At 30.1% G+C, this 72,089-nt stretch overlaps 3 protein-coding genes across 3 annotated transcripts; 2 read left to right on the plus strand and 1 right to left on the minus strand.

Moving 5' to 3' along the window:
* Positions 1-1,086: 1,086 nt before the first annotated feature.
* Positions 1,087-6,228, minus strand: LOC122850887 (keratin, type I cytoskeletal 9-like). Its single transcript, XM_044149943.1, has 4 exons — positions 6,201-6,228; positions 5,612-5,892; positions 1,368-1,870; positions 1,087-1,288 (listed from the first exon to the last, which is right to left on the minus strand). The coding sequence occupies exons 1-4, from the start codon at positions 6,226-6,228 to the stop codon at positions 1,087-1,089; spliced, it is 1,014 nt and encodes a 337-aa protein (XP_044005878.1).
* A 5,180-nt stretch (positions 6,229-11,408) lies between these two features.
* On the plus strand, positions 11,409-58,769 carry LOC122850889 (zeta-sarcoglycan-like). Its single transcript, XM_044149944.1, is given in 6 exon segments — positions 11,409-11,681; positions 57,692-57,881; positions 57,959-58,040; positions 58,042-58,146; positions 58,242-58,462; positions 58,465-58,769. Coding segments are annotated over 6 exon segments (993 nt in total). The 3' UTR covers positions 58,587-58,769.
* Positions 58,770-63,437: 4,668 nt separating this feature from the next.
* LOC122850890 lies at positions 63,438-65,324 on the plus strand. The gene has a single exon (XM_044149945.1). It carries the CDS (start codon positions 63,438-63,440, stop codon positions 65,322-65,324), a length of 1,887 nt encoding a protein of 628 aa, XP_044005880.1.
* The last annotated feature ends 6,765 nt before the right edge of the window (positions 65,325-72,089 follow it).

The following is a 72,089-nucleotide window of genomic DNA, read 5'->3' on the forward strand; positions in this document are numbered from 1 at the left end:
ATTAATAAATATGGAAACAATGCATGGATTGATGATGAAAAAAAAAAAAAATTGGTACGAAAAATTATCTCATGGTATTAATAATTTAAAAATTATTGTTACTGAAATATTAGACAGAATTGTACCATCACGTAATTTAATACCATACAGTATATGGCATATAAATTAAAAAATATATTGAATTATAAAGTTCCAAATTCACAGATAAACATATGCATATATATATATATAATTATTGGTAATTATTTATACTATCATTTCTAAAATGTAGCAATTGTATCACCTGATGCATTTAATATTATTCTATTAACAAGTGATCATTTCATAGAAACTAATCAAAGAAATAATCTTGCAAATGTTGCTGAAATATCACAATTTGCTGTTATTAAAAAAAAACACCACATCATATGTGATTAAATTCATTCAAAATTTTTCCAATCATGCTGTCAAGTTGAAATGACAGAAGTATTGAATTATCAATAAGTATCTGTTCACTTGTTGGATTGTTTTAATAAATTGTCTAAACAAATAAATATCATCAAATCAAATATCAACAAAAAAAAACAAGACTATGGTATAGTAATACTTTCTTATTAATTATTTTAAAGTTTGCTTCAACGTATTAATTTTTATAAAAAAAAGTATTTTGAGCTTTCAACTCATTTTTTATAAGTATATTTTATTAATATAATATTATATAATGGCATGCTGCAGCAATACCATTTAGAAATAAATAATAATTATTATTCTTACACTTTTACTCTTATTTTAAGACTCGCATTGCAATACTTTTCTTTGTTAAATTTGAAAATTGACTTGGAGTAGATTACTATGCAATAAAATAACAAAGTAAAAAAAAAAAACTTTCATTCAAGACTCTACTTGAAATAGTTTTGTGTGATAAACTTTTGTGATATATTTTTTTTTAATTTATGAATCAACTTAGAATAGTAATCATCAATAATTGTTAATAACAATTAATTAATTGTTATATATTATTGATGTTTTAATAAATCAGATATTTTTTAAATATCTTCTTTAATGATCAATAATATTGTCATTAAAGTTTTTATGTTTCGTTTTTAGTTAACGAGAATAAAAAATGTAATTAACACCACCGTTGTTTCCACGACGTCCACGACGTCCACCACGTCTTCCACGTCCACCACGACCATCACGTCTACCACCATATGGATTGCCCCTATCTAAATTTCCAACACGTTGGTCATTACTGATATTTTGATCGTTTTCGCCACGAAGCAATGTGAAAAACTTTTGGCGCCACTTTCTGTAAAAAATAATTAATTTCAAAGTTCAAGTTTTTATTCAATTTTTTTTTTAAATTATTTTTTTCTGTTGTAGCTTACTTTGCTTCTTGTTTATAAATATCAGAAACATTCGTTTCATCATTATGATCAGTGCCACTTCTTCCAGCAGAACCTCCACCAAAATTACCACCACGTTGACTAGCAGAATTACTACCTCCACCTGAATTACCACCACGTCCACTAGAAGTATTGTCAGCACCTCCTCCACCCGAAGTACCACTACGTCCACCAGCAGTATTATTATCACCTCCTCCAGCAGAATTATTACTTCCATCAGAATTATCACCACCTCCTCCACCCGAATTACCACTACGTCCACCAGCAGTATTACCACCACGTCCACCAGCAGAATTATCATTCTGACTGAAAACTGGTTCAGGATCACGAATAATACCCTCGGCAATTTCTTCTTCAATTAATAGTTGTTGTTCAAGTTCTACAGCTTCACGACGAGCTGCTAGCCGTTGCAAACGTCTAGCTTTGTGTTCTTCAGCTCTTTTGCGTTCTACTAGGTTACGCTGATTGTCATTCATCATGTTGTGCTATCAATTGAAACACAAGTAATTAATTTTTTTCAATCCATTGTTTTAATGACTAAAATAGGTTATTTTCTTTTATCTTATTCTACTTTATATAGTAAAACTTACCTTTAAAATATTATTTTGACTATACGTAATAAACCAATACAAATCACCAATGCTTATTATAAATAATATCAACAACAAATGATTGAGTAGTTTTTCTTTTATTAACAATAACCACTGATAACCACAGATATCTGATGCAATAATAATAATAAAATAACGAGGCACTATGGATGTTCACAGTACGGCAACAGAACAACGAATGAAAGATAAAAAATTTATTTATCGGTAACATAGTTTTTTTTTTTATCTTCTGAAACAACCACCAAAATTTAAACAGCTTTTTTTTAAAAAATTGCTTTTAGATTTAGATTGCTTTTAGACTTTTAGAATTACTTTAAAAAACCTTTTTTCTAATTTTTTTTTATATAAAATTTTGAATAATATTTTTTTTCCATTAATGAAAGAACAAAAAACAGTGATCATGATAAAAAGATTGATAAAAAATTATCAAAAAAAATTAGGTATACTTTTTTTTTTTTTTTTTGTTGATATAAAATATATTATTATCAAGACATGAAAAAATAAAGAAAAAAAACAAAGTTAATACATGTGTATATTTAATTTATAAAAATAAAAATAATTAAAAAGTTAATACATGTTTATATTTAATTTATAAAAATAAAAATAAATAAAAAAAAATCCCACCTACGTAATATTGCAATAATTATTATATAAAAAAAAAAAAAACCAAAAAAAAAAATCTTTTGATAATCAACAATACAAATATTAAACACCTACGTAAAAAATACGGTTCATCTGTGTGAGTGAGTTGTACTGAGCACGGCTGCCAACTTCGTGCAACTAATCTGTCTCAATGTAATTTTGACAGATCCCAATGTTAATCGGTTCTGTGACTCCGAAAATAAAATTTTGTATTCAATCATCAATATCTCTGTCAATTTTTAAGATATCGCGTTCAAATTTGCGTCAAATTGTAGATAAAATTAAAATGAAACTTTAAATTAGTCGGTGGAAGTTAATCAGATGGATAGTTTAAGAGTTATTAATTTTTTAAAAAAAAAGACAAAATGACAAATTTGATATTTTTAGCATTTACGGCTTTAATAATTGCTTTTTAAAAAAACGAAAATATACGAATTGTAGGTATGAAGAATACGCTTCTTTTGATCATAATATGAAGTCTCTAGGTCTATTGGCTAAGGAGCTACGACACTTTTTTTTTTTTCTTAGACAAATTCAATACGTAGGCGACGCGAAGCGTCCCACCGTAAAAATTAAAAATCACTCTATTCCAGCTAATTTCACAATAAACAAAAAAAATAATAACAAAATAAAAACCTTTCAGTGTGAAGTTAGCTGAAATGAAGTGATTTTTTTAAATAGGATAACACACAATCCCTAATTTTTTTATAATTTTTTTGTCGGTGGTTTTTATAATTAATTAATAAAGTTGACATTTTTCAAGGAGGTTATACATAGGCTTTTATGGCCAGCCGAGTACACTTCACACAAACCTGGTTAGAAACTATATGAAAAAATACAGAGACTATTTCGAAAAACTGATATATTATAAAATGAAAAAAGACGAAAATTTTGATCCGTATATGAAAAAATTTTTGTTGGTGAGTTTTTTTAATAAATAAAAATAGACCCGAAAAATAAGAATTTTGACGTTTATTGGTTAATTTAATGTTGATGAGGTAAAGTGTTGGACTTATGTCTGGATTTGATAACATAAAATCCATTTACCTCTCTTATACAAAGGTCAGTTTTCCGAGTAGCCAAACGTTGATTTATCATGGTTTTTATTTGTTGGTAATTTTCCTGTTGCATAACAGTTTTGTCTTTGGTGAAGACTGCATTCGCCAACTGATCCAACTGAGGCTTTGATTTAAGCTTAATTAGTTCCTGTAACAACATATAGCTGTCAGCAGGGTTGTTACAAATTAGCTTAAGGGTTAGCTTAGGGTTACTAGAAGTATCAATTTCAAAAACTCTCATGACTCTGATATTATCAGTAGCATTGATAATAGGTGCAGAGCCAGTAGAGTGAATGAGTTGACGAACATTACGATAATCATCAGCTTGACGTTCAGCAGCAGTTGGTGATTGGGAATCAGTAAAATTGAAGATAAGTAAATTGTTGTTACGCTGGATTCTATCCTTAATCTCAGAGATAGTTAACTTCATGTTATTTTGAAGGTCATGGGAAACGTAAGCAATATTATTACGGTTAGCAGATACTGATTGCTGTAGCTCACCAGTTGCATCACGATATAGTATATGAGAAATGGCGCCACTGATAATGAAATGAAAAAATGGAGACAGGTGGTCAGATGATCCCACTTCCCAGGGAAAAATCTTCAGATCAGATCAGATCTAATTTGATCTAATTTGATCTGGCTCAGATAAGATTTGATCTGATCAGATCTGGGTACAGATCAAATCTTATCTGACCAGATCTGACTAGATCAAACTTGATCTGCGCCCAGATCAAATCTTATATGACCAGATCAAACTTGATCTGTTGAGATCTGACTAGATCTAGTTTGATAAAACTTGATCTGCACTTGGATCAAACTAGATCACGGGAGAATAAATGTTTAAGAAGACAAATTTTTCTTACGTTTTATAATCACTGCGGTGGTTAAGTAGGTAAGGCTCTGGAATTTCACACCAGAATCATTGAGTTCAGGTCCGAGTGATGTCAATTATTTATCGTAAAAATATAGAATTTTTAATTGTATTTCATTAAAACTATAAGAAGAAAAACCATATTTTCAATCGATTGACTAATTCGAAATTATTTTTATTAAATTAATAAATTTTTATCCAGATCAAGTCAGATCAAGCCAGTATAATAATGATGATGGTAAATGAGTAAAGAACATATGTATACTGTTTTATCTTTCCACGGATATGACTGATGTACACTGTTTTAACACTCGACAAGATTATTCTAATTTGAATTTGAATGTCACAATTTAGAGTAACAAGAAGCACATGTTATTCAAACACTAATTAACAATAAATTCATTTTTTTTAACTAGAGAATTATATAAATATATGTCTATGAGTAAAATCACACATTATTTGTTGGTTATGTGAGGGTAGATCATAAATAATAACAAGTACAATTTAATATTATTGGTTACGTTTATTTAATTAGCAGTCAGACAATATATAATGCGAGGCAAGAGTGTAAAGTGCACGGCGGCCGGAACTGGAATGAGTATATTATATAGGGGTGCATATAGTGTGTGTGTAGTGTATGGTTGTGTATGTTTGTTTAGTGTCAGCCTGTAAGTTAAGATTTGTGTCCGGTAGTGTAGCAATTGTAAATATATTTAGTCAGGGACGTGTCATCAGACTTTGTATCTCCAACACCTCCTCTCAAAGATGATGACGTAGAACCTGTTGTTTACGTTATTTGTAGACCAAGTCCTTGGCTGCAACTTGTCAGTTTTGTGGATGTTAACCCTTTAGTTAACATGTCTGCTGGCATCTTATCAGTTGATAGGTATGATGGTGTTACTCGCCCTTGTTCATAGACGTCTCTGATGAAATGATGTCTAATGTCAATATGTTTAGTGCGAGAATGATATGCTTGGCTAAATACAAGTTTTTGAGCACTTTGATTGTCATTGTAAATAGTTGTATGTTCTATTAACATACCAATCTGACGAAATAGCTCTTGCAAGTATAACGCTTCTCTGGTTGACTCTGATGTTTCATATATTCAGCTTCAGTGCTAGATAAAGCGATAGTTCTTTGCTTTCTTGATTCCCATGATATACTGGCACCAGCCAATATGAAAGCATATCCAGTATATGATTTTCTATCATTTCTGTCACCTGCCCAATCAGCATCAGCAACACCATATAATTGTTTACCAGTTCTTTTATATACAAGCTTGGTATCTATACTGCCTTTTAAATATCTGAGAACTCTTTTTGCTGCTTTCCAATGTTCAGATGAGTAACATGAGTTAAAATTGACTAAGATAGCTTACTGCATATGAGATGTCTGGCCTGGTAGAAATGGCTAAATACATCAGAGCTCCAATGAGTTGCCTGTATGGAAATCTTTGGAGTTCATCATTATTTATATTCTTTGGTTTCTCTAAGTTGCAGTTAGCCTCGATAGGAGTCAAGACTGGCTTGCAGTTTGACATATCAAATCTTTCAAGAATATCCTCTATGTATTTCTTCTGATTTAATTGTACTACATCATTTACTTTAGGCCTGCTAAATTCTATACCTACATCGTTTTACTTCACCAAGATTTTTCATTTCAAAAACTTTGAGTGACGATTTGATTTCATTTTATCCATGTAATATTAGCAGTAGATGCAATGAGCATGTCATCCACATATATTAATATTATCATGATGTCGTGTTTGTCTCTGGCGACAAACATGCATGGATCCTGAGTAAGCTGTTGTAGACCTAATTTCTTCAATTCAGTTACCAGTTTCCTATTCCATTGAACTCCAGCCTGTTTAAGTCCGTATAATGCTTTTCTTAATAAACAGACTTTGTTGTTCTCATTATGGAGTTCATTTTTCCAATTTTCTGCTGTTTCTAAAATGCGTGTGTCTGACATGACCTGCCTACTCGATCCGACAGGTTTGCCTGACAACATTTTAGTCAGCATATCTTCAAGCCCTTCAGGGACTTTCATGTAAACTTTCTCATTCAAGTCACCATTCAGGTAGGCTGTTACGACATCCATTTGATGTATCATGAGTCCAAATTCTGCTGCTAGTGCAGCCATGACTCTTATTGAAGTGAGTCTTGCAACTGGTGAGAATGTTTCAAAATAATCTTCACCTGATTTTTGAGAGCATCCTTTAGCTACTAATCTGACTTTCTTTTTGCCAGAAATTGAGCCAGGAATTTCTTTTGTCTTGAAGACGTATCTATTGCCAATAGCTTTTCTGTCTTTTGGTTTTGGTACAATATCCCATGTTTTGTTTTTAATTTGAGATAGTAATTCATTTTCGATTGCTTGTTGCCATTCTTCGGCATCATCAGAATTTTTGGCATCTTGAATTGTAATTGGGTCTTCAGTTAGGTTTGCAATTTCATCAGCTGTTAGTTCATTTGGTAGCTCATCTTCAGAGTCATCTACAATTTCTATTGTATTGTTTCTTATTTGTTGATATATTTTTCTAGGTCTACCTTTACCACCTGTTCTCAATATAGTTGGTCTACCACGACCTCTTATTGATGTATTATTTGGTCTATCTGGTAGATTTTCTCTAATAGGTGTTTCTGGAGCTAGTTGGAAATCATCAATGGATTCATTGTCTGAAATATATTCATTATTAATTGATGGTTCATTATTAATTATTTTGAAGGAATTCGATGGTGGATTTTGGTTCACCATGTCCCCACCTTCACCTAGAATTTCTTCATACATATTATTATAATACTTATCGTTCATGAATTTTGCACTGCGGCATATTATTATTTTTCGAGTTTCTGGATTCCAGACTCTGTATGCTTTTGATGTATCTGAATATCCAACAAATACACATTTGTTTGCTCGTGAATCAAATTTGCCTTTGTTTATTTTGTTATCTAAGGCATATACTGTTGTCCCAAAAATTTGAAAATGGTCAACGTTTGGAATTTTATTTGTCCACAGCTCGTGAGGCGTTTTGCCATTTAAAGGTTTTGTTGGACATCTGTTACGAATATAATTGGCTGTATTGATTGCTTCAGCCCAAAATGTACCTGGTATTTCAGCATGTCGCACCATGCACCTTGCCATTTCATCCAGGGTTCTATTTTTTCTTTCAGCTACGCCATTTTGTTGTGGTGTGTATGGTACAGTTAACCTCCTCTTAATTCCATTTTCTTGTAGGAATTTATCAAAGTTTGAATTGCAGTATTCTCGACCATTATCTGTCTGTAACATTTTAATTTTCTTGCCAGTAAAATTTTCAACCATAGATTTATATATTTCAAATTTTTCTAACGCTTCATTTTTATGTTTTAAAAAGTATACTTCACCCCATCTTGAGTAGTCATCTATGAAGGTGATGAAGAATCTGTGTCCACTGTGAGAAGGGCATCGAACTGGACCGCTTACGTCACTGTGGACTATTTCTAGTCAATCTGTTGTCCTCCCGTCATTGGATTTTGGAAATGGTTGATTGACAGCTTTTTCTTGAGCGCACACTTCACAGTTTTTAATTTCTTGAAGTGATTTTGGTGTATTTAATATTCCTTGTTTACACATGAGCTTTATATCTTTTTCGTTGACATGGCCTAGACGATGATGCCATTTTTCAAAGTCATTTTTGGAATTAAATTCGGCAAGATTTGCAGCGTTTTGGCTCTCTTGAATATAATATAGATTGCCAATTCGCTTTGCTGTTATCAGTACATTATCATTTATGTCAGATATTGTCGCTTTTTCTTTTTCAAAGAGGATTTTATAATTTTTATCTGTCATTTTTGACACTGACAGTAAATTAGTTCTTAAATCATTCACATATAAAACACGATCTAATTTCACTGTCTTTTGTTTATTACCATCATTAATATTTATTTTAATTTCACCAACACCACTTATTTTTGTTGAATCATTATTGGCAAGGCTTAATTTTAAATTTGCTTTTTCAATTTGTTTAAATAGCTTATTGTTTGCAGTGATATGTGATGTACTGCCACTATCTAAGCACCATAAATTTTTATCATTTGATTTGTTAGCATTGTTTACATAATTCATTAATGCGATTTCTTCATTTGTTTGAGCACTTGCAGCGAGTTCAATATTTTCATCGTATTCATCTTCTTCTTTTTCTTCTGCATAATTTGCATGTTTATAAATATTTTTCGAATAGCAATCTTTTGCATGGTGATTGTAACCATTGCACCTTTCACAGCGTATTGTATTGCTTGACTTTCTGTCAAAACTTTTGTTATTGTTGTTGTGCGGGGTCCATCTTCTCTGTCCATTCGTTCCCCCACCTCTGTTGTTATTGTTATACCGGTCATCTGTTTCTGTGTGTGACGGCGGTTTATGTGCAGGTCGTTTTCCACCTCGAGAAAACGAGTTTCGATTGCTCGGGCCTTTTCGGCCAAACGAAGATTTTGCGTACATGGCTCTCTGACCTTGACTGTTTCCACTATTTTCTGTAATAGATTTTCTTGCATCTGACTCTTCTAGAAGTTTCGAGCGCAGATCTTGCAATGATGGAAAAGTCTCTCTAGTCATAATTATCATTCTAAAATTTTCAAATTCTTCAGGCAAACTATTTAATAAAAACATGGCCAAAATTTCATCTGTTACTTCCAAATTTATTTGTTTGGATTTATTAACAAGATCAAAGTATTCATTAATATTATCTCGGATGCTTTTTGCGCTATCCATTTTAAAACGAGTAAGCATGGCAAGTAAAGTCACTCTATTTATTGGTGCACTTGACTGATGCTCATTTTTAATTTTGTCCCATAATTCTTTGGACGTATTTGTAGAATTAATACTTTGTAATTCGCTAGCTGAAACGGCTAGGATTATTTCGCATCTGGCCAGTTTATCTTTTTTGATTCCAATCATCACATTCTGTTGGAGGTTTTGTTTTAACGCCTGATACGATATCCCAGAGATCCAATTTATATAAATATGATTCCATCCGGACTTTCCATATTTCATAATTATCATGTTTTAATGGATCAATTGAGATAACGTGAGCTTTCGCCATTGTCACTAATTTTTATATATATATGCACTCACTGTTCACACGCGGTTTCTGATGCAATAGACGCTACACGTTTTCACTAGACGCGTTGTACGTTAAACGAGAAAATTTATTTAAATGCTTGTTATTTAATTTTAGGCTAAATGCCTGGGCCCATAACCTGTTGGTTATGTGAGGGTAGATCATAAATAATAACAAGTACAATTTAATATTATTGGTTACGTTTATTTAATTAGCAGTCAGACAATATATAATGCGAGGCAAGAGTGTAAAGTGCACGGCGGCCGGAACTGGAATGAGTATATTATATAGGGGTGCATATAGTGTGTGTGTAGTGTATGGTTGTGTATGTTTGTTTAGTGTCAGCCTGTAAGTTAAGATTTGTGTCCGGTAGTGTAGCAATTGTAAATATATTTAGTCAGGGACGTGTCATCAGACTTTGTATCTCCAACATTATTAGATGAATCTAATTAATTTTCAAGTCAATAAACTATTCACTTAATGAAGGAAGTTGATTTGGAGGCTAGGTTGCTAAGTAAAAAATAAGAAATTTAATTGAACTGTAAAGCAATGATTTTATCACAGAAAATTTAATTGACTATTTATTATGACTTATCACTTGTTTGGTTTGAACTATTAGATCAAATTTAAGACTTAATATTTGATTATCAATGAAATTTTATAATATACTCATGCCAAGTAAGTAGCTCAAGCCGTTATACCAGCACGAGCGCCACACGGCAAAAAAAATTATGACATAAAGTTATTTTATTGAGTAGTCGGTTGATTTTATTCAAGAAGCCATCTTCTGAAAGTAAGGCAGTTCAGTCATGAATCAAAATAGTGGTGTCTTGTATTAAATTATTAATTTGTAATAATATATTTGTATTAATTTTTCAATACAATACTTCTGGAGTAATTAATTCAAGAAATTTTTCTTTGATACAAGAGTATTACGCTTATCGAATACAATTCAAGGTTCAATTTGAATCGAATATTCAATAATTCAGAAAAATTTACGGTTTTAATTGAGAATTTTTTTTTTTTTTTTTCTATTGAGACATCTTTTTCATAATTTAATATCAAAAATTTCCAAGAACAAAAATTCTATCGAACAGAAGTTTTTTTTTCAGTGAATGAAAAAATTGCTCGACAGTTGCTACGCCTCTTCACTAACTGAAGAAAATCATGAGAGTACATGTGAATCTAATGATTGATCAAATTTCCAATAAGTTCATGATTTTACTTCAGAGATTTTGTTGCACGTGAATCGAAAGGATTTTTTTTTTCATATTGAGGTTCAAAATATCAAGCCGACTAAATCGATATCGAATTTTCACGAACTGTTTACCAAGTCTAATTACGTACATAGTGATCAGCTGAAAGCCTCTTCGAGTGTTAATCAATCAACTCTCACTAATGATATGTAATCTTAACCAAAAGCAAATAAATGATCAAAGTGACCGTCCATACGGGAAGCACCTCTAGAGGATTACCTCTGAAAATCAACGAAATAATAAATTATGTTACAATATATATAAATTATACGTATGATATCGATAATGAGTCGATTCAATGTTAATTTTACAAATCAATTCGATTATTATGATATAACTTTAGTTATGCTTATCGATTTATTTTGTACTATATAAATTTTATAATGATTTTTTTTCGTTATACATTTACGCTGTCTACCAGTAACCCAATAAAAAATTATAACCAGTCTATGTATTTTTAAATGATTGTTGAATTTTTAGGATGCTTAATCGTGAAAATTGGTCTACTGAACGTAGCGGAAATTCATGCAGACTTTCAAATAAAAACCGAACAGATCAATTGAGTTCTGGTGCTTTTGAAAATGGATTCCTAACGAAGGATAAAAATAACCAGAGATCACTGTTATGCAAGGACTTGTTCATCTATGAGTGGCGAAAGAAGTGTCTCTACTCATTATTACTAGGACTGATAGTAATGGTCATATTGAACCTAAGTTTAACGATGTGGCTTTTTAATGTTATGGAATTCAGTTCGGTGAGTTATAAGCACAAATTCACACCCGTTTATCTTGTTTATTGTGAAAGAATTTTTTTATTTGAAAGGTAGTTCTGCAACTTGTTATAAATTAAAAATATTGCATCTCGAATTATTTGAGTATTGAAATGGAATACATATTTTTTTTGGTTAAATCGATTGTATGTAGTATTGGTTGAAGGTCTGATTTTTGTGACTATTAAAATTATATTGTCCGAAAACGTCGAACGTCAACAAGAAAAACTGAATTATACAAAAAGATCTGGTAACGTTTGTTGGGGCGTGTGGCCCGCGTTACCGTTGAAAATTAAAAATGCTTAAAACTCCGGCTGGAGCCGTGTTGAATTTTATTTGTTGAATGATTTTTAATAGTAACAATAACACAATAGTACATTTATTTTTTTCAAAATGAATTACTTATTTTTTTTTTTCGTTCGAATTACGTAGAGTTAAGGCAAGCTTTAACTTTCGTTAAAATCAATAGAATGACTTTAAATTAAGCTCAAAAAACGTGATTTTTAAAATTCTATCGCCCTTCAAGAGGTTTGTTTTGCTTCTATTAGTCAATTTTTTTCTATCTTTGAAATGAAAATGACAAAAATATTTCAGAAATTCTATTTTTTATTATTTTATGAAAACTATGATTTTTTTTGAAAAAAGTCTTGAATAAAAGTTGAAAAATTTTACCACAAATGCTTTTTAAATCTTATACAAAGTATCTATGACGATTTTGTCAAAAGTTAGAGCGTTTTTCAAAAATTACTAGAAAACTAGGCAAGAAGTAACTTTTGATATAATTGTAATACTGACTTCGTATTAGGCTTAAACAACGCATATTATAAAATTCCATCGCCCCACATAGGAAAGGGCATTATCTGTTTAGTCAATTTTTTTTTTTTTTTCTGAAAACTGAATTTAGAAAAAAAAAAAATCGTTTTTTTTACATTTTTTCTAAAAAATGTGATTCACAGATCAAAAGTTTTTTAGAGAGGCGATAGATTTTTCAAATACGCATGTTTTAAGCCTAATATTAAGTCCATTACACTATTTCATCACGGTTATACCTTGCCTAAAAAATGAAAACGGCAGAAGCTATAACTCAAAATTGAGTAGTCACAGAGGTTTCATATTAGATTTAAAATAATTGTTTTTCAAAATTCTATACCTTTTTCAATTTTTTTCGTACGAATAGTATTTTTCGTAAAAAAAAAAAAAATGTTTTTTTTTTTTTCATTTTTTGGAGAAAATAAAAAGATGACTAAATAGATAATGTTTTTTTTTATTAGGGGTGATAAAATTTCCAGAGACGCTCTTTTTAGGCCAAATTCGAAGTCATTACGACAATTAGTTCGGAAGTTATGAACTTTCTTTTCTTTGGGGGGATAAATCCAATACTACGGCTGATCCTTTTTGGCTCCTAGCCTCCGTAAAAACATAATTCCAGGAGATATTCGCTTATAATATGATAAAAATGTCTTCAATGATAAATATTGTTCTCATGAATATTAACTTTGCGATAATTGATTATTAGATATTACATTTAAAAACTAAGTATAAGTTGTCATCAAATTAATGAACTGAAGTGAGTATTTTTTAACTTATTAAATAGAAATATTTATTTAAATACACTTATATATTTTTTTTTTTTGGAAATGTCCTTTTTATATTTTTTTTTCAGTTTTTGTTGTTATCATCTCTACTTTGTTCATTCTGTTAAAGAAGAAACATAATTATTAGTCGATTAATTTGAAAAATATCATTATTTATATAAATGCATAAATATCATTACTTTCGTTACTGTGTTTTGTTTTTTATTTCTGAAACAGGTTGCCAGACGGCCAAAAGAGAAGTCTGAGAGGCTGAGCAAAAGTCTGATTTATCTGATGGTTTAAAAAAATTAAAAACCCTAGCATTTCATCAAATTTTTCATTATAACACACCTAACAATGCAAAATATTTTTTTATTAATTTTTTATAAATCTAATAGATATATTTATTCATGTGTAAAAAAATATATTAATTTTTATTTTTTGACGTTAATATTAATATTATATATTCAATATTGCTACTTATTCACATGGCAAAGTAGATGAGGTTGATAAAGAAGAGTCATACATATTATATATCCTCAGAAAATTTATATGAATATATATTATATACCTTTTTATTTTTTATAAAACTTCAATTCAAAATCAACTTTTAAAATTTTAAGATACCAAATAAATAATAAAATATGGTATTTGACCAAAAAAAAGTTTGTTATAAGAGCAAAGCACATGCGTTGTCTAAAGATATCACTTGATCATCTTGATTTTTTCTCTTCTCATAACTACCTGGTATACATTGCGGAATTATGTTGCGCAAAAAGGTCTTTTGCAATATTAAGCTCAGATGCTTTTTTTCCTTCAAGCAAAGCTTTAGTGTGCATGATACCAGACAATGTTTCATTTTCCATTCGGTTTCGAAGAGCAGTTTTATTTAAATTTAATTGAGAAAACAAACGTTCTACTGCTGCAGTTGAATGAGGTAAAACCATCAAGTTAAAAATAAAGCTCGTTCAAATGGGAAACCGTTGTTGACCATCACCATATTGAAAATTAGAAACCATAGTCCAGAATTCTAATGCATCAGTTGGACAATTTTTTTCAAAACCATATACCAATAATTCATGCCATTCACGATCAATTACATTGATGTTTTTTTTATTAACAAGCATTGGAAATTCTTTTACAAGTACAGCAATAGTCTTCTATAGCTTCTTAGCTGGTTCATTGATAGTTTTGTGAGGATTGATGATTGACATTAGTTTATATTTATTTGAACAATCATTAGCAAAATTAAATCGTTTAGAAATACCATCAACTGCATCAATATAAAATCGATTAGCTCTCAGCCTAAACTCCTCTTCCATCCAGCTCACATTTACCTTCCATGATACGAGTTTGAGCCTCCCAAATAAATTTGTTCAATTGGCAATTGATTATGAGGGTCTTTAAAATTTACTTGATCAAGTGACTTTGCTTTTCCTAACAATCTCATTTAAGAAATGAAGAAAGAAAAGTTTCATATACCTCTGATACACGATCATAAATCAAATGGATTTTTGTGCTAGTTGATTGCATTTCAACATTTAACTTGGTGAAAAGTGGTAATATTGATTCCAAAAATTCAAAGGTCATGACAACGTCTGGTTTACACATTTGGTTATATATCGTCATAGCTGCAGGAACATCATCACCACATTCTGTTTCAGCTTTGAAAAATTTAAATATAGCATCCCACTGTTCAAGATATCGTTCAACAACTTGGGGCATTGACAACCAGCGCGTAGCACGATATCGCAACAATTTATGGGGCTTCAAGCCCAATATTTCTTGAACTACTTGTAATTTTTTTTCGTTTGTAACTATGCCTAAAATGATTGTGTACATTTCTTACAAGACTTTCAGCAGTTTGAGATAACTGGTTACATGCATAGCTAGCACATATATCCCATGAGTGACAAATACACTTTTGTCGAAAAAGATGCTTTATATCATCTTGCAATAATTTTCCCAGTGAAAGATTACAACCAGATACATTCAAAGCTCCATCAAAGGCATAACCAATCATATTTTCTTTCCAAGGAATTTTATTTTCCTCAAAAAAACTTGTCATTTCTTGATATAATTTTATTGCTGTACAATCGTAAACTTTAAGTAATGCTAAAAAACGATCTCATATTTTTGTATTGTCTTTGTATCTCACAAGCATTGCAAGATGCTTAACAGATCCAATATCTGTTGATTCATCAACCAAAAGAGAGAATTTTTTTGTTTGACCAGATACATTCAAAGCTCCATCAAAGGCATAACCAATCATATTTTCTTTCCAAGGAATTTTATTTTCCTCAAAAAAACTTGTCATTTCTTGATATAATTTTATTGCTGTACAATCGTAAACTTTAAGTAATGCTAAAAAACGATCTCATATTTTTGTATTGTCTTTGTATCTCACAAGCATTGCAAGATGCTTAACAGATCCAATATCTGTTGATTCATCAACCAAAAGAGAGAATTTTTTTGTTTGCAATGCTCAAACGACATCATCAAAACTATATTGGCCAGTAACGTTGTTGACGATAGCTGTGCATTTAGTACGATCACAAGATGTTTTTTGACATATAATTGAATCAGGATATATATCTTTCAACAATTCTACTAGTGGGCCAACTGTAGAGAATGGCATGTCATATTTTACTGCAAAAGCTGCAAGTTTTATGTCAGCATTTTTTACTTGCACTGATGATAAAGTGGATTTTTCAAATACTGTTGAGATAGATAGCTGACTTAACTTGGCTCCCCAAGCATTAATATGAGCTCGACAATTTTCATATTTTACCAAATCTAGTTTACCTCCAGTTGTCTTGTAATCTTTATTACATATTTTACAATGGAAATAGCTTATTCCTTTGTTACTGCTTGTGATCCAAGTCTTAAATGGATCCTCTTGTTCCCGTTTTTTTGTATATTCTTGCAACAAAACAAAAAACACAGGCTTGACACAGGCTTGGATTATTGAGGCTTGTGTGAGGCCGTTTGAAAACAACGGGGTCAGTCTTGTGTCAAGCCTGTGTTAACAAGGCTCGTGTGAGGCCGGGGAAAACAATGAGCATAAGCTTGTGCTCCCAAGGCTTGATACACGACCCTCGCACAAGCCTGGCACAGGTGTTCAAGCCCGAGAACTCCTACCTGGGCTATGTCTCAAGTTTCTGGCTGGTAAGAGACTATAAATAATCATTACAAATTCTGAAATAATCATTAGTCATGAATGATTCATTCACGTTGACATTTTCAGATGGGTCATCGACTCTTGAAAGACAATACTTTCCGCCTATTGAGTTGTCAGCAAATAAAAACTATGTTGCTGGGCTTATCGAGTTTACAACATTCGATTCTATACCACATATTGATATTCGTAATAATGAAGTATTTATGGAAGGATGTAAAGTGATTGCAATTCCAACAAAAAGTTATGAAATTCAGGATATTTGAATTCATATACAAAAAGCATTAGTTCATAGTACTGCTACTATACTATTTAACGAATTTAATAACAATGAGCTACATAGTGAAATAAAATGTAACAGACGTATTCATTTTACACCAGAAGACTCTATTGAAAGATTGTTGGGCTATTCAAAATAAATTTTCGAAGCTGATTCTACACGTCAACAACATCAAAAGTAATAAATGTACCATTTTGTTGCTTTCTTTGTATTATACCATGGATGATATTTTGAGTATACAAGATCCAATCATTTTTAAAGAATCGCTTGCCCATCGTGAGTTACATGCTTATCAGCCTTATGGCTCTTAGTAGAGTATAGGGAGAGATAGTGGACAGCGTGCTGTTAAATGGTATACGATCCACGAAAAAACAGGTTTTGGGAGTCGTTTTTTTACCTGCCCCCTTTCCCTTTGGGCCGCTTGCTCGCGTTCCCCCCTCGAGCACCTACAAACTCCGCGGGGCCCATACGCGACTACCCTGATAAACTTCCCTCAAAAAAACTACCCTTAAAAAACTGCCCCTATTATTTTATTTATTTATTATTATTATTTATTATTATTATTATTATTCTTTATTATTATTATTTATTATTATAATAATTATTTTTTTATTATATATATATTTTATTTATAATTATTATTTATATATGTACGTATGTATATATATAAATAATAATATTATTTTTTATTTTAAATATTATTTTTTCAAATATTATTTTGTGATGTGTGCACGCGCATAGGTGCAAGCAAAAGTGTCAGCAGTAGTTTGAATGGAGAATGTGTGTGAGCTAAACAAGTGTTAGTGTAGGGCGCGTCTTGTTTTGTTAGTGTAAAATGTTTATAGCGCTACAGCGGCAGCAAACGTCCCAGCAAAAGTTTGAATGGAGAATGCGTGTTAGTCAAGTAAGTGTTAGTGTGGGGCGGCCATGTTTTGTAGTGCCTTAGCTAGGGTTACCATATCTCCAGGAAACCAAATCAGAACATTTTCCTCCCACTCCAAAATTTCACCCTCTCCACCCATAAATTTATGTTTCAAGTTGATAATCATAACAATTCATTTATTTTAATTATATGTTATTTATTTATTCGTTTTTTTTTAATTATTCAGTAACTATTCATCACAATTACACGAACGATAAAAAAATTTTTTACAGTAGTCAATTTCTTTGTCTAAATTAATTCATTAAAAATTAATTGGTTAGCAAAATTCTTTCTTTAGGCATTTTTCTTATAGCTTTCAAGTTGTTAAATTAATAAATTTTAAACAAATTAAAAGCTATAGAAAAAATGGCTAAGGAAAGGATGTTGCTCACTAATTAGGCCAGAAGAATTAATTTAGCTAAAAATAATTGGTGAGCCACATTCTTCCTAGCCATTCGTCGATAGCTTTTGATTTATTTAAATAAATTAAAAGCTATAGGAAAAATAGCTGAGGAAAAGATGTGAACCTATTAATTCAAAGGAATGTTGCTAAAAGAAATTAATTGGCAAGCCAAAAATTTACAAAAAATAATTTTACGAAAATAAAAAGAAAGGGTTGCCTAGGCTATAGAAATTTTTCATCGGGCCCCCTATACTCTATATGACGAAGTACATATACTGCACGCTATCTAAATTTTAATAATTAGAAGTATTCAAGAGTCCATCATAGATAGCGTAAATTCTATATTATATTTATTAAAAAAACTTTTTATAATAAAAAATTTCAAAAATTGTAAACGAGTCTCAAAAATCAGGACATTTAACAAATCAGGACCGTATCAGGACAAGCCGTTCAAAATCAGGACATGTCCTGCTAAATCAGGACGCATGGTAACCCTAGCCTTAGCACTACACTTAGGTCTATAGCGCTCCGTTACTTGAATTAAAAATGCGTATTTGGTTATTTTTCAATAACATTTGCTATAAATAAAAAAAAAATTATTTAAAGTGTTTTTATTATAAATAATAATATTCTTTAGCAGGTGTATTGGACGACTAGCACTTTTTTTCAAATAAATAAAAAGTTATATTGATATTACGAGCGTAGGGTCTAGCGTTCGAGTCAGCCCAGGTGTAACTTTTTTTTATTTTATTTTTAATTTTTTTTTTTATATTATTATTTATTTTTTTAAATAATATTTCAAGTATGACTCATTTTTGTATGCAGCTAGGAATTATGTAATATAGGAAAATAATTAAGACATAGGTTATTGACATTTATTTTTATTTGAACATGTGTTTTCTTTTAATATTTATTTCCGTTTGACATACTTTTCTTACAATATTTAACCAGTTTCGTCAACACTACAATTTTTATTTGAAGACATTTTATTTGAAAAATATTTTTTTATTCGTCTAGCATGTACCAGTGCACAGTCATGATATGGTAAATTATTATGAATTATACATTTAGATTTGGATGTTTCTGTTGCTACAAATATAGTCCACTCATTCATATTTTCTGCGTTTATAATATCTCGAGCAATACCGCTGGGTTTGCTGATGAATAGTTTGTTTCTCCTATAGTAAAATCAACAATTTCAGGCAATAGTTTTGTAACATTTATAGTTGCTGTAGTTTTAATTTCATATATGGTATCAATATTGACTACCTGTTGACCGAAAATTGTTCCGTAATTTATGCGTGCGTGGCAACCTGCTTGGGTCCGTAGTATGCCAACACCACGAATAACAATAGTTTTTTTTTTCTTGTCTCCACACAGTATATGTATTTCTTGTTCTCGTGGTAAACTATAAAACGATCCTCTTTCATTACTTAGTTTTTTCCAGTACGGCGTAAAATGACGAGAAATTTTAATGTCACAATTAAGTAAAGGTGATTCATTAATTTTTATAATTAGAGAAATTTCACAACCAGCTTGATGTGAACTCTCATACATCGGAAATGATAATGATTCACATATATGTATATTCACACTTGCTTGACAAAAAGGTACCCGAGACAAAAAAATTCCATATACATAAAAAAAAAGGCTGCCGAAAACGGCTGCTAGAGTATCATTCTACAGCGTTATACAAGTCATAATATTATACCATCATTCGGTATACGGTATACGGTATATAGCAATTTGCGCATGCGCGAATATTCGAACATCCGGATTATACACATATAATAATAATAATAATAATAATAATAATAATAATAATAATAATAATAATAATAATAATAATAATAGCAATAATAAAAAAATATAAATATAATAAATTGATTGCTTAATTTTTATTTATTCAATTAAACAACGTTTAATTAAAAGTGTATTGTATCATGTAGTTAAGATATACTTGATAAATTACATTTTTATATTTTTTTTACTTCTATTTTTTATTGCCCAAGAAGTAGAATGTTTTGAGCATTAGAAATATATGAAAAACTGGCATTTTCTTGATAAGCATAATTTTGTTGATATTTTGAGCTAGTTTCATCGAGGTTAAGTAACAAATTTTGATTACTTGATGGATCACAACTATTTAAAGTAGTTAATTGTGAACAGTCTCCAGCGTTATCATAATTACAAATTTTTGTAGGTGTACTTGTAGCATTAGTTCGTGAAAATGTGTCCCAGTCCACTAAAGTGGAATCCTGTTCAGCATCATTTCTTTTATTTGATTATCGAGACTCTCTAAAAGATGAGAAAAATTAGAAAAATTTTTAATCAAATTAAATAAAAATTTAATTTTTATAACTTGTTACCTTAATATTTTCATTTTTTTTTTTTTTATTCGTTGGCACGTTCTGTTCATCAACAACATCATTATCTGCTGAAATAGTAGAACTAGTTGATGGTAATTTTTTTCTTCTCAAACCCTTTTTTTTCTCTGTTGTGCATTTATTATTAGCACATTTGCTAACTGTAAGTGAACTAGTTGATGGTAATTTTTTTCTTTTCAAATCCTTTTTTTTCTCTGTTGTGCATTTATTATTAGCACATTTGCCAACTGTAAGTGAAAATGGAATGGTCGCATTTTCAAGAGCATATGCTGAAACAAATGAATAAAAAATATAGGTTTTAACAAAAGATATTTTTGAATCATCTTTGATAATTAAATATTAGTTTTACTAACCATGTGATGCATTATATACGTCCCTAGGTATTTTCTTAGAAGTTAACGATGCTAGTTTTTCACCCAGAAAATGATGTAACAATTGACCAAAAATTCTTGATTGGCAATTATTTGATGTTCCTTTTATGATGTTCAGTACTGCTGGGTATATCCAGACCTCATACCTTCTTGAAGTTTAACCTAAAACAAATAAATAATTATTTCATCAATAAACGAAACCAACAGTTATTAAATTAGGATTTTCTTATTCCCAAGTGGAAAAAATATATTTTATTTATATTAAATTTATATTTAATGGAAATATAAATTAAATTTAATGGATATACAGATTTGGGCATACTAAAATTAAATTTAGAAAAAATTTAGAACAAATATAAATTAAATTTAAAATATGTACAAGTTTGGACATACTAAAACTAAACTTTTTCTAAATTTTTTCTTAATTTTTTTTTTATTTTCTGTAAATTTTTTTTAAATTTAATTTTAGTATGTTCAAAACTGTATATATTTTAAATTTAATTTATATTTTTTCTAAACCTTTTCTAAATTTTTTCTAAATTTAATTTTAGTATTCCCAAATCTGTGTATATTTTAAATTTAATTCATATTTTTTCTAAATTTTTTCTGAATATAAAGTAAATTTCCATTAAATATATTTTTTCCACTTGGGTTGAAATTTAGTTTTTTCGTACTTTGCCTTCAGTTATATGTTGCCACTCTGGTTTGTTTTCACTTTCAATTTTAGAAGTTTCATTGGTCTCCATGGACTGCTTATTTTGTTTCAGACGTCTTCTTACACATGATAATATTTTCACAAGAATTATAACAGTTTCAGGAGTAGCTGGAAATACAAAAAAAATAATAGAATATCAATTATACCTTGAATGTGAAACATTTATTTGATACTTGAGCTTACCTGGTATATCAGAGCACTCACAATCAATGGGATCTTTATCACTCACATCAACTAGATTTTCATTCAATGATTGCGACTGAGAATTATCAGTATTTTCAGTACATGTTATTTGATCTACTGATAGTATTTCTTTCTCAACATCTGTTGTTTTCTGGATACAGGTTGCTTCTTGTTCTTCTTGATATGGTGAAGTGAAATAATGATTTAATTGTTGTATTGTCGTATTTCTTGCTGATTGAGAGATAATTGTACTAGTAGTTGGGATTTTTCGTGGCTTTTTCACTGAGTGATCGTTTTGAAGATTTTTTAGGTACTTTTTTCTATTTATAAAATACCAGTCTCTAAATCAACTCGAGATAGTAACTTTTCCAAATGACCCTTGTTATCTAAAAAAAAAATAAAAAAATTAATGAGCTGAATTAAACAATTAAAATAAAATGCAAACGACTTTTTCAATTTTTTTTATATAGATATCACATTCAAAAAAATTAGTAAAATATAAATTTAATACAATGTCACCAAATAATTAAATTTTTATCAAAATGTTTGAATATTTATTAACAAATTTTATTTTTATAAGAGAAACTTCATATTACTTGACAGTCCATAATTAAATTTTTAAACAAAAATTTGTACAATTTTGATTAAGTTTGTTTCTTATAACTTTATTTAAAAATTATTTTTTCATTTAGAAATTAATAATTTCGATTTAATTACTGCGTTTAACCAAATTTGAGGTTAAAGAAAAAAAATTGATCAAATAAGTGTTTATGATTATTGTCACTCAGTGGAACATTAATTTTATTTAATTAAAAAATTATTCTGCACATTTAACTACTTAAAATCAATTAATATCAAATTCTAAATATTACCAATAAATAATCAAAAATATATGAACTTACTGCCCACATGTACAACTTTAGCCTCCCCTTGTTGGTCTCCTTTAATAACTTGAACAATAATATTTTTTTCTATTTTCTTCAATTTTGTCGATACTTTGTCAACACATCCTTCAGTTATAATTGCAGATTGTTTATTTGCAATAAAATAAACTAATAAATACATTTTTTGTATTAACAAAAGAATTTGTTATACGTTCACACATGTATTGGGCCTGGTTGTAACTATTACTCTCCTACGCATTTATTTCGCGCAGGATATGAATAAGAAAATGCCCAGATTGCACACCCCCACAAAGCCTTGACGTCACTAAGTCAAAGTGTACATATAAAAACTAAACACTTGTAACCTGGACACACAAAAACTTACGCGCATGCTCTGATGCACACTGATGTGTTACACAATAATTATTAACAACTGCAAATAACTAATTTCATCTAGTGATACACTTGAAATTGAGGTAAGTAAATTATTATTGGCACTACTTAGTTTCCTTTCCATTTTTTTACTTTTATTTTTTTCATATTACTTATATAAGTCTAAGCTACCCTTGGGACATTGTAAATTATAAGATGAATGGAAGAAATCAAAGATCTAAAACAGGACCGGACGTACTTCGAGGACTGTCACGTGCAACTTATTTCAGAAGACTGAAAATTCTTCGCCAGGAGTTAGAACTTGATCCAATTAATAATCAACAACTATTATTTGATAGATATACTAAGGTAATACTAAGCTTGTTCACAACATTTATTAAAAATATTTTTGACAGAAATTAGCAGGACCATATTGAAAATAATATTCCAAATGAAGAACAACATGCTGTAAACGAAAATGTTTATAATTTAGAAATGAACCGAAACAGGTATGAATATAATAAATAAATAAAGGTGCTCACAATATTTATTTTTTAATATTTTTGACAGGAATCAGCAGGATCAAATTGAAAATAATATTCCAAATGAAGAACAAAATGCTGTAAACGAAAATGTTTATAATTTAGAAATGAACCGAAACAGGTATGAATATAATTAATAAATAAATAAAGCTTGCTCACAATATTTTTTTTTTAATATTTTTGACAGGAAGCAGCAGGATCAAATTGAAAATAATATTCCAAATGAAGAACAAATTATATTCAATGAAATTGAAGATGTTGAAGATAATAATCATGAAAGAAATGAAGATGGTGAAGATGCTGACGATGAAGATAATGAAGAAAATGATGGACAACAATTGCTATATGTTGGAGCACGACTGACATTACATGAGAGTTTAGTGTCCATATTAACTTTTTTTTTACGTCATTCTTTATCTGGAGTTGGCCTGGTTGACCTTCTGGACCTCATTGAATTACACTGCCCAGCAGACAATATATGTAAAAAAACAATGTATTTTTTTAAAAAACATTTTGCTGGCTGTCACACACCAGTTATAAAACATTTTTTTTGTTCAAATTGTTTTTGTCCCTTGCCTTCCATGGCATCTGCTTGTCGAACTTGTCCAGTAGACCTTCGAGGTACCAGTTATTTTATTCAAATGCCTATTATTAACCAACTTCAAAAATTGTATAATCGAGAAGATTTTTATCAGGCATTACAATTGAGATTTCAACGGATAAAAATAAATGAAAACAATTATAAAGATATAAAAGATGGTAGAGTCTATCGAGAAATGAGTCAGCCTGGAGGTAAACTATCAAATCCATCAAATATTTCATTTACGTGGAATACTGATGGGGTTAGTCTATTTAAGAGTTCCAATTTTGAAATATGGCCTTTTTTTCTTTCTATAAACGAACTGCCATTTGAGTTGAGAAAGAAAAAAGATAATTTAATTCTTGGTGGGTTATGGTTTGGTAATCACAAACCTATACCTTTGTATTCTTTAAATTCTATTTCTCGAGAATTAAAATTACTAGCAACTGGAGTAGACTTTCAAGTACCAAGTATCAATCGAATAATTTGTGTGCAATGTCATGTGATTTGTGGAACTTGTGACTTACCAGCAAAGGCATTGTTCATGAACATGAAGCGGTGGAACGCAACATATGGGTGCCAAAAATGTTTAATACACGTGTTACGAGATAATGCATCTAATGTACCAATTTATGAATATAAAGAAGTAGCTGATGGAAAAAAATCACCACAAAACGGCCACGTACAAATACCTGTTAAATGATAGTTTTTTATACCCAGAACACGTTACAACTATTGTCAAGCAGTTTTTTTGTCGTCCGTCCACAGGTAAGACAGGTAAAATATCGATAATTAAAACAACTCATAATTGCTTGGCGATTATTAAATACTTTTAATTTTATATTATATTAAGTTAATTTTAAACCCTCAAGCAAATTAATTGTCATACGGCCGAGATATTAATTTTTGAAAATTGAAAAAAACACGAATTATTATTATTATTCTCAACGTGGCTCATATAAAAAACTATCATTTAACAGGTATTTGTACGTGGCCGTTTTGTGGCGATTTTTTTCCATCAGCTTACCGTCTAAAGAGTTACAACTTCGTAGTACACGTGACACGATTGAACATGTAAGGCAAGCACTTGTAAACAGAGTAGATGACGTATATGGTGTCAAAGGCCCATGCCCTATTGGAAGATTTGTGCCTGATTTTATCAGATGTACTGCTATCGACATAATGCATTCATTGTATTTAGGAGTGATTAAGCAACTCGTTCACCTTTGGTTTTTGAGAGAACATCAAAACAGTGCATGGTCATTACACTCAAAGTTAAACCAAGTAGATGAAATGATTTGTGTAATAACACCACCAGCAATTACTCCTCGACTACCCAGAACAATATCACAATCGTTAGCACAGTGGAAAGCTCATGAGTATAAAACATGGTTTTTTTATTACTCCCTTCCAATATTAAAACAAATAAATATGCCAGATAATTATTCATCACATTATCAGTTATTAGTTAATGCCATATATATGCTGAATCAACCGAGTATCTCTGATGAAACGATTAATTTTGCTGATACACTTCTTAACAAGTTTGTAAAAGATTTTGAAGGTTTATATAGTAGAAATTCTTTGTCAGCTAATTTACATTTATTACTGCATATGGCAGATAATACACGGGATTTTGCTCAGCCATATTTTACATCTTGTTTTAGTTTCGAAAATATCAATGGTCAATTAAATGCTCTTGTCTCATGAACAAGGTTTTCAAGCTTACAAATATCAACAGGCTTATCATATTTTATGTCTTTACCTGGCCTCTTGAAAAATCTTGGTCCTGATAGTATAATATTAAATTTTTGTCAACATATAACACAAAGGACAAAAATGAAAAAATATAAAACACATAAAATTTCCAAAGACACTTATATTGTTGGTTCAATCAATAAAAGAGTAATAATATCAAGAGTTGTCGCTAACAAGCTAAGATCTACTTTTAATGGTGTTCCCAATATTAAACTTTTTCACAGATTATTAAAATCAGAAATAATTTATACATCTGCTACCTATGAGAGAATCACAAAAACTAATTCTTCTTGGGTAAAATATCAACTTGGTAATCAAACAAGATATGGTTTAGTGTATTGCTTTACATAAACATCAGCTTGTGAGTGCGCGTTTTTCTGTCTACCAGAATGCAGAGCACAATATTTTGCAGTTATCCAAAAATGTAATGTTAATTTCGGTTCAATGCTCCAGGAAATCAATTTTCTTATATTTATGAATTAACTTCATTAGATGGAGAGTATGATATTATTAGAATTGAAAATTTCATAACTGTTTGTTTTAATATAGAAATAAAGCCATGTGTGACAGAAAAATGCCAATACATTATTGGGCCAGTTGATTGTTTAGAGAATGATTAAATATTTTGTGTAATATTGTGTTGTATTCAAATAATAATTAAATCTAATGATAACTATTCAACATACGAATAACTATCAAAATAATTTTTCTTATATTTATTTTTATTCATTTACATAACCCCTAGAATTTTTTTCTTTAAAGTAGATAGATAAATTAAGTAATTTAGCCAATGATAAAAATTTATTACTATAAAATTAAATTGAGAAATGAAAAAAAAACTAAGTCCATTGGGTGCTAAAAAGTTAAAAGTAAAATTTTTCTAAGTTTTTGTCTTTTATAAACTACACTTAAAAGTCATAAAAAAGACGTTATTCAGTATACCGTATAGAAAAAAAAAAAAAAAGTCATGAACGCCGATCGAAGGACTATAAAAAGTAGTTTAACATAGTGGCTTTTAAATCAGATGTTTGAAATCTGTTTGGCAGCTCCGTATACTATACGCGTTATCGGAAAAAGTCTCGACCGCCATCCAGCAGACGTTAGGCAGCCGAGTATTAGCCGAAAGACTAAAAACAGTTGTTCAAACGCCGAATTCATTTTGTCTCGGGTAAATCAATTTTATTTTTTACAAGTGTATATTGCGATTGATCCGATGACAAAATCAAATAATTAGCTCTTGGTTTTATCCAGGCTGATCCTATCGTATTATTCCCTAATTGTTGAGCAATAGGATACGATCTTAATTTATGTATATGATAAATTTTATCTTCAGTCAATGGAATTCTCATTAAAACAAATAATCTACCATTGTCATAACCTATATCAATTTGCGATATTTTACTCAAATGACCAGCTACTGCATCTCTTATATTCATAGGCAAATTAAATTCACCACTATGTTTTGCAAAAAACTCAAGCGAGCCTTCTAATTTTTCTGACGATAATATTTCAGGATGAAGTATATTTAGCTTCGATAAATTAATGGAATCAATTACAACTTTTAAAAAATGATTATATCCATCGACTACAGTAGCAAAGTCATCTAAATAGATAATTGTTTGATAATAAAGCTCCCAATATACTTGATTTTCTTTTTCAATATGATAACCAAACCATTTATTAAAATTTTCTAATCTTATGTAAAACCAAAGATTAGAAAAAATTCCAAAGAAAATTTTTTTTTTTCAATAGAAAACTTTTTTGTTTATTGTCTGGCAGCACTATTATTAAATTAAAATTGTACCCCGAGTGTTTAGAAAGAATATAGATATATTACGTATTTAAAAGCGATCTTTATTAGCTTTTTTGGAAGATATCAAAAATTTAAATTTCAAGTTACAGCAGATTATTCAAAATGGCAACTGGTAAATTTTTTTTTTTTTAAAAAAGAGAAAATATTATTTAAAAAACGATAAAAAATTATTTAAAAAAAGATAAAAAATTATTTAAAAAAAGAAAAAACTAAAACGTAAGTGGGGAGTGCTTTTCCGACATCTTTAATCCTAATTTTCGAGTCAGTTGCAGATCGTCTTCAACACTTTCAGCATGAACAACTTATGTGAAAAATTTTTAACCAAATCTTTTAAAATCAAATCACCGAGAGTCGTACAAGTTACGCGCAACTATACGTTCAAACGTCCAAAGATAATTAAAAAAATACGTGGTCAGTTAAAATTGAAAAGTAGTATGAAGGAAATCTATTATATCAAGAAATATATAACTTCGATTGATAATTTAGCACAATCGGTTGAAGATTTTAAGGGTAATATGAAAATATTTAAAGACGATCTCGATGAAGATCGGATAAATGAAATATTAACAAAAGATAATCCAGTAAAAAAAATTTTATACGGTTTTTTAAAAAGATGTACCAATGCTATCAATAATCGGAGCTTTATCAAAAAAATGTTACGTAAGTATTTAAAGAATATATTAATACAGTGAAAAAAAAAAATGAAATTATAGAGTGAAATAAAAAAGTAAAAATAATACAGTGAAATAAAATAATAGGGTGGATTAAAAAAGTGAAAATAGAATAAAACAGTGAATTTATATATTTTACAGGTGAGCGACAATTACGTATTCGCCAAAAAAAAGCAAAGATCATGAGAAGAAAAATGATTAGATGGATGGTTGTTCAAGAGTGTTGGAGTATCCAACGTCTCAAAAACCTTGAGGAATGGAAAGAAGAAAAAGAACGTGAACGATCAGATTCTGCTTCATCGAGTGATAATTAGATATGTAAGTGTTTTTGTTAATTGCTTTTATTTTTTTTACCCTTTTTTATAAAGTTTTTTATTATATTTTTTAATGAAATTTTTTTCAAATATTTTTTTTTGGTTTGAAATAAATTTTTTTTTGTTTTAGAAAATTATTATTTTTTAATTTTGCTTTTTGTTTTTAAAATGATTTCTTTTTTAATTTTACTTTTTGTTTTTCAAATTATTTTTTTTTTTAATTTTACTTTTTGTTTTAAAATTTTGTCAACTTTTTTTTTTTTTCTGAAAAAAAATTTTTTTTTTTTTTTAATTTTACTTTTTTCCTTTAAAAACTTTTTTCTTTTTTTGTTTTTAAAAGTTCCTTACATTTTTGTTTTTTTAATTTTTATCTAAATTTTTTTTCTTTAAATCAATATTTTTGCATTTTATTTTTACCGTTTTTCTGATGACCTATTTCTCAAACATTCATTCATTCATTCATTCATTCATTGTTAAAGAAAACCCGAAAAAATGTCATTCATCCGAGGGAACGGGAGTTTCTTCACGGGAGGGATTCATTGGTGTACCAGAAAGCAGTGACTCTGACGTCACAGATTTTGAAGAGGCCCAATGCATCGAGGTTGGACAGTGTTACGTTTGTGGAAAAGAAATGAACGTAAACAAACAGGGGTGTGACGCTTGTCGGAAAGAAAAAATATGGTATTTAAATTTTTTTATTCGATTAAATTTTTTTTTTTTTTGTCAGTTCAATAGATTTTTAATATAACAAGTGCATGCAATGTAAATATAAGCTAGGTGGGAGTACATATATATTCGGAAAATTTATCATTTTTATTTAGTAAATTTTCAATATCAACCATGGATAGTTCAAGTGAAGACGAATGTCAAGACGGTGGAAGTGAAGATTGTATAGAATTACTCGATGAAACGCGTGTAGAAATACCTAAATTTTCACTCACAAGTATGACGTATACATTCAAAATAAAAAATGTTCCTCATAATCGCGGGCTTGTTGAGTTTATTGAGAAAGCTTTTCGACAAGTATATCAACGTGTTATATCTTTGTCTAGCAATAACACTGACCGAATTATTTTTAATTTCCGATCAGAAAATATGACTAGTGATTCATTTACAAATTCAACACCAATTAATGAGTTTACTTTTGATCGTTTATGGACAATAATAAGTAGTATATGTCAAAGTGCTGGTGGTATAGATGCGACGGCTGCATTCAATATAAAAGTTATAATTTTAAAACGAATTGTTGGTGGATGTGGAATGCCTAAAAGTGAAAGATCGAGACGTGGTACACTAATAATTAATAATAGAGATTATTTATGTTAAGATCAATCGTAGCAAAGTTATCTGAATTAGAGACAAATAAACTTGACGTGGCTAGATTAAAAGCAGTTCGTGACGCTCGATATGAATTACAAAAAACATTGACTCTTGAATTTATAAATAAATCTGGTGTTGTTATTCCACCTGAGAGATGTGGGTTAGAGCAAGTGAGACAATTTCAGATGTATTTAGCAACATGCCCAATCAAGCGTGTTTTAAAAATATATAAATATGTTTCTAATAATATCAATGGACATGAAATAATATTTGATGGTACAGATTTAGTTGAGGGTTTTATTCGTGAAGAACAAAATTATATACCAATTGCATATTATGAAAATAGTCATCATTATAAACCAATAAATAATATAATAACTTTTAAGCATGGTACAAAAAAATATTGTTTAATTTGTGATAAAAGATATTCATCACCTGAAACGCATTTGTCATGTCCTGGTCGTTGTGACCGATGTTTGAATAATTTGTGTGAGATAAATGTAGATTTAATCGAGTGTCGTGATTGTGATCGGAGTTTTTATGGACAACAATGTTTAGACAAACATAGGACAGCTCAATCTTATAATTCAAAGCATTCAGTGTGTGAGGCAATAAAAAAGTGTAAAAAATGTTTTAGAAAAGTTTACTTAAATACGCGTCATTTATGTGGATATTATTATTGTTCTGCGTGTGAAGAACTTCAACCACCATCACATTTATGTTATTTTAAAAGTAAAATGAATTTTAAAAAGAAAAAAGATCTTTGTGCTTATGTTTTTTATGATTTTGAGACAATGCAATCTAAAACAGTTAATAATGATAATAAAATTTATAAAATTCATGAAGTTAACTATGTAGTACTTCATCATGTGTGCGATAAATGTATGAATGATACAAGTGATTTAGATGAGCCTAGTATACCGACCGAGAATAAATGTGATTCATGTACTACTCGCAAATTTATTGCTGAAGGGAAAGACACTGTTAAAAAATTTGTTGATTTTATATTTGGAATAAAAAATAAATATAGTGAAATTATTGTATTAGCTCATAAATGAAAAAATTATGATGGTCAGTGGCTTTTAAAAGAATTAATTAATCGAAAATTAGGGGGAAAAATTAGTACTATAATTACTGGTACAAGTATTAATGTTTTGTCGATTGAAAATATTAAATGTATAGATTCACTCAATTTTTTTCAAGCACCTTTGAGTGCTTTACCTCGTATGTTTGGTCTTGATGAAAAAATTTCAAAAGGCTATTTTCCACATTTTTTTAATAATGAAATAAATCAAAATTATATCGGTGAGGTACCACCACCAGAAATGCATGGTGTGCGTGCGAAAAATAAAAAAGAAGCTGACAAATTTGATAAGTGGTATAAAGAAGAGTAGACTCTGGAGAATTATTTGATTTTAGAAAGGAAATGAAACTTTATTGTACTCTAGATGTAATTGTTTTACGTATGGCATGTTTAAAATTTATAAATTTAACTTTAAAAATTACTAATGTTAATCCATTCCGTGAAGCTTTGACTTGTGCTTCATTATGTATGCGTGTTTTTCAACGTAATCATCTTACTTAAGAAAAAATCGGAATCGTTCCCAGGTCTGGTTATAGATTGAGCGACAATCAGTCAAAAGAAACTCTTTAGTGGCTAGAATGGTTAGCATATTCAACAGCAAGTAATATTCAACATGCTGGTAACTCTCATGAAATCAAAATAGGTCCAAAAAAAATTAGAGTTGATAGTATAAATGAAAGACGAAAAAACATTTTTCAGTATCATGGTTGTTGGTGGCATGGATGTATCGAGTGTATTATGTTTAATCGTGATCATGTTCAAAAAGATGGTACAACTTTTAATAAACGTTATGAACGTACGCAAAATATTACAAAGTATTTAAAAGATCAAGGTTATGATGTTATTGAAAAATGGGGATGTGAATTTAAAAAATTGTTAAAAGATGTACCTCAAGTAAAAAATTTGTTGATTCTATTGATGCAAATTATTACACAGCATTGAACCCACGTGATGCTCATTTTGGTGGTAGAACGGAGAATTTTGTCGAGTCATATACAGTACAACCCGGGGAAACTATACAGTATGTAGATTTCACAAGTCTGTATCCGAGTGTCCTTAAGCAATCTGCATTTCCATTAGCTCATCCTAAAGTATATGCTGGTCGCGATATCGAGAAATAATTTCCAAATAATGATATATCAAAAATTGATGAATCAATAGAATGTCGTGTACTTGCACCGTCTGATTTACACATGCCTGTTTTGCCTGTACGTTCAAAAAATAAAAAACTTTATTTCCCACTCTGTCGTACATGTGTTGATACAATGGAGTCAGGTTTTTGTAATCATAATAATAATGAGTGAAGTTTAATCGGTACTTGGGTGTCATCGGAACTAAAACTTGCTTTAACAAAGGGATATGTCATAGAAAAAATATATGAAGTTTGGCATTACGATAAAATATCGATGAATAATAAAGAAACTAATGAAGTCGGTTTATTCACAGGATATATAAATACTTTTCTTAAAATAACACAAGAAGCCAGTGGGTACCCATCTTGGGTCAAAACTGAATCTGATAAAGATCAATATATCGAGGAATATTTTCAAGCTGAAAATATTAAACTTGATAAAGAAAAAATAGATTTTAATCCAGGTCTCCGTACATTGAGTAAAAATATGCTCAATTCGTTATATGGTAAATTAGGAAAAAGAAGTTCTTTATGGCGTAAAACAATTTGCAGTGATTTACAAGAATTTTATGAGATAGTAGATAACGAAAAAAATTTAATTCAATTTATCGATCGATAAATAATTATAAATAATTAAATAATCAATTATTGGTTCGAACCAATAAATCAAGAAACTGTCTTAATTTCGTGGAAATTAATTAATTAAGAAGTACCTTTAACAAAAACAACTAACGCTGTATTGGCGGCTTTTACGACAGCGTATGCTCGGGAAAAATTATATTCTTGTATTCATGAAAATAGTAAACAAATTTTATATGTAGATACTGACTTTATTATAAGAATATGTAAAAATGAAAATGATGAATTAATTACAGGGAGTAAATTGGGAGATTTAACTGATGAGCTAGAAGAGTATGGTGAAGGTTCATATATATAATCTTTTATATCGGATGGGCCAAAATTTTATTCTTTTATTGTACAAAAACCTGATGGTGGTCAAGTAGAAGTCTGTAAATTGAAAAGTGTACGACTTGACTTGGAAGCACAAAAATTAATAAATTTTAATACTGTTAAATCATTCATTAAGCGTGAAATAGATTCTTTTAAAATTGAATGTAATTCTATCCGTAGAACAAGAGATCTACAAGTGTACTCTACTATTGATAAAAAAATGATTTCTGTTACAGGACCTAAGCGTAATCACTACGAAAATATTACATATCCTCTGGGCTATAAAAGACAACGTGTGTAATAAAAAAAAAATTTTTTTAAAATGTAATTAAAAATTTTGTGTAATAAATAAAAATTTACTTTCAAAAAATATTTTTATTGTCAAAAATAAAAATTTTGTTTAATAAATAAAAAAATTTTTTAATAAATAAAGATAAATAAAAATAAAAATTAAAAAAAAAATTTGTCCTATAAATAAAAATTTACTGTCTAAAAATATTTGTTTTGTAATAAAAAAATTATTTTACCAATCATTTTATTTTTCAGATTTCTATATAACTCGATTATTTATTTATTTTTCTCAGTTGTTAAAATGTCTCTAGTGTGTCAATTTTCGTTTACTATGCTTCTTGCAATGAAGACTACTTGGTTAAAAAAATTTTTAAACGAAAATATCACCGATGTAAAATTTGATAAAGTTTATTTTTTCTATGGGCAATGGCAAGACAGTTTTAAAGAATTTTCTTCAGTTGAATTTGTAAAGGGTCTACCAAAATTAAAAGAGTTTAATGATAAAAAAAAAAAATTAGTTATTATCGATGATCTCATGAGAGAGTCCGGCTCTTCCAGTGTTATTATAGATTTTTTTACAAAGAGAAGTCATCATCTTGGATTATCAGTCATATTATTACCGCAAAATCTTTTCCATCGTGGCTTTCGTGATATAAGTTTGAATACACATTATATTGTTTTATTTAAAAATCCTCGAGATCGTTCGCAAGTATTTTTTTTAGCACGACAAATATACCCTGAGAATCCGCGTTTTCTTCAAGAGGCTTATTTTAAAGCGACCTCTGTACCTCATGGATATATTTTACTTGATTTGAAACAGAGTACCCCAGAAAATCTCCGTGTTCGTACGTGTGTTTTTCCAAGTGATACACATAATTTTGTTGACATTCCACGAAAAGATATAAATACAATAACGTCATCTGATAACATACCAGTTGTACGAATATAATGGCAGTCGGTACGTGTAATCCGTTTAATAAAAAACATAGTGTTCTACTACAAGCATTAGTACATGCTAATCCAAAACAACGTCAAGCAATTTTAAAGCATAGTGACAAAAATCTTATTCGCTGTATTGGTGAATGTTCATTAAATATTTTAAAAGGTACAATAAATATTAAAAAAACGGAAAAAAAAATCAAAAAAACATAAATCAATACTACGTTCTCTGGCGTCTCCAGGAAATATAAAAACAAAAAAAAAATTTTAATTAATCAATCAGGTGGCGGCTCCTTGTTACCTTTATTACTTACTCCAATAATTACAGCTGTAATTACAAAATATTTTAAATAATGGAACATGCAAGAAAAATGGTTTTAATTCCTGAAGACTCGATTAATAAATTAAATACAAACAATGACGTAGGTACTGTTCAAACACCCGGAGATGTGACGTCACGCCTTGATAATCAACTACATAATATTTTAAATTCAAATGAAAATGACGGAGAAAAGTGGAATGAGTATAAAGTAGTTTCAAGACGATTTTTATTTCTCAATAATAATAATTACAATAATATTGACTACAGAAATTTGAGTAATGATAATGACACAAAATATCCGGAAGACTTGATTATAAAAGCAGTTCCAAAAATTTTTCAAAAAAAAGCACAAGGTTTAATAAATCATATAACCAGAGCAGATAACGGAAATCGATTAAAATGGAATGATAAAGGTTTGGTTAGTATAGACGGAAAAATTATTCATGGTTCTAGTATTATTGATTTAATTAATGATGCGTTACGTCATCGTAAAAATATTAAAGCAATCAGCCATGATCAGTTTGCACGATTTTTAAAAGATATTCATGCGCCTAGAGATTTTGTTAGTAATATTAGTTTCTGGGAACAAAGCGACAACGATGATGCTGAAGAAAAAGTAATTACACCAAATTTAAGACCACCACCAATTAATAAAAGAAGATTGAGCAGAAGAGAATTGTCTTTTTCTGATGAAGAAATATCTACTGTACGTAAAGATAAAAAACCTTCACAAAAAACTGTAAAATCAGCTACATCATTTTTGCGGCCATCAACATGGTCATCACAATGGTTGAGCATAAAAAAATTAATTTACCAAACATTTATTACAAGCCTACAAATCCACTATCATTCTCGGGTGCACGAAATATATTTAAAAAATACCCAAAGTCAAAAAAAAAAATTGAAGATTGGTTAGATTCACAAAATACTTATACACTTCATAAACCACTCCGGAGAAAATTTTTTCTCGTTCATACATACAAAAAATGTAGATGATTTATAGGAAATGGATTTAGCTGACTTGACCTCATTACAAAGTTATAATGATGGTAATAAATTTTTATTAGTTGTCATAGATGTACTTAGTAAGTATCTTTAGGTTGAACCTTTTATTAATAAATCAGGAAATACTGTATGTCAAGCACTTGAAAAAATTTTTTCAACTAGTGGACGTCGACCAGTAGTTTTACAATCAGACAAAGGTAAAGAATTTTTAAATAAAAATGTACAAAAATTATTGGATCAAGTCAAAATTCATTTAAACGGTGATTTAAAAGATGAAGATATTTCAGGTTATTTTTATGAACAAGAAATAAGTAAAGTAAATCGAAATATAAATGAAGAATATTGTGATGTTGAAAAAATTCTTGACACACGGGGAAAAGGACAGAAAAAAGAATATCTTGTTAGATGGAAAAATTATTCTAGTGATTTTGATGAATGGGTACCAGCAAGTAATTTAAAAGATCATGTTCAATAAAGATTTTTATATTACACTCGTTAGTAATAAAAATAATCATCATTATCCGAATAATACAACAGCTGCATTTACAACACAATTACATCGTGCATTTAATCTTGAAGGAAGCTGGTCAGTTGGATTGAGTGAAATAGCGTTCTCAAATGCTTTTTTACATATAAATAAAAGTGAAGGAATAATTAATATTGATCTTGGTAATAATAATTTCAACGTAAATATCGAAAGTGGTGTATATCCAAATACAGATAGTGTCATATGGTCATTTAATGAAGATAAAAATTTTATACAACATTTTGAATTAGTATATAATACTCGGACACGTTTTGTTACTATAATAAAAAAATGTAGTGGAAAAGATTGAAAAAAACATAAAATAAAATAAACCAGAAAAATTGCAAATATTCTTGGATATATATACCAAGCTGAGGGTCTTGTTTTTACTGAAATTCAACACGTTTTAAAAGCAAATGCACCGGCAAGCATATTACGTGGGCTTCCGTCAGCTTTATATGTACATTGTGATATTGTTTCTCCTCATATTATTGGTGAATCTAATAAGCAAGTACTTCGAGTTGTGCCTTTTGACTCTAGTAATTATGAATACGGCTCGTCGTTAATTGAGAAATTACAGCCATATTATTTTTCCTTATTACGTCACTCATTTCACGCTATTATAATAGATATAAAAGATAGTTTTGGTGGCCCTATCTCATTTGCATACGATCCATTATTCGTGACACTTCGTTTTAAAAAAAATAATTAAAATGTATATTCAATATTATGAAATTCAAGTTGGTGGTGGGGCACTGATCCATCAAGTACATTTAAATCAACGTGGTCAAGGGATAGGAGGTTTTCTTGGTGGTCTCTGTAGAGGAATATTGCCACTAATTGGAAGTGCATTATAGCCAGTTTGGAAAGAATTATTATCAGTTGGAATGAATGTTTTGAGTGATGTCATCACTCGTCAGGGCAATTTGAGAGATTTTCTTGATGATCATTTGACACAATCTGGTAATAAATTGAAAAGAAAAGCTATGGATAAACTAGATACATTTTTAAGTGGAGGTGGAGTTGGCTATAAAAGTAAACAACAAAAGACAATAACCAGTCAGAAACGTATAACTTCTGGAAGACAACGTTCCAAGAGAAAAAAAAATCAAAAAGTTCGTGGTATTGTCAAAAGAAAAAAAAAAGAGTTGTAGAAAAAAAGAAAAAAAATCAAAAAGGTGGTGGGAAAAAAAAACAAAAAGTTGTAAGAAAAAAAAAAGGAAAAAGTCAATTGATATTTTCTCGTCATAATGTTATTTCTTCATAGTCATTCTTGTGAGTGTAGTAAATCTGAATTGGATTTATTTACAATACCACCTACTCAGACTACTGTTGAAGAGTCTCACTGGGTTTATTACAATCCAGTCACAACGCTCACGGAGGATTCACCAATTGAATTTCATATTCCAGCGAATGGAGAAGAATATATTGACCTGGCACATACTATGTTAAAGATAAGATGTAAAATTACAAAAGAAGATGGAACTGCTGTTGCTGCTGATGCTGTGGGTGTAACAAATAATTTTTTACATACAATGATTAGTCAATGTGATGTTTTATTTAATCAAAAGTCAGTCTCTGGATCTAATTCTTCATATCCATACCGTGCATATAATGAAACATTATTAAACTATGGATCAGACGCATCAAATAGTCATTTACAATTGGGACTATGGTTTTTAGATACTCCAGGTTTCATGGAAGCACCAGTAGAACCTGCTGCTGGAGCACAAAATAAAGGATTGCAAGATCGATCACTTTTTATGACTAATGGCAATCAATTTGAGATGCTTGGCCATTTACATGTTGATGTTTTTAATCAAAATAAATTTTTATTGAATGGTGTTGAGATGAAAATAACTTTAACACGATCAAAGAATGAATTTTGTTTAATTGTTTAAAAGCATTGGCTAAAACGACTGCAAAATATCCTTTGACTAGAGTAGAAGTAAAGAGTTTTATTTTAGCTCAGGGTATATTATCAAATACACTCGACAATATTATACTAGGAAGTTTACCTAAAAGAATTGTTGTTGGTTTAGTTGATAATAGAGCATTTAATGGTCATAGAAAATTTAATCCATTTAATTTTCAACATTTTAATTTAAATTTTTTGGCTTTATATGTCGATGGAAACCAAGTTGGTGGTAAAGCATTATTTCCCAGTTTTAGTAATAATATTCATGATGCTGAAGCCTAGCAGACATTATTTTCTGGAACTGGTATACATTTTGCTAATCATGGAATGAAAATTTCTCGTTCCAGTTCTACAAAGGGCTATACTTTATTTGCGTTTGACTTAACACCTGACCTTTCTGCTAATGATAGCATGTACTGGAATTTAATGAAAAATGGAAGTCTCAGAATTGAGATACGATTCGGTGTTGCACTTGCTCAAACAATAAATTGTATAGTGTATGCCGAGTTCAATAATATTATAGAAATTGATAGTACATGTCAGGTACTATTAGTTTATAGTAATTAAGAAGGACGTATATATAGAGCTACTTTGATTTATGTTATTCAGTTATAAATATGTCGGAAGTTTTAATCATTGATATTCAGTGTCTAGTTGGATCTCGCAATGAATACTACCCGAAAGAAATTTTTGTCTTGACATTACACGATAAATTTATTAGTCATTGGATAATTGGTCTACCTTTTAAGTACTCGAAACTTGAAAAAGGAGCTCGTCGACAAAACAATTGGTTAACAAAAAATTATCATAAAATTGATTGGGACGCATCTGAAGTACCTTACAAAAATCTACAATCGATAATTGAAAAAATTGGAGAACTTGGTAAAAATATTTATGTAAGAGGTGAAGAGAAACGTTTGTTTTTACAACAATATTTGCGAGAACATTGTATTATTAATTTAGAAAATATATCACCACGATTTGGTTTATTACCAGCAGACGAACATTATCGTTTATTTCACGGAGTAAATTATCCTAATTATACTTGTACTCAACAAAACGTTTATAAATTAAAAAATTGGTTAATTGGAAAAAATTAATTATACGAAGAGGAAAAAGTGAAGACGACATTGAAGTAGATGTAGTCTTTAATTCTTTCTTTAATACAGTCAAAGAAACATTGGTATGAATACTATTCAATTAGTTGACGCATTACCACTTACGGATTTGACACGTGCAGGAGTATACGCTAGTAACCAATTACCTCATATATGGCCGAAACCTTGTGGAATTATTGTTAATCTTAATAATCATAATCAACCAGGATCTCATTGGGTGTGTTTTTACGTCAATAATTTGGGACATGAACTCTTCTTCGACAGCCTCGGACGACCTCCGAGAGATCCCCGTTTCCTTTACGCTCTCAAAAGAAATTGTGTCATCCACGAGTGCCACAATATACAGCTACAAAGTGTTACGAGTAATTGTTGCGGTCATTGGTGCATTGTTGCTCTTCATTATTTCGCGAATGGTGGGAGGCTCGATGGATTTCTCCGATTATTTACGAATGATGTTGAACGGAACGACCGATATATTTTAAGAATGTTTAAAAAAATTGTTAGTAGACGTGAGAATTATAAACATAAGAAAAATTTTCATTTCCTTACTGGTAGTGGATCTAAAATACAATCATCTATTTGTAATCGAAATTAAATAAATAAATTTATAAAAAAACATGTGTGGAATTTTTATTAGAAAATAAGTAGTTTACAAATTGGGGGAACTGCATCCATAAGTTTAAGTAAAAACTCCTTTCCCATATTACATTATAAAAAATGTACCCACGTCGTCTCTTACGACAACTAGTTTTAAAAATGACGTCTTCAGTAGAGGATAGAAAGCGTAGATATAATAAATATATTTATCGTGTAGAAGAAACTAGACAAAAAAGTATAGAGCTATCACCGATAGCAGATATTTGTGATCCTGTAAGATTTTCTGCTGCTGGATTTTATTATACTGGTTATGGATCTAAGTTAAAATGTTTTGAGTGTTGTGTTGAAATTGAAGAATGGAGTCGAGGTGACAATCCGTGGCTAGATCATCAACGTGGTAAGGCAAACTGTCGTTTTATTAGAAACATAGCTTGTGGTAATGTTCCTAGAGGAGTAAGTCCACAACTTATACCTATGGAAGGTGATCCACATTGTATACCTACAGATTTTCGTGCTTCGTATCGCGTTCCATCTACTTCAAGAGAAGAAGACCGTACATTTTATGCTGAATTTTATATTGATTTTAAAATGGAAGAATATTCTAATCCTCCAATTGAAAATCATTGTGTTGGAATATCTACTACACCTCCAGCGGAAAAAGATCTGGTCTCATATGAATCACAATTTAAAACATTTTATTATTGGCCGAAATATATTTCTCAGACAAAAGAATCCATGGCTGAGGCTGGATTTTTTTATTCGTCTATAGGAGATTATGTAATTTGTCATCAATTTGGAAATGGAATTAAAGATTGGAAAAATAATTAAGATCCATGGGAAGAACATGCTAGATATTTTCCGGAATGTTATTTTCTCCGACTAATAAAAGGAAATGATTTTGTCGAACGATATTTATTGCAATACAATTTGGAAAAATGTGAAGAAAGTACAGAAGAAAAAAAAATTAAGAAAAAGAAAGACAAAATAAAAAAAGATAAAAAAAGTAAAAAAGAAGATGATACATTTGTTTGTAAAATTTGTTATAATGAACCATTGTCTGTTATTTTTCTTTCTTGTTTACATATGGTTACATGTGTAAAATGTGCTCTAGCAATTGATAAATGTATTATATGTCGAGTTCATATACCTGGTGTCATTCAACCAATAATATCATAATTGAATGCATGTGTCAAAAGTAGATCAAATAAATTTTTAAAATAAATAAAGTGTCTTAATTATTTAACCTATATTTCCTAGCTGCATAAAAATGAGTCATACTTGAAATATTATTTAAAAAAATTGAATAATAAAATAATAAATGTAATAATATAAAAAAAAAAATTAAATAACAAAATTAAAAAAAAATACACCTGGGCTGACTCGAACGCTAGACCCTACGCTCGAAATATTAGTATAACTTTTTATTTATTTGAACAATTATCTGCGTCAATTCCGATTGTGAGTTTAAATATCAAAGAATAATATAAAAGTAAAAAAAAAATTTTTAACATTTTTATTCATGACAATATTGACAATTGAAAAAGTTGCTATGCCCCTGTATGATAATACACGGTTCTGACTCGTACACTTTAAATGCTCGTTATAAATTAATTTAAAAATTATCTGCGTCAATTCCGATTGTTAGTTTAAACATCAAAGAATAATATAAAAGTAAAAAAAAAATTTTTAACATTTTCATTCATGACAATATTGAGCATTGAAAAAAATGCTACGTTCCTGTAAAAAAAAACACGGAGCATGACTTGAACACTAACACTACAATCATGGTCGCCCTACACTAACATTTGTCTGGCTCACACACATTCTCCATTCAAGCTACTGCTGACACTTTTGCTTGCAGTCTGCTTGCACCTATGCGCGCGCACACATCACAAAAAAATATTTAAAAAAATGATATTTAAAATAAAAAATAATATTATTATTCATATATATACATTAGGGTGGTTCTTATTTGGGTGATGGCAAAATTTTCATCGTGCCGCCCCCTAATATCGTTGAAAAAAAATTAAAAAAATTTTTGGGCTATATAAAAAATTTTTATTTTCATCCTAGCCACCCCCTGTAAGAGGGTGAAGTTTCCCGTTTAAAATACATGGGGTTTTCTTACTTAGACGTAAGAATCGATCTAAAAGCGTCAATTATGCATGGAAAAAATCTTTTATTATATTAAATCATCGAGAATGAAGTCTGCTTTAAGATAAAAAAAAAAAATTTATATGGGTCATTCCATAATTTTTTTATTACGCTAAATTTTTTTTTTTTGTTCGATTTCGCTAGTTTTCAACGTTTTTAATATAATATGAGTGTTATGACATTAAACTTTATATATTTGATGAAAAAAAATTTTAAATAAAAATATCTATGGGTCATTACACGAAATTTCGTTCAACTCTAAACTATTTCTAATATTATTAAATATTAAATATTGTCTTGAAATGAAAAAAACAAAAAACATTTATTTATATACATTTTGAATTATTTTTTTTTTTTTAATTTCTACATGACCGTTGTTTTTTTTTTTCATCAGGAAACGGTATTCTGACCCAATCTGTATGACAAATCGCTTTTGAACTTCATTTTGTGTTATTATTGAATTGTATTCATCAAACAGGCTAACAGCTCGTTTAGCAGCAGCATTGACGGCTCTCAACTCCGTCACTGTTTTCAAACCTCTTTTGTAATTGATATCACTATGACTATAGAGATGGATCAACTCCTAAAAATCTTTTATCAATATGAAAACGAAGAAAAAATAAATTGATTTATAATCTAAATTAACTCCATAGCCGTTTGATACAATAATTTTAATTTAATATAGGAGAAATTGCTGTAAAGTTAATCTAGGCTTTGGATTAATTTATTTGGTTACACAACAATATATTTTTTTGCCTAATGCGAAGTTTGAACTCGAGACCGCGGGGTGCGAAGAGAACCTGTTATCCTATGCGCCACGATACAACAAAGATTTTGGAACTTATACATAAGGAGCTTGAATTATTTTTATATAAAGAAATTAATTTGTGAATGAAAAATTTTTGAAATTGTGGAAAAGTACTAAATAGATAAAATCCATGTGGTTGATTTAAAAAAAAAAAAATGCATAAAAAAAAGCAGTAGCTGAAGAAAAGATGGAGCTAAGAAATTAATGCTAGTTACGACATAATTTTTTTAGCTGCATTGGTTCCTTAGCTTCATTTTTTTCTTAGCCACTGCTTGTCCTTGGTATTTTTAATTATTTATTTGACAAAGAAAATTGATAAAATTATTTTTGACAAATTTAAATACCGATGAAAAGCCGTGGTTAAAGAAAAAATGGAGCTAAAAAATGAATTTAGCCAAGAAAATTATGGAGTAAGCAGCAGTAATTCCTTAGCTCCATCTTGTCCTTAACTATGTTTTTTCAGCCTTGTTGGAAATTGAACTTAACGACGCACACACAGATACAAACAGTTGCCTTGGTGACACCACGTACACACACATATACGTTCATGCACACACAAAGTACACACTTTCTGGCGACACCTCAAGCGAGGATGTCACACATTCCACCTGTAATTAATATACTTTTACTCTTTATTAAATATCAATAATATAATTGTTGTTGTTACATTATTGCACCATTTTCCTAATCATAATCACAATAGGTTATGGGCCCAGGACACAATCCAAACGGATTAATAAAATTGGAGCAATAAAATTATTTAAAAAAGGTGAGTAAAAGGTGGTATCGTGGAAAGTTCCAGAAGCGTCATATTGAAAAAAAGTATTAATAGAACATTGAAATAGTGAATAATCAAAATAACAATTGAAAATAAAAATGGGTTCAAATAATGCATCAAGAATTGAACTATTAAATAAAGAGAATTTTGATACTTGGAAAATGCAAGTTGAAGCAGTGTTGGTGAAAAATAATTTGTGGGGTTATGTGTGTGGTGAACAAAAAGAACCCGAAATAGATCCAACATCAGAAACAACAAGAACAAGCTCAGAAAAATTAATTAAAACATGGATAGAAAATGATAGAAAAGCAAAATCAGAATTAATATTGTGTATTCAACCGTCTGAATTAAGACAAATCAAGAAGTGTACAACATCAAACGATGTCTGGAAAACATTGCATGAGATATATCAATCGAGTGGACCGGCAAGAAAGGCCACGTTATTGAAAAAATTAATCTTGAATAAAATGGATGAAAATCAAAATGTAAGAGAACATATAAGTGAGTTTATGAGTTCAGTGGATAAATTGTTGGACATGGACGTAGTCATCAACGAGGATATGTTGTCAGTTATGCTGTTGTATAGTCTTCCGGCAAGTTTCGAGAACTTTCGATGTGCCATAGAAAGTCGTGACTCATTGCCAAATCCAGAGGCTTTAAAAATAAAAATTCTTGAAGAAAGTGACGCAAGACAAGTTAAAGATTGTGAAAATATAAATAATAATAAAACAAATGCTTTTGTGTCAACATGTAATAATAAACAAAGTTGGAAACAAAATAGATACAACAATAATAATAAAAACATTGAAAAAACTCAAGGTAAAAATAATAATCATAATGCATCAAATAATTATAATAAACACAAGTTTCAAATAAAATGTTACAAGTGTGGTAAAGTTGGGCACAAAATTGCCGACTGTAATTTTAATGTGAATCATAATAATGAAACGACACAAATGGCGGATGAAACTGGATGGTATTCACAAGTCGCTACATGTGAATCGTCAATGCATACATACAAAAATGAACATAAACAATACAAATGGTGTCTTGACAGCGGGTCAACGTCACATATGAGCTCTCATGAAAATAAGTTTATAAATAAAAAGGGATGTATTGGCACAAGTGTAAATATGGCTAATGATACAACAGCAGATATTGATTCACAAGGAACAATAAAAATTAAGATTAAAAATGATGATGAAAACAAAATAGTGAGATTGGATAATACACTATTGGTACCTAACCTTAGAACACAGTTATTATCAGTTGGAAAAATTACAGATAATGGTTTTACAATATTGTTTGATAAAGATAAAGCAAAAATATTGGATAAAGATAATAAGGTTGTTGTTGTTGCAAGAAAAGAAAATGGTTTATACTTTGTTAGTGAAGAAATTGAAAGAGCAAACTTGTCAAGTGAAAATAAAAATAAAAATTTGTTGTTGTGGCACCAAAAACTTGGTCATGTTAATTATAAAGATTTAAGATTGTTGTTGAAACAATTAAATATAAATTTTAATGACATTGAAACACCACAATGTGAAATTTGTATTAAAGGAAAATGTTGTCAAAAGTCATTCCCAAAGAAGTCACAAAGAAAAACAAAGTTACTTGAAATTATACATACAGACTTGGCTGGACCTTAGGGTACCCTCCAAAGGTGGTATGAGGTTTGTGATTACGTTTATCGATGATTTTTCTCGAATGTGCACTGTAAAATTTTTAAAGCACAAGAATCAAGCTTTAAATGCATTCAAAGAATATAAAAACATGGTGGAAACACAAACAAACATGAAGATTAAACAATTACAATGTGACAGGGGAACAGAATATTTAAACAATGAATTTGATAAGTTTTTATCCGATGCTGGAATTATTAGAAGATTAACTGTGGCACATACACCACAGCAAAATGGTATTGCAGAAAGAAAAAACAGAACATTATATGATATGGCAAGGTGCATGCTATTACAAGCAAATTTAAAGGGACACTTTTGGGCTGAAGCAATAGCTACTGCCAATTATTTAAGAAACAGGTGTCCATCAAAAAGCATCAATGGAGAAATACCTTATAAATTGTGGAATGGTAAAGCACCATGTATTAAAACATTTAAAAATATTTGGATCAAAAGGTCATTGTTTGAATAAAGATTCAAAAAGAGGATAAAATGGCTGAAAGAACAAAAGAATGTATTTTTCATGGATACGATGATGACAAGATGACAACAGGAACAAGTGAAACTAAAGCATATCGTGTTTGGTTAACAAATGAAAACAAATTAAAAATAAGTAGAGATGTTATTATACTTGATGATGATGTTGATAATAACAATATAAAATTATTAATGAAGAACATTTGTTGTCAGAAAATGAGTTTATAAACAATGAAGATAATGAACATGAAGAAAACATGATACGAAATTATGATAATAATACCAGTATAAATGATGGTTTTAAAGGATTCAGTCCTGCTTCAATAAGTAAAAGTAATCAAAATGTAAATAAGCATCAAGAAAAGATGAACAAAATAATAAATTTAGATCTTGAACAAGATAATGTAACACCAAGAGGCAAAGGACGTCCAATGATAATTAGAACTGGTGGACGTGGTAGACCACGTAAAGTATATCAAAATGTTCAACATCAAAAGACGTTAAACTATGAAGAAGAGTCAGCATGTATTGGTGAAGTACGAGTTGAAGATGCACTAAATGGTGATGATACAAATGAGTGGAAGATTGCCATAAAAGAAGAATTTGAGGCAATGCTCAACAATAAAACCTGGAATATTGTAACTAGACCAAATGACAGAGAGGTTATTGGTAGTAGAATAATATTAAAAAATAAATATGATGAGTCAGGTAAAATAAATAAAAGAAAAGCACGTCTTGTAATTAAAGGTTATTCACAACGTCCAGGGTTGGATTATAACAATACATTTGCACCAGTAGTGAGGCTGAGCACAGTAAGAGTGTTCTTGTCACTGTCAGTACAATTTGACATGAAGGTACACCAAATAGACGTGAATACAGCGTTTTTAAATGCTAATTTAGAAGAAAATATATACATGGAAATACCTGAATATATACATGAATCATTAAAAATGATTGTACAAGAAAATAATAATTGTTCACATCAAGCAAAACAAATGTTAAACAAGTTGAAAAATGGTAACCAAGTATGTCACTTGAACAAGGCTTTGTATGGATTGAAACAAGCCAGTAGACAATGGTACAAAAAGTTAAATAGTGTGTTAACAAGCTTGAATATGGTACAGTCAAAGTATGACAGCTGTTTATATATGTCAAAGAGAAATAAACAATTATTATTAGTAGTGGTATATGTAGATGATATATTGATATCATCCACAAATGAAAGTTGGACACATGAAATTAAAATGAAGTTGAAAAATTGTTTTGAGATCAAAGATTTGGGTAAAGCAAGTTATTGTCTTGGTCTTGAAATAAAGCAAGACAATGATGTAATGACAATAACACAAACAAAATATATAAGTGACATGTTGAAAAGATTTAACATGGAAAATTGCAAACCTGTTAAAACACCAATTGAAAAAAATCTAGAATTTGATGATAATAAATTACTAGAAAATCAAGTGTTACATGAAGGACATAAGTATCAAGAATTAATTGGAAGTCTCATGTATCTGGCAGTGGGTACCAGACCAGATATTATGTTTGCTGTAAACTTCTTGAGTCAATTTAATAATAATAACAATGCACAACACTGGTCAGCAGCTAAAAGAATATTAAGATACCTACAAGGAACCAGAGATGTTGGTTTAAAGTATATAAAGGGAAACAAATCACTTGAGAGATTTGTGGATGCTGACTGGGGTCAATGTCTTCAAGACAGAAAATCATATACAGGATATATATTTTTGTTATTAGATTGTGCAATAAGTTGGCAAACTAAAAAGCAAAAAATGGTAGCTAGTTCGTCAACAGAAGCAGAATATGTGGCTTTGTCACAAGCCACAAAAGAAGCAATGTATTTATCAAGGTTGGTCAAAGAGATTACAAATGACAACGTTTACAATACAGTGAATTTATCAAATGATAATCAAGGTGCACATGCTTTAGCATATAATCCAATACATCATGATAAAACCAAGCACATTGATATACGTTATCACCTGGTAAGAGAAGCAGTGGAGAAGAAGTTAGTAAACTTGAAATACATCAAATCTGAAGAGTTAATGGCAGATGTGATGACTAAAGGACTGGCAGGACCAGCTCATAACAATTGCATCAGTAAATTTGGATTCACCAATGCAAGTTTGAGGGGGCGTGTTGGAAGTTGAACTTAACGACGCACACACAGATACAAACAGTTGCCTTGGTGACATCACGTACACACACATATACATTCATGCACACACAAAGTACATACACTTTCTGGCGACACCTCAAGCGAGGATGTCACACATTCCACCTGTAATTAATATACTTTTACTCTTTATTAAATATCAATAATATAATTGTTGTTGTTACATTATTGCACCATTTTCCTAATCATAATCACAATAAATAGTTTTTCAAGAAACCTACGATGCGGGCGATAGAGTTTTTCGAGACGCAAAATATGAGTCTCTATTCCAATTCTGCGTTGAGTTATTTTTTGCCTAATTTTCCAAAATTGTCAATAAATCGATCAAAAATGCTATAACTTTTAGGATAATAAAAGTAAAGACATCGTATTAGGCTTGATTGAAAGTTTCTAACAAGTTCTGTTATGAAATATGTGGGTTTTTTTTCGGCCTGGAATAGTTTTCGAGAAACAAAAATTAAATACTTAATTTTTTGTTTTTTATTTTTAAGTTTTATTTTTTTTCTCAAAAACTATTAAAGATAGCGAAAAAAACGTACAGTGCGGGCGATAGATTTCTTTAAGAGGCAAATTATGAGCTCATTACGATGTATCTTCAAAATTGAAAAAAAAAACAATTATAAAGTACGTTAAAACTGATTGGTGAGCTAGGGTATTTTTTCTAGCTAGGGTAATGTATTTCAAATATAAAAAAAAAATTCCAATAAAAAAAAAATGGTTGAAGGGGTTGAAAAAATTATTCAAAACTAAATTATAAAATTTCAATTGTAGAGCAATGCGAGGGCTGAGCGATATGAGGATTACAGAGCACCGTGAAAATAATAGAGTGGTGGGGAGTTTGGCAGTCAGCTTGGAGTTTATATTAGAAAAGGAAAACTATAGAGAAAAAAAAGAAAGAAAGAACTTTCCACCACTATTATTTTCTTGCCTCTCTGTAATCCCCATACTGCTCAGCCGCCATATCACTCTACAATTCAAATTTTATAACTTAATTTTTAATAATTTTTTTAACCCCTTTTAACGATTTTTTTATTGGTTGAGATTTCTTTTAAGGTTGCTTCCCAGAGATTGCATTTCTATTGAATTTTTTTTTTTTTGGGCTTATTTTGTAAATGAAATAATTATCTATCTGGTAAATTTTTTTCAATTTTTTCTGACGTGGATCTTTTGAGATAATTAGTCTCAAAGTTGATAACTTTTATACATGAGGATAGGGCGGAACCTCACATTTTGATTTTTAGCATATTCGTTGTCTATTAAACAACCTTTCATTTACTACCAAATTTTAGTGATTACAAAGATACATACGATAAAAAATTTTGAATTTTTTCTGACGTGGATTTTGAAAAATAAATAACTTTAAAATATTAAAACTTTGCTAGTTGCGCGGCACACTGACATGAACACAAGCATGGTTTTGGCGTACGACGTGAACTTTGTTTGCTAGTGTGTTGCCGCGCACACACATACTACTAAAGAACTTGATTTTTTCATCAGTGACGCCACAAAAATTTCAGGACACGGGAATAAAAAATAATATTATTAAATATTATTAATATACGGGCCCTTTGTGGCATAAATATTGGTTCGGTGATGCGACTGGGAAGCAACTTTAAATATTTAAAATACATTTAAAAAAAATACCCTAGCTCACTAATCAGCTTTGACGTACGTTATAATTGATGTTTTTTTCAATTTTCAGAAATTAATATCTCGGCCGGTCGACAATTGATATAATTGGCATTTCAAAATTAACTTGAGATAGTAAAATTAAAAGTATTAAGAGAAAAATTGTGTAATTATGAGTTGTCTAAATTATCGTTTTTTTACTTGACTCACCTGTGGACAGGAGACAAAAAAACTGCTTGAGAGTAAGTGCAACGTGTTCCGGGTCTCAAGGACTACCATTTAACAGGTATTTCTCCGATGTAGTTATGTCTAGTTTTTTTGTCATCAGCCCACTGTCTATTAACTTCATCTTTAGCACAAAGGCATGTGGCCACTAGCATAGTTTTTCGACCAAGTTCTATGCCATAGCACTTGTGTCACTATATCTCACTAAAAATTTACTAGAAAATGGCCGCTGAGGCCTATGTTGAAAAAATGCTGCACGCAGCATTTTCAGCATAGAACCGCTAACTTCACACTAGTTTTTTTGGATACAGCCAACATCGAAAAATACAACAACAATGGTTAGCGTTATTAATAAATTTGTTTGTTTATATTTACACATGTATAGTACATATGTATAATGATTGACTGTCAAAATATCAAATTGTCAACAAATAAGAAAGGTTATATTTTTATATATTTTTTATGTGTTTCTAAGCAAGTTGGTACAGCTGAAACAATTTCAAAAAAGCGATTACAACGCCGCCCTATAGCCGTTATATGTGAACTTTTTCTTCCATGGTGCTATGGCATAGAACTTGGTCGAAAAACTATGCTAGTGGCCACAAGCCTTAAAGTTGCTCTGAATTTTTTTCAAGCTCCAACCAAAAATACCGAGACTAAACTCTTCAATTTTTTTCAATAACAGATCGAAAAAATGTTCATCAAACCAGTCATCGAGATTTGTAGTTGGAAGTATAATGTAATTTTTTGTAACAAAAGATTTTATTTCTCTCACTTCAGTATCATCTTTAAAAACCTTATATTCACACTAAAAACATAAATTGACCTTGATATTAATTTTTTTTTTCGAAAAGATATTTTGTATTGTGCTGACAACAGTTTTAGAATCTTTCAAAAAATCTTCTATTTTTAAATGATCCAGGTCACACTCCCAGTTATCATTTTGCCTTTAAAAATTCTCTCTAAGTCATTCCATTTTACTCATGCCATTACTATCATGCAATGTCGGTTCATCATGATGAGTGCTCATATCAGCACCATGATGTAAGTTTTTTTCTCTTTTTACCTGTATTTTTTCAACTATAGTTATAAGTCTAACTACCACTAATTGTATTCTTTTTTCTACACCCAGTGAATCAGCTGAATTTTTCGAAAATTTATTCAATAATTTCATACTTGTGCTACCCTATTTGATCCATCGATCAATTCTTTTGAAAGTATTTGTAGATAAATAACTCGCACTCAAGATATGAACAAGCTTCTCACACTCTTTAGAAAAATACATTTTTAACTTTATTATTCAAGTAGTTGTCAGGAGATCAACTGACCACTGACTAATAAAAGATTGATAATTTACCGTGAAATTAACATAAAATATATTCAATAAATATAATAAGAAATGCATTTTTCTTGAAAAGAAAAATAAAAATGTGCAAAGTAAGCAAAAATGAATAGCGATGCAGGATTGAGACAATGGATCTAAAATGACCGCGCGTGCTTGTCGCACGTCACGGATCACGTTTTGATGCTTGGTACGCGTTCAAAACATTGTCTCCACGTTAAACGTGGTTGATATCATCTTAGAAACATAAAAAATATAATCGACTTAACTTTTTTTCTATCCATTTTTTCATCTTTGAATACATTTAACGAGAACCATTCATGTAACGTCATGTGGAATTGTTATTCGAGTGAAAAAACTGAATGATGACGTAAGCTTACAGTCTGATATTAGTATTGAAAAATAAAAGAATAATAATAAAAATTGATATTTTGAGTAAATTTATTGCCGACAGGAAGAATTTTCGAGAGTCGATCGAAAATACAGTGTGATGTCCCACGGTAAAACCTGGAACATTATTCTTTTTTAATTTATCGCGATAAGTCGGCCATTCCTGCGACTTAATGACGGCAAACTATTATATCTGACTTTTAACTATTTTGGCGCTAGCGTAGTCACCACCATGTTGCCTCAGGCCCAAGCTGCCCAAAAAGGCCCAGCAACTCGTTCTCTTCTCTTGCTGACATTCAAGGCAACTCACGCTAAAAATGATAAACCTAGCTTTGTAACCTGTGGTTTTAAAATTATTTGAATTTCTATTTTATATTTAAATTTTACCACCAAGTTACACACTAATATCAAATTTACACCTGAAATGAGGCCAGGTGAATAATAATTAACAAAACAAAAACAAGTTTAAATTTAACACCAGTATACTTTAATATTACTACTGATATATCGCAGTTTCACACTCATACTTCTACACTAATCACACACATACAGATACCAGTTGATATTGTTGATGACGCTGATGGTGATTCCCCAAGTGACGCCGTATATGAGTTGGCTGATGTAATGCCAGGTTGATGATGCTACCAGGCTGCCTTCACGACTCCCAAAAGCCAATTGATTGTATTATTTGTTTATTGCTGTTGATCAATCAGCAATAAGGACCAGTTGGTGATATTGTTCCAGCTCTCAATATTATTGATTAACAATTTATTGATGTTTAATAATTAATATGAATGATGTTGTTCACCAATGGCTTCACCATGTGCACCAGGTGATATTGGAGAACTTTGAATTATATTAATTATTGATTTTTTTTTTATATTGAAACACTTTGCTTGTGTGTATTATTAACAATATGATTCTTACTTGAATAAGTACTATTTTGCACGTTATGAATATGGTATTTGAAATTTTAATATCTTAATTTCAATATCAACTTGATTTCTCTTTGCTATTAAATTTTGCAAGTGGTTTGTGCCGAGGCCAGTGACCGAAGAGACGGAGCATTGGTGTTTCCGTAGATTCTCAATTTTACTCCGATGGCGCTCGTATAAGTTCGAGCGTCATCGGCTCCATGTGCGCAGCAAAAGACGCAGTAACACAAATTTGGGTTATGCCAACTCTATCTCGTTACAGCTTCTATTTCATTTTACCACGTGAGGAATATCGAAATCTTGTATCGGGTTGAAATGATTCAATCTCAAGTTAAATAATTAAAATGTTAAATTCATTTAATTAATAACAATCTTAAAATCATTATTTTAGTGATATTTTTTGTCTAAATTAATAACTAATAAAGTTAACTTGAAATATAACTTGTTCCTTGAAGGTCAGTCTGCGAAGTTGCACAAGAAAAGTAAATATTAAAACTAACTAATCGTCAAGTGTAATCCACGGTAAATTAATTAAAAAGAGTTATCAATAACTTGTCAACGATAAAATAATTATAAAATTATCACATGTCCGCATGGACGCCGCCATCTTTGTTTATACATAGAGTGTCAATCAAACAAGTAAGGTGCTGAGCAAATAAATTAGGTGTTCATAAATTAAAATACAGTTCTAACAATATAAGTTAAGTGTCATTAAAATAAATACGGTGTTTTTAGTTATTTCTATAATAGAATATAAATCCTAATATACCACTCACTCACGTGTTTTTTGGAGGACGCCATTTTGTTCCTGTCATATCTGGACTTATACTATCTCAAATTAACTTGTATAGTCTCCATAATAATAGTCAAGTCTCAATCTAGTGTCATCTTGTCAAACCTATCCTTTCCCGCCTGTTGCTTCCCAAAACCTTAATCCCTGTTCGTCGACAAAAATGGAGGTTTAACTTAATTACTCAATTGGTGGTAATAATTACCAATTTATTACAACGGAAAGTTTTTGGAAATTTTTAAAAAAATTTTATCGCATATTTGGTTGACTCGTGAAACTTGGTCAAATCTACTTTACCATCAGTCAGGATCTTCATAACCTACTGCGATCAAGGTTTCATGTGTCAACCAAATATGCAATAAATTTTTTTCATTTTAATTTTTCCCTAGTTACAGCAACATCCAATTCAAAATATATATATATGTATATAAGCCATGAGACATGAGACATGAAACTTGAGACATGAGACTTGAAAAATCCGACGTTAAAATGATAGAATTCAATTTTTCCCGGTTAAGTCTATTTTACCGACTCATGAAAAATGAGAAATTATTATTTTTCATGAACTTTGTGATTCTGCTTGGTGGAAAAACATTGAATTCATCATGCAATGTCGCCATAACTTCGTGGTATGAATTTTGAATTTCGCAAAGACTGTTATTTTGTACTTTCCATTCACTTCCAATTCAGATGTTTTTTTTAACCCAAACTGTTTTCCATTTTGGCGAAATTGTCTAATTCTTCTTCCATATCAGTTGACAGCTATTTGTCTACAACAAGTAAATAAATATATATGAAATAGATAAATGAAAATGTACATTTCATTATAAATTAATGTATTACATTATATATAATTAGATAGGAGCATCATTATTATCAGTAAATATATATATATTTCTTTCTTTTACCTTCTGTTTATATTTTATTTATCTTTACTACCTTTTTATTGAGAAGTACTTGTTTTGCAAAATTGTATATATACGTAAGTCGAAATATTACACGTATGGAGAGTCAGCAAATTTTTTTGCAAAATTGTATTTTTAAGATATTTATATATTAGATGTGAGACGTAAGGAATCCTACAAAGTTGATGACCTTCGATAGCTCAGTTAGTAGAGCAATGATTGCATATTGTTATAAACAATTAAAAAAGTAAGCCATTGATCGACTGCTCGAATCTGGCTGGAAGAATTATTTTTTGTTATTTAAAAGTATATATTAGAGATATAAAAATTCTTTATTTGAGACATGAGACATAAGACATGAGTCATAAGACATGAGACATGAGACTTGAAAAATCCCACGTTGCAATGATACAATTCAATTTTTCGCGGTCGAGTCTGTTTTACCGACCCATGAGAAATGACAAATCTCACGTTAAAATAATATAAGTGAATTCCCATGGTCAACTTTGTATTACCGACACATGACAATTGGGAATTCTCACGTTAAAATGACACATTTAAATTTTTTTACCATCTCTGTTTGACCTACGAGGTTGCAGTTTCTCGTTTGCTCCGATCTACCTTTCCCCTGACCACCCTCTGGCCCACAACTCTTCTTGTTATACTACTAACAAGTGTCTTAGTTGTCTCAGCAATTGTACTAATCAACGTACTCGATATTGACGAAGAAAAAATAGAATGTCGATATCTACTTGATACCCGTTTATCTGCTAATTTCATGACAGATAATATGTCACAAAAATTAAAATTAGAAAAAGTACTTGTCTCTCAAAATACTTAGGCTTTTGTAATAATTATGGCAGGATTGTTTTATGGTGGAAACATCTCCCTGTCTGAAAATCTGTTCAGGCTAGCCTGATTTGACTTTAAGTCTTCATCAATACTTAATCAATGTTGCGTTCACTCAGAAAAACTGATCAAGTTTTGATCAAAATGCTTGAGCGAGAATAACCTGATTAAAAAAGCTTTAAGAAAACTTCAATTCATTCTTGATAATATCAGACTGATTAAAGCTTGATCAAAAATTGATCAATTAATATACTTCATAAATTTAATTTTTTTCGAGACAATCTTGATCAAGTTAACATCAAGAAAACTTTAACCCATCCTGAATGAGGCCAGCCTGATCCAAACTTGATCAAGAATTGATCAGTTAATGTGTATTTTGTAACTTGTGTTATTTTTGGGGTCATCTTGATTAAGTTAGCATTAAGAATACTTCAGTCATCCTGAATAAGGCCAGCCTGATCCAAACATGATCAAGACTTGATCAATAAATATATATTTCGGAACTTGTATTTTTTTTAAATTTATCCTGGTTAAAAGTTCTAGTATCAAGAAAACTTTAACTAATCCTGAATAAGACTGGCTTGATCCAAACGTGATCAAGATTCGATGAATAAATCGGTTCATCTCGAATAAATTGGTTTATTATCACCTATAGAGTGGTATAATAATAAAAATTATAAATTTACTTTTTAGATTACAAAAATATTTTTGTTTATCAGAAAATTTATTATATATTATTTAAATGATTACGATTATTTTCTTCTTAAACACTGATATAATATTTTTTATTGAAGAAAAAAGACGCCAAACGGTGCTCAATAATGTCTCAAGAGTGGTGTGAATATGTAAGCTTCAAGAAATTATACTGTGTCATTTCCTTTTTTGGCTAAGCTGTCTAAGGCGTGCCCTTTACTACGTCAATTCACACTTCGTCCCCATTAAGCGCGTGTTTGAACAAAAAAAAAAACTTCCACACCCTATAAATCTCTAACTCTTTTCGGACAACACAAATAATTGTACAACAAAAAAAAAAAATTATAACTAGTAAATAATTTTTTATTCATTTTTCGATTAAGATTCGATCGAGTTACTCAAGACACTTCATCGAGTTTTGATCACGTTTTGCGTTACGCTTTTCATCAAGTTTGGACCAAGCATCTCGATCAAAGATGGATTTGAAATCAATGTTGCCTGATCAAGTTTCGGTCAATTTATATGACTTTGTTATTTTAAGATAGTTTTCAAACTTCTTGATTGAATTGACATTTAAGAAGTTTAGATTTTCTTATTTTTACCCAAAAACGATGTGATTTCGTATGAGAATAGGCTTTAAGTAATTTTTTATCTACTATTCGAGGCGAGTCTCAAATCTAAGAAATGATCAGTGACTTTGCTTAAAGTTCCAATCAACGACGCTTCATAAGTAGCATGAACCATATTTAATATCAAATTTTCAATGAAAAGAGAAAAAAAGTTTTCCTCAGGAACACCTAAAGTGCGATGGGCGCTCAACTATATTTTTTTAAAATCATAAATTTTAAGCGAGACAGCGGAGACTTTTTATGGGTTCATTAAATGTGCAATATTTGGTAAACCCTTGATACGTCTCGGCTGTTTCATCAAAATTGTATTAGAAGATCATTAAAGACAGTGTCCGAAGATGATTCGATGATCGACAATGGTTATAAATGTCGAAAAAGACATTTCAAAGTCTGTCGATAACCAAACAAAAAAAACAGGACAAAGAGTTTTATTTTGGAGATCTAAATTCATTATTTGACATTAATCTATTATCAATTATATTGGATTTAACCGTCAATATAAAAAGTGAAGGTTTGATTCACGGACGAGTCAAGTATGTTTGAATTATAAACTCAATCGCGATATTATGTACAAAAATCCTGAACTAATTTCTATGTGATCCTTACTTATTCTTATCCAAAAAAAATACTTCAAAATATAAAATATGCTAATGAACAAAACTAATATATATTACTCATTCGACGTGTTTTTTTAATTCAAAAAATAGATTTGTCCAGAAAATTTTTTTTATTGTTCTTTAGCAAAAAATAAGCGATACGTGTTTTTTTTTTTTTCAAAAAATTTGGAGTTATGATTCTTCAAGTTTTCACTTTCAAGAATTTTCAAAAAAATATACCAGCTTCCCTGGTAGAAATCGTGTCCCATACATAGCTAATAATTAGCTATTTTTATTAGAGTCAAACTCACAGTTCGCTGATTCTTAGACTAATATTTAGGCGATTATGAGAGGTAAATGTAAGCGGTATCTTCCAATTGGATAGCTATCTCTATTAGACTCATAAATAGCCATTTCTTAGCTAACAGTTAGTTCTAATATGAGCATGTAAACAACTAAATGTTAATATTCATGAGTTCACCCATAGGTTTGATAATAATAATTACAATAATAATGACAATTTTTTTTTATTTTGCAATAATACAAATTTACAATATCTCACTTGATTTTTCGCTGCATTTTATTCCGATTTTATACTAAGACAACCACCAGTAGCTCAATAGATTTTGTTTTGAAAGTCTTCCTTGTGATTTTGATTGAATAAAGCTTCATGGTGTTGGGTCTTTATTTCCAGATATTTTGAACCTAAACAATAGAAATCAACATTAGGTCCATATAGTAAGTGACTGAATTCAGTGAAATCATTTTACAGGAAGGGATTGGTGCAATGCGAATAATGAAAAGAGGAGTTGAACTCAGAGGTCAAGCAGCTGTTCTGGACAATCTTATTGCATCAACAATTAGTTCAAGAAATGGAAGAAACCTTATGCTAGAGTCATGGAGTAATTTTACGGCCACTACTCGAGCTGCAAACGGTCATATTTCAGCGCGGCTTACTTTGAGTAATCTTTTTATTTTTCTGAGGTTTGATAATTCCGTGAAATTTTTTTGATAAATAATTTATATATTTCATTCACAGATGAAAAACAAGTTGATTTGATAACGAAATCCTTTGAAATTGCAAGTCTTGACGGTGAAACATTATTTTCAGCAGATCGAGAACGTTGTTGGTGCCACATTATTAAAAGTAACAGGAGTTGGTGGTGCAACTTTTCATGGAAGCTTAGAGACTTCACTTGTGCGATCTGAGTCTGGATTAGGTCTAAGGTTCTTATAAAGAATACAAATCTCCCAATAGTTGCTTGTGAAATATCCTTGTTGATTTTTTAATAATCAAAAATTGCTCGAACACATATTGACAGGTTAGAATCATCAACAAGAGCATTAGAGGTTCGCGCTTCGGAACGTGTTGTTGTCGAATCCAGAGCTGGAGAAATATTGACTAATTCATTATTGGATTTGACACTACAGAGTGTTGAAGGTGCTGTCAAGTTGGATGCGAAGATTATCATTTTAAAAGGACTAACAATACAAATAAAATTTACTCATGATGATCAACGACAGCATTATCAATCAATACCCAAAATCGTTCTATAACAAATGAAGAAAAATTAAGCGTTTATCAATTATGTGCATGTGCAAATGGCAAGCTCTTTTTAGCAAGACCAGACGGAATATGTCAAGCAGATAATACAATATGTTATTAATTTGAAAAATTATGAGTATCCTACAGTTACATATGTTACATCCTAATAAAGTGAAATATTATTCAAAAAAAAATGTTTTTATCAAAATATATTCCCAACAATCCCTGTCATATTTCATTTTCTTCTATATCAATATGAGCCACTTCTTGAGTATCTGTTATATTCAAGAGTAACGTTCAAGTTCGCACTAATGATAGTTGATGGATACACTCAAAATAAAGATAGAAAGCAAGGAATAAAGATTTTGTTGATTTTTATAGGCATTTTAAATAACGTGTCGTAATTTAATGATTGGATTTTTAAATAGACATGACTCTATTGTTTTTAGAAATCTTGATCGATTATAATATGTCATATAGCTTTGGAGATAATATGTGGTCTGCCACTATTTACCAACTTAATCGTAAATAGTTTTTTGTACATTCATTCTTTGAATACTTTATCATGAAAATAAGATACTATAATAACAGCCTTTTCACAAAGCGTTTATAGGTATCATAAAAACTGAGATCTGTTTTTATTTTGAATAAATAATTTTCTAAAGTCACCTATTACTATAACTATAAAGTAACGAATCTATTCTGAATAACTTTTACCCCTGCATTGTTCGCGAATACCACAATAAATGAATTATAATTTCAAATCAGTGACCGGGATATCTTCTTGCATAACTTTGTGATGTTTGTGACATTCAGTATAATCAGACGGGAATCTAATCAATTGCTAACTTGCTGTGCAGCAAATTTTTTTATATTCAACACGAGAACGTTTTCCCCATGATTTTCTATAAAATGGCTTTAATGACGATAAAGAAGGACGTCGGTGTTTCACTAGTTGAAACTTGGAAAATTAAGGAGACCTGTGGCCTAGAGGACTAAGGCAGTTGCTAAGAAATGCAAAAAACTTGGGTTCGGATCCCGACGGGGAAATTTTATATTTTTTTCTAAGTTTCTGTTTTTAAAAAAAATCTACCAGAATAGAAAGGAGAATACGGTTCCACTACGATACCTTCTTAAAATATAGAAACAGTACAAAGCTGCTCTTAAGAATAATCACACAACAAATAGTCTTAGGGAAGAGTAGCACAATAACTTACGTATCGTCAATGGAAAACATCATCTATTACTCTGATTTGCTTTGAAGAGAATTCAAACGAAACTAAAGTCTATAGAATGAATAAAGCGATTATTAATGACTTAGGTCTTAGGAAATCAGAAAATGCTGCCAAGAGGCTATGTGTGGGGGGGGGGAGAGTTGGACTAGTAGACAAAAGGATGAAGCTTGATCAAAGTCTTGATAAAGTTGGAATCAGGGGCATTCTCGAACGTTCTTGAAGCTTTCAAATGACGCCATCGGACATTCTAGAAAGTTCACGGAGTTTCTTATTGACGTTATCATCCAACATTGTGAAAAATTATTTAAGCATCTAACTGACATGATCCTTTTGTTTTTTGCCAGCGTATAATCACTTCTATTACAATAAAAATATTAAACGTGAAAACTCATTTGATAAATAAATTTAAAATTAATAATTATCGACAAAAGTCTTGTTCATTGTAACGGGAGCTTTTTTTTCGTCTACACTTGCTCTTGTTCGCGACTTCGATCCTTCTTAATCTTTCTAAAACTTGTGCTATGTAAAGCCTGGGAGGCACACGGCTCTGTCATTTTTAGATTATTTCGGATTACATGAGCATTTAAATAAATTATCAAAATGATTTCACCAGAGTGTTTGAAATTAATTAAAAGAAAGAAAAAGGTTATGGATTGATTAGTACACCAGAAATAAATTGGAAATTGGTTAAAAAAAAAAAAAAAAAAATCGGCTTTCAAATGAAAGTTGCAAAGACAGTTGGTTATAAAGTGCGAATTGAAAGGACCCAGATAAATTAAGTTTCGTGGCACCCCACGGCTACCCTCTGAGCCATTGTTTACTGATGTTTATATGCATCTGAATTTGTATCTGGTCCTTACATTTGAAACTGAATTTTCCATTTTCCAATAAAAAAAACCAATTCTCAACTGAGGTCATCGAGTGAAAAATATAAAAGTGAACAAAAACATGGTGCTAGTGTGGGATATAATAAAATATTGAGTAATAGAGTCAAGTAGTTAGATGGTGATTCAGCATTTCAGAGAAGAATTAGATCAGGAACCGTTGTTAATCTTTATAATATAAAGATAAATTTATTTTTAGGGGATGCTCAAAAGATGACAATTAGCCACTAGATATTTTAAAGCCATTAGATATTTTAAAATATCATAAAAATTTGAAAGTTAATGGTGTTTTAGCCTGTAAATATGGTCAATCATTTGATGAGACGAAATAATTCAATACAAAAAATCAAATGATTGAATATAGTGGTTCGTCAAAGAAGATCAAAAGAGGACTCAACAAGTGAATAATATTGAGAATAATTCGATATCGATGGAGCTTTTGATTTATAAACAATTGGATTTTCAAAAAACTCGAACTGGTAATATTGTTAACAAGAATTTCCTCTTACTGACATTGAACATCTGGACCACTGCCATATCACAGGTTACTATCGAGGAGCAGCTCTCCCAGGATGTAACATGCACTATACAGATTAACATACAATATTGTAGAATAAGTCATAATGAATTCAACAGGAATTCATCAGGAAGTTCCTTAAATGAAACAAATATGAACGTGATGGTGAATTAGTGAATTCCATACATTTTTTGAAATAAATAAACGAGCACATTATTTTTATAACATACTTCAAATTTATTTATTAATCCCTTTATAAAAAGTCGATGAATAACGCTGCTTCCAGTCATTTCATTGGTCGTCATTTACATTCACTCACACATTCACACAACTCACTTTTTCTCACTCATTCTATCTCTCTCTTTCTTAAAAAGCCCGCCTGACGTCAATGAATTTTGTTTGTTTTTGTAATAATAATAATATATTAATTAATAATTTGATTAATAAATAATATATTAATAATTTAATTAATAATAATAATATATATTAATAATTTAATATTTAATATATAATATTAAATATAATATTAAATTGAAATAAAAAAATACTGCATTGGCGCTGCTCAGCACTACTTCCTGCCTGACGTCACTGTATCAATTTTATTATTTTATTTATACATTTATTTACATTACATTTTATTTATACATTTATTTACATTACATTTATTTAAAAAAAATTAAAATCATTTTTATTATATATTTTTTTATTGCTATATTTTTATAAAGTTGCCACCTAACGACGCAACGCTTTGGCGCAGGCGCTGCTCAAAAGTCCGAGTCATTCGCACACATTCACAGCGTTGCATATGGGCGTCGGCAGTCCTGTTCAGTCTATTCTGTTTCATTCACCCGTCAGATTAACTCTAATTAATTGCTAAATTAATATATGCTAAAAATATAGTGCAGTGAATTAATATAATTATTAAATTAAATTATTAAATTATTAAATATTAATATTATTATAATTATTATTTAATTATTAAACATATAAAATTGAAATTAAACATTAAACAAATTTATATACGTGGTGTACGACGCCTGTTGGTGTAATCTCAATTGTGTAATAAATAATAATAAAAATATTTTATTTTATTTTCATAAAAGAAAATCAAAAAGTGAAAAATTAAATTAAAATGGCGTATATATTCACATCAGACGATGAAATTAATGCTTTTGAACACGATGAAAGATCAGTGTAAGTATCATAAATTTATTCTTTTTTTTTTTTTTATCAACGTTCATTTTTTTTTATCAATGTTCATTTTTTTTTTTTTTTTTTCTAATCAATGACGTTAATTGATGAACCAATTGTGCCAGTTATAGTTCAACAAGGTGCTCAACCTGTTCTGGCAAATAATGAACCAGTTGTGCCAGTAATGGTACAAGCAGTTAATGAACCAGTTGTGCCAGTAATGGTACAAGCAGTTGATGAACAAGTTGTGCCAGTAATAGTTCCACAAGGTGCTCAACCTGTTCCGGCAAATAATGAACCAGTTGTGCCAGTAATAGTACAAGCAGTTAATGAACCAGTTGTGCCAGTAATAGTTCAACAAGGTGCTCAACCTGTTTTGGCAAATAATGGACCAGTTGTACAAGTAATAGTTCAACAAGGTGCTCAACCTGTTCTGGCAAATAATTAACCAGTCGTGCCAGTAATAGTTCAACAAGCTGCATAATCTTTTAATTTATTGTTTTTTTTGCATAATTGTATGTCAGGTAAAAATATTTAAAAAAAAATTGCATAATGCAACTGACTGATAGTTATATTGTTTCTAATGATCTTAATATGTATTAATTATTATTGTTGTCAGTCAGACGCGAAAAAAAAAAATATTTGAACTTAAGGTATTGTATGCTAAAAATTTATCTACCTCATATCATTCTATGTGATAAAAAAATTATATTTATTATTATAATAATATTTTTATAATAGTATTTAAAATAAAAATTTCTGACTGATAATAACTAATTTTACAGTGATAATTTAAGAAAAAAAAAATTAAAGTCACTGAGTGATAATTATATTGGTGTTAAGAATATTCATATGTATTTTTTGATATTGTAAGTCAGGAGTAAAAAAAAATATTGTTATGCTTCGAATTAGTCTTAGGATTTAAAAAAAATTGCATAATGCAAATGACTAATGATTATTAGAATTAAAAAAAAAATTGCATAATACGAATGACTGATAATAATTAAGTTATTTTTGTTAGTGGTGACCATCAATGCTTAAATGAAAGTACAAATAATAATCAATATGTCGTCCCTTATAACCCCACACTATTATTATTATTTAATGCTCACATAAACGTCGAAGTTGTGTCAAATATTAAAGCTATGAAATATTTATATAAATATATTTATAAAGGCCATGATCTTGCTTCGGTAGTTGTAACAGATGCTTCAAGTGGTACTAATGAACCAATTATTCATGATGAAATTAAAAATCATATAGAAACGCGATATGTCAGCCCAGTGGAAGCATGTTACCGAATTTACGGAAGAGAAATGCAACATAAAAGTCATTCTATTATTCGGCTACCAGTTCATCTGCCAAATCAACAAGTTGTAGCTATTGCTGATGAAGGAGAAGACACCATTCGGACTGCCTTAGAAAAACAAACTATGCTGATGGATTACTTTACTTTGAATCAACGTAATCCAGAGGCTAGAATGTATACATATGGAGAAATCCCATCATATTTTGTATTTCAGAAAAACACTCCAAATCGTCCAGCAATGTGGAAGAAGCGTTTACGACATTTTAATGCCATTGGCAGAATGTATTCCATCAGTCCACGACAAATTGAACTTTTTCACCTTCGACTGTTATTGCTCACAATAAAAGGAGCAACAAGCTTTGAAGATTTGAGAACAGTTAATAATGTAGTTCATGATACTTACCATGGTGCTCTGGTAGCATTGGGCCTCATTGAAGACGATTCAGAGTGGGACCGTGCAATGACTGAGGAAGAAATATGGATGATGCCCAGACATTTATTTGTTATATTAATATACTGTCAACCAAACAAACCAAATGAGCTGTGGGAAAATTTTAAAGATGCTTTGTCAGAAGATTTTAAACATAAAGGGCACAGTGGAACTCAATCTTATGCAAGGGCATACCATGAAATTAATACTCTCCTGGGTCAAGAAAATTCCAGTGTTAGTCAATTCCCATCAATGCCATCGTTAGCTGAGTTTGAAAAAATTGATGACATAATTAATGACGAAGGAATATCTCTTCAAAATCATGAACAAATTGGTCTTGCACAATATGCGAAATTGAATGGAAAACAAAAGCAGATCGTCGATGAAATTTTAAATGCTGCTATGTCGAAACAGCCTACAAAGACATGTTTTTACATAGACGGACCAGGCGGTTCTGGAAAAACATTTGTTTACAACACTATTTACCAGCTATTAAAAAGTAAAGGATATAAAATTGCTACAATGGCAGTTACAGGAATAGCGGCTATATTACTTCCGCAAGGAAGAACGATGCACAAAGTTTTCGGTATGCCAGTTCCAATGTTCGCTGATTCAACGTCAAATTTCAGAGCTCAATCTAAAGAAGCACGAGAATTGCTAGATTACGATATATTAATATGTGACGAAGCTCCAATGGCGCCAAGATATTGTATAGAATTGGCAGACAGAACTTATCGGGATTTGACAAAAAATGAATTACCTTTCGGTAGAAAAATTATGCTTATGGGTGGTGATTTTCGACAATTGCTACCTGTGAAAGTGAATGGTTCACGAAGTGAAACGGTTAACTTATCTATCAAGTTTAGTCATTTACGGAAACATTTCAAGGTTTTTTCATTGACAGAAAATATGAGAACCTTACCTGGAGAAGCCGAATTCGCTAAGTATTTACTAGATGTTGGTAATGGTATTTTGAACGACAACGATAATAACTTATTGGCGCCCGAAAACTGTGTTGCGTTAAAAGATGATGATATAGTACGAACAATTTTTAAAGATCTTAATGACAATCATCAATATGAAGATTTAACAAAAGTTGCAGTTTTAGCAGCTCGACATGTAGACGTTGATGAAACTAATAGTAGGGTTATAGAACTGCTTGATCACAGCACTGAAAAAATTTATACTGGCATGGATAGTACGGAAAATTGTGATAACGAAGACATTAATGATGTTATATTACCCGAATATTTAAATACTTTGAATCCCCAAATTTTCCGTCATACGAATTAACATTAAGATAACATTGCATAGTTATGTTACTTCGTAATTTAAGTCTCAGTGAAGGATTATGCAATGGAACTAGATTACAGATATTAGATTTGTCGAATAACCTTTTAAAATGTCGAATTTCAACAGGTGACATGGCGAATTACATCGTGTTTATTCATCGTGTTACTTTGTATTGAAAAAAACCAGAAACTTCGAAAAAATAACGAAGTTCCCCCGCCGGGAATCGAACCCGGGTCTTTTGCTTTCCGGGCAAACGCCTTGACCACTAGACCACAGGGCTTCTTATTTTTTCTAAGTTTCATCGAGTCAACTCCGACGTCCTTCTATGCGTCAATTCATTTTCTTAAATATTTGCCATGCCATTTCTCCCGGATTTCCACGAAATTGTTTTGTGGTATTTTCAATCCAGTTTTTGTCGACCTTGATTCCAGACTTCTCAATCAATATATCCTAGAACAGTATTTCACAGTAAAATATACAATTTTTTAGATTAACATGTATTGAAATTGATAACTACAGCAAAATTGTTAAAAAACTATTATTTTATAATATTTTACTTACTAAAACTTATTCGACGTTTGATAATTTATTTCTAGAAGAAGGGTTGTCTTGCGGAGTTGAATTTATTACAGACGATGCTGATGTTGGCGATGAATTTGCGGTACGACATGCCACATCGCTGATATCAGGAATAACAATTTCTTTTTCTTTTTCATTATTTATTTTTACGATATATGATTCTAGGTCTTTTATTGCATTTTCAAGAAATGAAATAATTTGTATTGTAGCTGAAAAAAATAAATCGAGCTAATAAAACTTGTAAAAAAAATAATAATTATAACAATTATACGAGCGTTGGTACTGCTTGTTGGATCTTTATGAGTCAGCGGTTTTACCTAGAGATTTTAAATATTTCATAATTCTAAGCGTTTCTAAGTGAATGATAATTATTCGTAATTATTATTTATTAATTATTAGTAATGATTAATAATATTTATCGACTTAGGAAAAATTTCTCGACTAACCCGGTAATGTTGGCCGGTATTTTGTTATAATTTTATAACTTCCTTCATCATTTGAGTTCACGATATCTATTTGTTTTGTATATTAGTGTTGTTTTTCTTTCTTATTCTTCTGTTTGTCGTTGATAACGTTTTCATCTAGAGATGAATCGTAGTGTAATGTCGTCACTAATAAGTAAGAAAAAATAAAAATAATAATTAATCAAAGAAATATTAGCTTATTGATAAAAAAAATTATGTTTTTCATAAAAAAAAAAATATTAAAAAATAACGTGTAAAAAATACTGAAAAGAAAAAAAAAATAATAAAAACCATACTTTTTTCAATAGTTTTTCTGTTGTCTTCTTCACCAGAGTTTGAATTACAACTACTACTGTAGTCAATACCAAGAAAATTTTCTGATGATGTCTTTTGAATTGTATTTGAATCATTTAAATCAGTTAAATGTAAAATCGGAATCTCGCATAAGCTTGTGTTGACACGTGTACGTAATCTTGTCGTATAGTCACTCTTTTCTTCTTTGTGTTGACCTGACTCATCATCACTTGTAATATTGAAGAGTTTGTACATAGGTTCATTTTACTTTACATATATATATATATATTTTTTTCTGTCTTTTTTGTGTCGAATCATATCCATCTGATGAATAATTATTGTCATCAGTAGATATGGCAATTACCATTGACAGGCTAATCATATAATCATATATAACTACATATTATAATATATAGAAACATATACCTTGAATTTATCAATTCAATAAAAAAAAATACTTTTTCATTGTTTAAACAATTTAATGTTTTCATTTATATAATCAATTATTCATTTTTCAGAAAATATTACACTATATATACTTGACATCACCAGGACTTGAACACGGTATCTCCCAGTTTAAACTCCAGAGCCTCACTTATTTAACCACAGCAGTAACAATTAAAGGTGACGAAAGTTTGTTCTACTTAAATATTCATCATAATCATGGCAATCCAATTAACCGACACTCAGCCAATATATAAATTTTATTTGTTTCATATACCCCGGAATGTAAAAAAATAAGTAGCTGTTATATATTATTGAACAAACAAACTTTTAATATTAAATACTTAACAGTGGCCCTTAATATATTTATATATTTCGAAAGAATGAAAAATAATTAGTTTTGATGACCTAAAGGACAATCGACGAATGTCAAGTCATACGTTGGCTAGTCTTTAATGTGCCAACTCTTGGCTTAATTGTATATTCCGATCTTGGCCACCCTATAATTTACCAAGGCTCGGCCAATGAATTGCTTGAAAAGAGCTGTCCACCTCTTCTTTAACAAATGGTCGGCCAAGTATTGGCATACGAGCCTTGGTAAGCAAATAACCAGCCAAGAGTCAGCCAAGCCTTAGCCCATAGATGGCGCACGATTAGCTGCCAAGCATTAGATTTCATCTTTGATCGGCTTTATAATCACTGCCTGATCAGATAAAATTTTATATTGCTCAATATAGCTATACATATATGGTTATATACAAGTATATGTTTTCACGAAGTTGACCGGAATATAATTTATAAATATCAATATATATAACGATATATAACTATATATAATAATATATGATTGTATGTCATCATGGACTACGTTTGATAAGCTTCAAGAACTGCTAGATATAACCAGGTGTAATTATATATTATTTTATATAACTCACACGAAAAATATATAATTTTTATATAACAATTATATATAACAACCCGATCAGCAAAGAAACGTTATGAAATTAATCTTTAATACGTTTTCTCCGAAACGTTTCCTAGAAAGGTATTTAAAATGTTTATAAAACGTATCAGAGGTTTTTGATTTACTGAAACTAAAAAAAAACGTTTCTATAGTTTTTTTCAGGAATCGATCTGAAAAATTTCAAAAATAACGTTATAAATACATATCGAGTGAATAGATTTAGAAATGTTTCTGTATAAACGTTTCGAAAATGCTTTATGAACCTTTTTAATCTATCACTCTTATTACAAATGTAAACTCAATGCGTGTCTAATATGTTCCTAAAAAAGTCTTCTTCAAACGTTACGAGTTTCACATTTTATATATGTTTTCATAAAACGATTGAAAAATCATTCAGTGCATCGTAATAACAAATTATATTGTAGACGTTAGAAGAAAATTTCAGGATTACTTGTTGTATTGCCTTTTTTTGAAAGTAATAAAAAAGCTATTAAACAGTTGTTAAGACGTTTTTGAAATGTAAAAAATTTATGTATTGAATACATTGGAGCCAAATGGTATTTAATATGTTACATAAAATATGTATGAAAAACGTTATGTACGTAACAATCCAAAACGTTTTTATAAATTTATAAAAAAATATATTTAACGTGCTTACTGAATAGGCTTCTAAAACGTTGAAATATATATGTGTTAGAAACAATGCAGGAAAACACACTGAAAACGAATTTCAATTACTTGAAAAATTTAAAAAGCAAAAAATTTATGATAGGCTGGTCGTTTATTTTCTTATTCAAATCATTCAATGTTTAGTCATTTTCGCGATTGAACCTCTTTTTTTCCGTACAATTACTCAAACTCAGAGAACAAAAAAAACCGTATTGTAGTAAATATACTGACCGTTAAATAAAATTATAAAATAAAAACAAAAAAGTTATTCTTCTATCATTTTATTTACTCATTTAATTGTTTATTTAAGAAAAAGAATAAGATACCAGTAGTTATACAGGGCCGGTTTCAGATCAGCGGTGAGGGGTTAAGGAGGCAGGGGTCAGGATGGGGGAGTCTCGATCGGTGTGTCGGGATCGGAGGTGTGGAGTGATATCGTAGTCTGACACATCGGGATCGGGGGTGACTAATCGGGAGTGTGAAATGGAAGAGGTCTGACACCATATATTGGAAGATATCGTAGTCTGCTACCATGTATCGGGGTGTCAGATCGAAGGTCGAAATCTCGAGGTGTTGAAAGATATAATAGTCTGACACCATATTTATTCAATCGTAAAGTTGAAAAATTCTAAGAAAAATTAATCTCGAAAAAACTTCCAGAATATTCTTGATTATTTATTTTGGAGGGGCAAGTTCTATAAGAACGTCAAGTTTTTTGTTTGAGAAATTAGTCGATTGCAAACTCTCGTGATCGTGACATCTGAATAAAAACTGAGTAACTAAACTATTACATAAAAATGGCAATTTTCGTTGACATTCAAGGTTTCCAATTATCCGATACGTTTATTCTGAAAGAATTCGCAAGCATCGGTTTACATGATGATACAATCGATCACATGATAATTACACCACATATACCATGGAAGGAATTAGATCCAAAATATCAATCGATTAACAATCGTCATACACTATCCTGGCAAGGTGATGTACCATTTAAAGGTTCATTCAAAAAAATCAATGAAATTTTAGAAAAAGCTGATTTTATTTGTGTCAAAGGATTAGAAAAGAAAAAGTGGTTAGATAATATCATGAATTATTCAAAACCAGTACTTGATCTTCATGATTATGGTTGTTCAGCTTTGAAAAAAATACGAATTCCTCTTCTAGAGAAAACGTACTACATACAAACTGTGCTGCAAAAAACGTTTTGAATTTGAGACACTGGTATATATCAATGTAAGTAGTGGTCTTCGATTCTTGAAAAAAGTATCGGAATCGGAGTATCGATACTTTTTATCGGAAATCGATGTATCGGTTAAATAGTACTCGATACTTAAGTATCGAGTACTTTTTTTTTCTTTTCCGAATGAATTATCATTTGATTATAATATTTTTATTTTTTTTTAACTATATATTCATGAGAATATTGAGAAAATTTAAAAAAAAAAAAAAATTTATTTATTTATACAACTATTTATTGATTCGTTAATTGAATTAAGGAGGTTCTGCACAAATTACTCTTTTTTGAAAAAATATAATGAGAATGTTCTGTAATTTTGTACACAAGTAGATCTTTTCATTCTGAATACAACGGTATAATTATTTTCTTATGTTAATCGGTTAAATTTTTTGTAATTAATTATTGAAAATAATATTTAACATTGGCTCTTATGGAGATTTCAACCATTTTTTTCGGATAGAAAAAATGATGAAAAAGTCTTGAAAAAAATCACACATATACTAGAAACCGAGTTTTATTAATTGCGCGAAAAATTTTCATATGTTGATCGGTCAATTAATGAGTAATTAATTATAAACTTTACAAAAATTAGATGTGGCAACGTATGGCATGTTCAAACACACACACATACCCGCAATCCCATATATTGTATATGGGGCGCAGGCGCTTTTCACTTTATTTTTTTACAGTGTAGTCGGATTTCAGTTTTGTCTGTGACGTCAGAAGCGCCCCGCAACACCCGCAATAAATTTGTGCATAACCTCCTTAAAAAAAATTCTATTTCACGGTAGGCCATACGTTACTCGGTTGGTAAAGAAATCATCACTTTAGTGAAAAATGGTAAAAACACTATTTTTTTTTTTCTAATATAATAGAACCATAGTTTGCAAACAAATAAAAATAGAAAAAAAAATCCAAAAAATAAAAAAAATTAACTGTGATTTCATATTTTTTCTTGGCTCAGTATACCTGATTTTTCCGATTCTGTATCGAGAATCGATACATCGAAGTCTAAAAGCGTATCGAGTAAAAGTACTCGATACTTTCCGATTTAAAATCGGCTTGTCGATACATCGGCAAAAATCGAAGACCACTAAATGTAAGTATATGTTCAATGAAATAAAAAATAATTATATTTAAAATGATTAAAAATAATAATTAACTTCCATTTTAGGTTATTAGAAGTAGACAGCTGGGGTGAATCTACAATTTTTCCAAAATTTTTATCATTATTCCCAGAATACATCCATAAATTCACTCAAGTAAAAAGTTTTCGTGAAGACTTACGACTCTTTTGGGAAAGTATGGAGCTTCTGAGAAAAGATTTCGGTGTCGAAAAACAGGAACAAGAATTTGACGGTAGCTAATCACCTCTGATTTATTTGTGTACAACACGACCCTGGGTGACAGATCTTCATCAGCTTGTTGAAAAATATTTTGATAAATCATCATATGCTGACTTTGAATAATTGATAAATTTATTCATAACTTCTAAACTATATGTTGTAAAGACTTCGGATTTGGTTCAAAAGACGCGGATTTGGAAATTCTATCGCCCCTAATAAAAAAAAAACATTATCTATTCGGCCATTTTCTGTTTTTCTCCAAAAAACGAAAAAAAAAAAAATTGTTTTTTTTTTTTTTTTTTTTTGCACGGAAAATACTATTCGTACGATAAAAATTCATTCGAAAAAGTTATAGAATTTTGAAAAACGATTATTTTAAGCCTAATGTGAAACCTCTGCGACTACTCCATTTTGAGTTATAGCTTGTGCCGTTTTCATTTTTTAGGCAAACCATAACTCGTGATGAAATGGTGTTAGAGACTTCATATTAGGCTTAAAAAATGCGTATTCGAAAAATCTATCGCCTCTCCGAGAAAATTTGGATCTATGAATTATATTTTTCATAAAAATTAAAAAAAAAGTGACTGAACAGATAATGCTCTTTCTCATGAAAGGCGATGGAGTTTCAGAAGACGCATTGTTTGAGCCTAATACGAAGTCTCTACTACAATTTTATCAAAAGTTATTGCTTTTCTAATTTTCGAGTAATTTATGAAAAAGGCTCTAACTTTCAACAAAATCGTCCTAGATACTTTGTATAAGACT

This window comes from Aphidius gifuensis, linkage group LG3, assembly GCF_014905175.1.
Source record: "Aphidius gifuensis isolate YNYX2018 linkage group LG3, ASM1490517v1, whole genome shotgun sequence".
NCBI lineage: Eukaryota > Metazoa > Arthropoda > Insecta > Hymenoptera > Braconidae > Aphidius > Aphidius gifuensis.

Excerpts from the sequence above, each read along its gene's own strand:
- LOC122850887 (XM_044149943.1), bottom strand. The coding sequence starts at position 6,228 with ATGAAAAATCTTGGTGAAGTAAAACGAT. Across the intron at positions 1,871-5,611 it reads AGAGCTATTTCGTCAGATTG|CACAACATGATGAATGACAA; the intron begins GTATGTTAATAG and ends TTCAATTGATAG. Across the intron at positions 1,289-1,367 it reads ATTTATAAACAAGAAGCAAA|AAAGTGGCGCCAAAAGTTTT; the intron begins GTAAGCTACAAC and ends TATTTTTTACAG.
- LOC122850890 (XM_044149945.1), top strand. The coding sequence starts at position 63,438 with ATGAAATATTTATATAAATATATTTATAAAGGCCATGATCTTGCTTCG.